This window comes from Thamnophis sirtalis, unplaced genomic scaffold (genome assembly GCF_051295495.1).
Source record: "Thamnophis sirtalis isolate CommonGarterSnake01/CBP01778 unplaced genomic scaffold, rThaSir2_p1.2 scaffold_10, whole genome shotgun sequence".
NCBI classification, from domain to species: domain Eukaryota; kingdom Metazoa; phylum Chordata; class Lepidosauria; order Squamata; family Natricidae; genus Thamnophis; species Thamnophis sirtalis.
Window position 1 is genome coordinate 9,871,985 of NW_028261390.1, and position 71,546 is coordinate 9,943,530.

The following is a 71,546-nucleotide window of genomic DNA, read 5'->3' on the forward strand; positions in this document are numbered from 1 at the left end:
GAGGGGTGTCAAACTCTCATCACGTGACGTATCAGGACTTTCCCGCTCTTCGCTAAACCGGGCGGGGCTAGGACCGGCATGTGACGCATCTGGCCCGCAGGCCGTGAGTTTGATACCCCTGACCTAGTTGGAGATGGTTTGCCCGGGAGAAAATCTATTTATGTGGCTGCTAAGGACTGACACTCCCTTAATGACACCTAATTAATCAATTTAACTTGTTCTGAATTTCTGATTCCATCACACGTTGATAGGAAGCGAGTGCAGAAAGTCTTTGCTCACAGCTGGATCAACATTCAAAGGAAGAACAAGGATAAAACTCCATCGCGTAAGAATTCACTCACAGATGTTGCAGTCATCGCCGCAGTCACAGAGTTCAGTCTGCCACTCAAAACTCCTTGTGGTACTGTGACATTGTGGTTGAGTGACAATAGGGGACAACTCCATTGCGCCGCTTGTGGCGAGGTGCTCCAATCTAGCGGGAAAAAGTAAACACCCATTAAAGATTTGCCAAAATGCCTCTTTCAACCCAGATTTTCTGAATAAACTTCATAGCTAGGATAGGGATGACCAACTTGATGTCCCAGGATTGAAAACTCGCCTCTGAGACCTTTATATGTGGTTAGTTTGATCTGGGGCTCTAAATGAGGTATGCTCCTTTTGAAAGAGTCAATATGCAATTTGGGAATTCTATTCTATTCTATTCTATTCTTTTCTCTTTCTTTTCTCTTCCCTCTCCTCTCTTCTCTTCTTTCCTCTCTTCTTCTCTCTTCTCTCTTCTCCTCTCCCCTTCCCTCCCCTCCCTTCTCTTCTCTTCCCTGTCCTCCCTTCTTTCCTCTCTTCTCTCATCTCTCCTCTTTCCCCTCTCTCCTCTCTCCTCTCCCCTTCCCTCCCTTCTCTTCCCTCTCCCCTCTTCTCTTCTTTCCTCTCTTCTTCTCTCTTCTCCTCTCTCCTCTCCTCTCCCCTTCCCTCCCCTCCCTTCTCTTCTCTTCCCTGTCCTCTCTTCTTTCCTCTCTTCTCTCTTCTCTTCTTTCCCCTTCCCTCCCTTCTCTTCCCTCTCCCCTCTTCTCTTCTTTCCTTCTCTCTCCTCCCTCTCCCCTCTTCTCTTTTTGCCTCTCTTCTTCTCTCTCCTCTCCTCTCTTCTCCTCTCTCCTCTCCTCTCCCCTTCCCTCCCCTCCCTTCTCTTCTCTTCCCTGTCCTCTCTTCTTTCCTCTCTTCTCTTTTCTCCTCTCTCCTCTCCCCTTCCCTCCCTTCTCTTCTCTTCCCTCTCCTCTCTTCTCTTCTTTCCTTCTCTCCCCTCTCCCCTCTTCTCTTCTTTCCTCTCTTCTTCTCTCTTCTCCTCTCTCCTCTCCCCTTCCCTCCCCTCCCCTCCCTTCTCTTCTCTTCCCTGTCCTCTCTTCTCTCTTCTCTTCTCTTTTCTCCTCTCTCCTTTCTCTTCTCCCCTTCCCACCCTTCTCTTCCCTCTCCTCTCTTCTCTTCTTTCCTCTCTTCTTCTCTCTTCTCTCCTCTCTTCTCTCCCCCTCTCTTTTCTTTTACCCTACCCTACCCAATTCATCACTCTTGCTGGATCAACAGATAGAAGTCCTGTCCAAGAGAACAATCTCTCTCTCTCTCTCTCTCAATCTTTCTCTCCCTCCCTTCAAGATTCCAAGCCATAAGCAACAATTACATGCCACACAAGTGTTCAAATAAACCGTTCCCCGCAGGAACTGGATCATCTACAGCCATAAAATTGTAAACACTGTAAAAGCAATCAAATTGGGCATTATTTCATTCTCCACACCCTCTCTGGAATCATTCAACCTTCCCCTGGGCCTTAAGTTTGACACTCCTGCACTAGATGATTTAATTACTTCTTTTTCCTTGCTCTTTGGGAAGGATGGGGCCTTCCTCAGATTGAGTTCTTGGCTAGCATGGCTAAAGAGAATTGCATCCCTAACCTATGTGGAGATTCACCACATTAATTCTTCCTATTGTGACTTTAGGAATTAGAAGAGCATTCCTCTTGGTGAAGGTGTTATCAATTAGCACTCAGGCTACGTTCTTCGTTATTGCTAAAAATTATTTGAACTGTATTGAACTCTATGACTTATAGAACTAATCTTCTTGTCGCAGCCTCTGCCTTCAATTTGGCTAAATAAGAAAGACCCAACTTCTTCATCCGAGTTCCTAATTTTCGTCCGAGTTTCTGCTTTTTTCAGAAATGCTTTCTGTTTTGTTGTTTATGTTGAGGAGCATAGGATCGCCTTGTGATTAACCCGTGGGTTTCGGGGAAATGTGAAAAGTGCTGAGCTTTACTGGAAATCTTATGAAGTAGGCTGACTCAGGGAACAAACCCAATGCTATCTTGGTCCTACAAGGGCTTCCAAAAGATTGAAACAGCAAATAACTACTCCAGATCCTTTAATGGAAGAATTCTTGATTTTCTCCATGGAATTCCAGCATTTTCCAGGATGCAGGATGAAAATTACTATGGGTATCTGGTTGCATGATCATTGCTGTTTAGTTGCCAAGTTGTGTCCTTGTGACCCAATGGATCACAGCACACCAATTCCGCCCCCCCCCATCCTCTACTTTCTCCCTGAGTTTGCCCAATGTTCACTACATCGATGACCCTTTCTAACCATTTCCTCTTTTCCTGTCCCCTTCTCCTTTTGCTTTCCATCTTTCCCAACACCAGAGTGTTTTCCAGCGAGTCCTCTCTTCTCATTTGGAAGCCAACACGTTTGTGCTTCTGCTTTCTGTTGCATATTAGATAGATATTAATCTCATGTAAGCCTTACAACATCTTCTGTGTTTTCAAAATACAGCAGCTTCGTCATTCTTACTTCGTGAATATTTGAAGCGTTGGTCGGAAAAGCCACTGAAAAGTTCCTCCAAAGCTGGCTCGGGGCCACATATCAGAGGTGGTATTCAGCAGGTTCTGACCAGTTCTGGAGAACTGGTAGCGGAAATTTTGAGTAGTTCGGAGAAGCGGTAAATACCACCTCTGGCTGGCCCCGCCCCCATCTATTCTCTGCCTCCTGAGTCCCAGCTGATCGGGAAGGAATGGGGATTTTGCAGTATCCTTTCTCTCGAGTGGGGAGGGAATGGAGATTTTGCAGAATCCTTCCCCTGGAGTAGGAGGGAATGGAGATTTTGCAGTATCCTTCCCCTGGAGTGGGGAGTGTTGAATACTAGCGCGGGAAAACTAGCGCGCGAACAAAGGGCTCCTTCCTGATTGGTTCCCGGGCGGAGCCGGTTCAATCCTCGCCCTGATTGGCCGAGCTACTCGACGCCCCATTGGCTCCTCGTTCAAACCCGGGGGTATAAATGTAGGGCGCGAAACACGCCACGTTGAATCGCAGTTTACTATGAGCTGAATAAAGTCACTTTCCTCTTAACTCTTGTCGCGTCCTTCCCTTCGCTCCAAGCTACAAAACTGGCGACGAAGGTGGGATTCCGATTCCCGCGACCACGGAGAAGAACAGCCAGCTGCCACCGCGTCTGAACCAGCTAGCACGCTATCCTCGGACCAAGAACGCCGGCAGCGAACGCGAAATTTTCTCCGTCATTCTCTCTCTCTCTCCGGCTCCACATCACGATGGCGTCATCGCTTCCTCCTTTCGCGCCATTCGGCGGAGCCACCGGAGAATCATGGGACGGGTTCATGGAGCGGTTCGAGTGCTACCTAATCGCCTCGAAAAACCAGGCTCAGACCGACGAGGAGAAGTGCAGTTTCTTCCTGTCCTGCTGTGAGCCGTCCATGTTCGCCTCTGCGAGAGCCCTGGCCGCCCCGAGGCCAGCCTACAAACTTGGGTGGGCCGAGCTGATGTCCAGGCTGAGGAACCACTACGCTCCCTCACCCTCTCTGTTTGCACGCCGTTTCGCTTTCCGCCGCCGAGTACAAAGGGCCAACGAGTCCATTAGCCATTTCCTGGAGGTTTTGCGCACCGTGGCCGCCCAGTGTGATTTCGCGGACCTGGAGGAGAATCTTGCGGAACAGTTTGTGTGCGGGGTCCGCGACGCACATTTACGCGGCCGATTACTCCGGAATCACAAGATTACCCTGATGCAAGCCGTGGAGATAGCGCGAGCAGCCGAACTCTCCGAACAATCCACGGCCGACATGGAACGCCTCCAGCTAAACCCCCCCGCACAGCCCGCCGCGGGGCCGTCCACCCAGACGAACCTCGTCGACGATCTCTCCCCTGCCGAAGACGAGGAGGAGGAGGAGGAAATCGTTGGCCAGATGAGGATGCAGCCGAAGCAGAGGCCACCCCAGCAACCGCCGGCGCCCGTTCAGCCAGCCTCAAACGCACCTTGCCGCGGATGTGGCGGCCGCCACAGCCGCGCAGCCTGCCCGTACCGCTCTGCCGTTTGCCGCCGCTGCCGAGGAGAAGGGCACCTCGCCAGAGTATGCCGGGCTCCCCTGCCAGCCCCGTCGTTCATGCAACCCAGCAACCAGCGCCCGGCGCCGCAACGCCGCCAGCAACCACGTCCCGCGAAGCGCACTGAGGACTGCTACTCAACCTACCAGCCCTCCAGCGCTGACTGCGTGGTCTACCAGGCATCCCACGTTCCTGCCGGCCACCGGAAAATAAGCACCGCCGTCCGGCTCGAAGGTCAGCTTTGCCAAATGGAGGTGGACTCTGGTTCATCCCGTTCTCTCCTATCTTGGGCTTTGTTCTCCCGCCTTTGCCCCGGGGTTCCCCAGAGAAAGCTGCGCCCCGCCCGGGTCTCCCTCCTAGACTACCAGGGAAATGGGATTCCCACAGCCGGGATATACCACATCCGGGTGGAATACGGGAATTTTAAAGGGAAACTCCCAGTTTTAGTCGTTAGAAACAACCTGCCCGCTCTCCTGGGGTTGGAATGGTTCTCCGCTTTGGGCCTCACCATAGAAGGGGTACACAGGGTAGTTCCCCTCGCCGTAGATAGCGTCCTAGACGAGTTCTCAGACGTATTTGATGGGAGATTGGGCTGTTATAAGGGCACCCCAATTTCCCTCTGCCTCGATCCCCAGGTCGCTCCCGTTAGACTAAAGGCACGCAGGGTTCCCTTCGCATTGCGAGCAAAAGTAGACGCAGAACTGGACAAACTTATTGAGCAAGGGGTACTCGAGCCCGTAGATCACGCCCGTTGGGAAACCCCCATAGTCCTCCCGGTCAAACCCGACGGATCGGTGAGAATATGTGCCGACTACAAGTCGACCATCAATTTGGCCCTGCAGGCAAACCCGTATCCGGTTCCCGTAGTGCAGCACCTACTCCACTCCTTAGGACAGGGCCGCATTTTCGCCAAGCTAGACATGGCACAGGCCTACCAGCAGCTTCCCGTAGACGACGATGCGGCTACAGCCCAGACCATCGTCACCCACCGCGGGGCCTTCCGTTGCCGCCGCCTACAATTCGGCGTCTCGGTTGCCCCTGGGATTTTCCAGAGCCTCATGGAGCGGTTGCTCCATGGGCTCCCAGGCGTCGTTCCCTACTTCGACGACGTCCTGGTCGCAGCCCCCAGCCACTCGGAACTCCTGAAAACACTGCGGGAGGTCCTCACACGTTTTAGGGAGGCAGGACTGAAATTAAAGCGCAGCAAATGCGAAATTGCCGTTCCCAAAGTTGAGTTCTTGGGGTTCCTCATTGATGCCCAAGGCATCCACCCCACTCCTTCCAAAGTTGCCGCCATCAAAAACGCACCCGCACCCACCTCTAGGGCGGAATTACAGGCGTTCCTGGGGCTTCTAAATTTCTACGCCCCTTTTATCCCCCACAAGGCGTCACTAGCTGAGCCGCTACACCGACTACTTGACCGGTCAGCGGCCTGGAAATGGGGTAGCCGTGAAGCGCACGCGTTCGCGGCTATAAAAGATATTTTAACTTCATCGGCAGTCCTAATCCAGTACAGCGATAGGATGCCTCTAATTCTGACTTGCGACGCCTCCCCCTATGGCGTTGGGGCGGTCCTGAGCCACGTCCTCCCGAACGGCTCAGAAGCCCCCATAGCTTTCTATTCCCGGACACTCTCCTCCACGGAGCGGAACTACAGCCAAATCGATAAAGAGGCCCTGGCTGCAGTCTCCGGCATTAAGCGGTTCCATGACTACCTCTACGGTAGGAATTTCACCCTGGTCACGGATCACAAGCCCCTCTTGGGGCTACTGGCGGGCGACAAGCCAACCCCCCCCATTTTGTCCCCCCGCATGACTAGATGGACGGAGTTTCTAACAGCGTATTCATATACGCTGTTATACCGTCCGGGCAAACAGCTAGGGCACGCAGACGCTCTAAGCCGTTGCCCTCTGCCAGAGACGGACACAGCCCACGTGCCCGCGCTCTCTGTTCTGTCCATCGCCGAATCCGACCTCCCTGTCTCGGCCGCGGACGTCGCAGCCTGCACAAAGGCTGACCCCGTCCTATCTCAGGTTGCTTCATGGGTTTTGAGGGGGTGGCCCACGGAAAAGGTAGCGGAAGAATTCCGTCCATTCAAAATGCGACAAGCCGAACTCGCCCTTCATGGGGGGTGTCTTGTCTGGGGGGATAGGGTAGTGATCCCCACAGCCCTGCGGGCACGAATCCTGCCTGCACTCCATAAAAACCACCCAGGCATAGCACGAATGAAAGCGTTAGCCCGTAGCTATGTGTGGTGGCCTTTGTTAGATTCCGAAATCGCAGATTATGTAGGCCGATGTAGAATATGCCAAAATTCCAGGCCGAATCCCCCCACAGCCGCCCCTCGCGAGTGGGAAATCCCTAGAGGCCCATGGTCCCGTTTACATATTGATTTCGCCGGTCCCTTCCACGGCCGAAACTTTATGATAGTGGTAGATGCTTACTCTAAGTGGGTGGAGCTGGTGATCATGACCTCCACCACAGCGGAGAGTACAGTGAGGGCCCTCCGTAAGATGTTCGCTACCCATGGGTTACCGGATGTGATAGTTTCCGATAATGGGCCCCAGTTTACCTCCACCACGTTCCAAGAATTCCTGGCCGAGCAAGGAATCAGACATGCGGCCACAGCCCCCTATCACCCAGCTAGCAATGGCCGGGCGGAGCGCGCAGTTCGCTCAGCGAAAGAAGCCTTGGGCCGCATGGGCCAGGGCGACTGGCAAGAAAGAGTGGCGGCTTACCTCTTGAGCCAGCACTCCATACCCTGCCCAACGACGAATAAAAGTCCCGCAGAGCTCTTGATGGGTAGGAGATTGCGAACCTCCCTAGACAGGCTCCATCCACTCTACGCAGGGGATCTGCCGAGCAACCTGGGGGCCCTCCCTTCCCACGCGTTTAAGTTAGGGGATCCGGTATGGGCCCGCTCCTTTTCCGGGGATCCACGGTGGGTTCCCGCAACCATCACAGCTCTGACCGGCCCCTGTTCCTTCAGGGTCGGCCTGGCCGACGGAGCACAATGGAGGCGCCACGTGGACCAATTAAGGCGTCGCCTTCCCGCGGAAACAGACGGCCCGAGCCCTGCGCACACCCGCTCACACCAGGAGCCAACATCGTTGATTTTTTCCCCATCGGACCGTTTCCACCCGGGGAACGAGAGGCAAGCCGATGCGAACTTTCCGGACAGGCACGCCTCAACCGGCTACTCTTTTCCTCGAAGCCCTTATCGAGACTCTGAACCTACACCCCAACCAGACTGCACGGGACCGCAACCGGACACTCCGGTTGCCACGGAAACGCCACCCCAGACAGTTGGACATTGGACAAGGGACCCGGGGCCAGCTCTCTCCCGCGGGCCCGAACCACAGGTTCACCGCCCTACCACGGACACACCTCCGCCAGCGGGTTCCCCCCCGTCAACGACCGCCGGGGAGCCACGAAGGTCAGGGCGAGAACGCCACCGCCCCGCCTACCTACAAGACTATGTTTGCCCTTCCCAAAAGAACTCTTTGACTGGGGGGGGAGGGGTGTTGAATACTAGCGCGGGAAAACTAGCGCGCGAACAAAGGGCTCCTTCCTGATTGGTTCCCGGGCGGAGCCGGTTCAATCCTCGCCCTGATTGGCCGAGCTACTCGACGCCCCATTGGCTCCTCGTTCAAACCCGGGGGTATAAATGTAGGGCGCGAAACACGCCACGTTGAATCGCAGTTTACTATGAGCTGAATAAAGTCACTTTCCTCTTAACTCTTGTCGCGTCCTTCCCTTCGCTCCAAGCTACAAAAGGGAGGGAATGGAGATTTTACAGTATCTTTCCCCTGGAGTGGGGAGGGAATGGAGATTCTACAGTATCTTTCCCCTGGAGTGGGAGAGAATGGAGATTCTACAGTATCCTTCCCCTGGAGTGGGAGGGAATGGAGATTTTACAGTATCTTTCCCCTGGAGTGGGAGGGAATGGAGATTTTACAGTATCTTTCCCCTGGAGTGGGAGGGAATGGAGATTTTACAGTATCCTTCCCCTGGAGTAGGAGGGAATGGATATTTTGCAGTATCCTTCCCCTGGAGTAGGAGGGAATGGAGATTTTGCAGTATCCTTTCTCTCGAGTGGGGAGGGAATGGAGATTTTACAGTATCCTTCCCCTGGAGTGGGAGGGAATGGAGATTTTACAGTATCTTTCCCCTGGAGTGGGAGGGAATGGAGATTTTGCAGTATCCTTCCCCTGGAGTGGGGAGAGAATGGATATTTTACAGTATCCTTCCCCTGCCATGCCCACCAAGCCACACCCACCAAGCCATGCCACACCCACCAAGCCATGCCACACCCACCAAGCCACACCACACCCACCAAGCCACGCCCACAGAACCAGCAGTAAAAAAACATTGAATCCCACCACTGCCACATATTCATCAGTCTATTGAATTGGACAACTTTGAGTGTTATAATCCAAACGATCAGGCAGTCGACAGATTAGGCAAAACTCTTGCCAGCAACTGTAGTTGTGTAGCTCCTGACTTGCTTCATTTCATTTATTTTGGCATTGGATTTCCACATGCAAAGTATTGAGTAAGTGTGACTATTACGGGATATTTGGTCTGTCTCCAGCTACTGTAGTGATCACACTGAGCTTCTGGGATGCTGTAGCACAGGGGTATCAAACTCCATTGTTTCTTGAGTGCTGACCACATAAAAATTTATTCTGAACTTTTGCTTTTCTGACAGCTGATTGACAGTTCTGGGCTCTGTGTGCCTGCTTTACATTTCTTCATTTTTATTTTCAGAATTTCGTTAAACTTTTGGAATAGTTTTGTTTGTTGCTCACCTTCGTGGTTTTTTTTCCCCTTCCCGAAACTTACAACTGTACTTATTACTCTTTATTTAGAAACTCCTGCTCATGCAGATGTCCCGTCCTGCTGGGAAGTTCTGCTTATCACTGCTTTGACCTCATTAAAATCGTCTTTAGGAACAGCGCCCTATCTTTAAAGAATGACGCAAGGAAAAATTACCCTCTTGATTGCCCTCTTACTCATAAGGCAAACAGAGTTAGGAATTGATCAAGGAGGATATTCGTAGTTCAGGGTTGAAATGAGGGCCCCTGATGCTTTCTGAGTTTGATTGTTCCCTTGCAGACATTTCATTGCCAAACTAGGTAACATCATCAGTGCTAATAAGGTATAGGGCAGTGGTGGGTTTTAAACATTTTTTGAACCTACTCTGTGGGTGTGGCCTCCTTTGTGGGAGTAGATTGCCGGCCATGTGTTCTCTCTCTCTCTCTCTCTCTCTCTCTCTCTTTCCTTCCTTTTGTCTCTCTGTCCCTTTTTCCTTTTTTTCTTTCATCTCTTTCTCACTTTTTCTTTCTTCCTTTCTTTTTTCTTTATTTCTTTCTTCCTTTCTTTCTCTTTCTCTCTCTCTGTGGGTGAGTGTGTGTGCGTGTGCGTGTGTGTGTGTGTCAGTGGTGGGTTTCAAAAAAATTTGGAACCTCTTCTGTAGGTGTGGCCTGCTTTCCGGGTCCACTGGTGGAACCTCTTCTAACCGGTTCGGTAGATTTGACGAACTGGTTCTACCGAACTGGTGCGAACTGGTAGGAACCCACCTCTGGTATAGGGCTACAGGTGGCATGCAGAGCCCTCTCTGCGGGCAGGCAAGCTGTTGCCCCAACTCAACTCCACCACGTTTTTCAGATCCCTGCTGCGGGGTGAGGTTACTTCTTAAAGAAAATAAGGCATCAATGTATTCCAATGTTTGGTGCCTCATAGCCCTTATAGGTGTGGTGTATTGAGTGCAATTCTTTTTAGCTAATATATTTTAGTAAGTACCGTATTTTTCAGAGTATAGTATAATTTGAAACGTAACATCACAAACAGTGTCTATCTTCTGTACTGTTTGCTGTTTGCTGCAAGGAGGCAAACTGCTGGGAGGCAGATTTTTTTTTCTCCTTGTTTTCCTCCCCAAAAGCTAGGTGTGTCTTATACTTCGGAGCGCCTTATACACCAAAAAATACAGTAATTAATATATGAAATGTTGCATGGAACTTTGGGAGAAGAAATGGTGGACTGAAAACAGCTCTGTAGAATGAAGAGGAGGTGAGAAGCTAATTCCATTCCAGGCAAGGAAGGGACTTGAAGTGCTCCAGACATTTGCTGCTCATGAAGAGTCTACAAGATAGTGATCTCCAGAATTTTTTTTAATGTTCTGGGAAAAGGGGGAATAGCCATTTTGCTCAAACCTTGGTTGATGCCTTTGAAAGGACATTGTTTGTATAGTTCTTAGCCATTTTCAGAAATTGCTTTTCAGTTGTTTTGGATCAACAAGTTTTACAACACGGAGTGAGTTTCTCTCCATCCTTAGCCAAAGAAATTTTAATTAGAAGTTTAAGAACTTTATTTATTAAACAGCAAACGGGTGATAAAAGTTTGTTTTGGGAAAGTTACCGATAAACTAAAGATCCAGATCAATTTGAAATAATATGCTGGGATTAATTGTAAAGAATTTTTCTCGTGGAAAAAATGCTTTTGGTTTTTAATTCTTTTAAATCAATGCTGAATGAATCTTTTGGATTAGCACTGACCATTGATGATGTTGCCTACACAAGTTGGCTAATTGAACATCTGTAAGCAAACAAGCAAGAGATCACCATGGACTCCCCAGTTGAACCCTGAGTTACAGATACTCCCTCCTATTTGTTCTTTCAGTTTGAAGGACTGTCCCACAAAATTAGCACCTGTAGAAGCTCCCTGGCAGTCTTTCATTTGATGATGGGATTCACATTACATTCGTATGAAAATTATCTTCTGTATTTCTAAACCCACACCCATGCATTTAAAATGGCTTATGCAGATTTAATGCCGGCCTTATTTTTGTTGATCCGGTTTCTTGCTAATGACTTTTCTTTTCAAGGGATGATGGTAAATGTTCACCATCCTCTGCTCTCATCAATTACACCACACAGAAATCGCAAACACAACAATGAACACATTGAATTCCCACTGATTTCAACAGAGGGCGAAGCAGACACTTTATAGCAGGGGTGTCAAACTCAAGGCCCATGGGCCGCATCCAGCCCGCAATGTGGTTGGATCCGGCCCACAGGGCCATCCTGGAAAATGTAAGGGGGGCGACACGCGTCTGACAAGTTCTATCCAGTGCAAAGAGGAAACATGCCAGGAGTTTGGCAAATGGTGTCAAGCTGGCCACGCCCACCTAATTGGCTACACCACTCAGTCAGCCACCCGGGAGGTGTGAGTTGCTACCGGCATTACTCGCTTCGCTCATGCACAAACCAAACATGCTCTCTGCGCATATGTGCATTTACACCTAAAAAGGTCTGCGCATGCGCAGAATGTTAGAAAAGGGAGGGATTATATTTCTGCAATGGAGACTGTTCTGTGCATGCGCAGAACCAAATTTGTAGATGGCACTGCCGACAATAGAACCGGTTTGGGTGCGTGGGTGGCCGAGTTACTACCTACTCGGCTGAACCAGTCCGAACCGGTAGGAACCTACCTATGTCCCCCAGCCCCCCAAGTTCAACCACAGCCTGATGTGGCCCTCAACGAAATTGAGTTTGACACCCCTGCTTTATAGCATCAGGGAATTAAAGCACTAATGTCGGTGCTTTTTCAAAAGGCAACTGGATTTTGTTCTTCCTTTAAGACATTTCATTTCTCATCCAAGAAGCAGATTTCAGTTCTGACTAAATAGTGGCGGATGGAAGGATTTATATTCCTTGCAATCATCTGGTCGTTAGTACTCTTTGGGAAAACCATGACCTGGATGACTGAGAATCTCCATCGACACTTATTGTCAGTCATTTGCAGTTATGAAATTATCTTTGTTTACAATTTCTGGAACTTGGTGTAGGATTTTGAGGTGGAAAACCTGACAAGTGTACTGTAAATCCTAAAATAAACTTAATACAACCGAAATGCACTCCCGCATGGATTCTCGCACATCTTACTTCTCACCCCAGAATAAAAATAGCACCTCTTCATCTACATCAGAGGTGTCAAACTCAATTTCACAACATCACGGTTGTGTTTGGCCTCGGGAGTAGGGGGGGCAGCATGGGCGTGGCCAGCTTGATGTCAGTCACATCGGGGGTAGCCTGTGGTGGTCTGAGCGCTCTGCCAGCAAAAATGGGCTCCCGAGCGCCGTTTTTGGCCACAACAGCCTCCTGCATCCCTCTGCCAGTGAAAATGGAGTCTGGGTGGGTGGTGGCTCCATTTTCTCTGGAAGAGGCACCGTGGGCAGGTTCTTCCTAAAATAAATCCTAAAATAAACTTAATTCAATCGAAATGCACTCCCGCATACATTCTTGCACATCTTACTTCTCACCCCAGAATAAAAATAGAAAAACCACACACCTCTTTACTTACATCAGAGGTGTCAAACTAGCATCAGGATTGTGTTTGACCTCAGGGGTGGGGTGAAGTGGACAGCATGGGCGTGGCCAGCTTGATGTCACTCGTGTCAGGGGGAGCCTGTGGTGGTCTGAGCGCTCTGCCAGCAAAAATGGGCTCCCGAGCTCCGTTTTTGGCCGCAACAACCTCCTGCAGCCCTCTGCCAGTGAAAACTGAGTCTGGGAAGGTGGTGAATGGATCCATTTTCGCTGGCAGAGGCACCGCGGGCAGGTTCTTTGCTGTTTCCAGGACAGTCCCAAGGACCAGGTCTAAGCACCTGTGGGCCGGATCCAGGGGCCCCAGTCCTTGGATTTGACACCTCTGACCTACATAATGCAGTCCTGTCTGTTTTGCATCATTGATCTAACTGCTGTGGTTGCTGCTAATGTACTGGGTGACACCCCCGGGGGCAAAAACCCATCCACCTCAAGACTAAACAATTTTGTGAAAGAAGCCTAAGAAAGCTAGCATACAAGGTTGCTCAACTTTTTAGGTGTCAGGAAGCTCAACACAATTCACAGGTAAAGCAATGCTGATATGTATTCTGTCCTCGTGGTAACCTCCAGAGCTAGTTATTATTAGAAGTTCAAACTCAAGTAGATAAGCTCCAATTTTGTTCCTACTCTCTGTTCTCACCAGCAAGATTAAAGGCTCAGCTTCGGATCATGAAGCAGAATTTGGAGGACAGATAGTCGGGGCATTGAAGCAAGCTTATCAGCTTTTAAACAAGTCCCTTTTAAATCTACGATATCTCATTTTCTAAGTGCACCAAAGATTTGAGTTCAGAGCCCTTAAATTATACATGTGATATCCCCCCATAAAATATCCTTTCTACAGGCTTCTACCACATTCCCCCCCCCAATCTATAAGAAAGTTCTTTTTAATATGACTGTATTGAAATATACAATCTTTCTTGTTTCCATAGCACAGAGTGCAAAAATTCAAAAAATTGGATATTTGCATCAGCTGAGTATATAGTCTCTACGATATCTTCATGTACATAGGCCATCATTCAAAATCACTAAGATAGAGTAATTTCATTCAATTCCTGTATTCCTATATTTCTGGTGCACCTTTGCAAACAGAAGATGAAAGATACAACTCAACAAAAAAAAATGTTTTTGCTAATGTTGAAGAATTAGCTGTCGTTCTTAGCCACTTCATTCATTTATGGAGCTCAAGACTGAAAACCCATAGGCACCCACCTGGAAACAGACCTCATGAAATATGGTTTACTTCTAATTAAACCTGAGATTATTGTAAAATATCTCAAAATAGTTTGATTCAGGATTGTCGGTTAATAATGATCAACAAACCAATTTAAAAAGTCTTGAAGCTTGTTGTCTAGAGCTAATTTTCACTGTTCTAAGTTAAAGATTACCTGGTTAGCATTTACCCAAATAAATTTAAACCTTTTGGAGTGATCAACTGGGGAAAAAAAACACCTTTACACATACCTTTCTGTTGTATTGTCGCTCAAGGAGAAGTTTCTTTCTCTAAAGACAAGCTAACCAATATGTCACCTGCACATGAAAAAGTTCACAGTCCTTTGATGTGATGCTAAATCATGAAGGGCTGCTTATATTTGGAGGAGATAATTAATGGTTGCTTTAATTGATCTTAACCTGATAATGCGCAAAAACAGTCATTAGTCCTGCATGTCAAAATAGTAAATTAGTTGTTGAGGTGACTCTCCCTTGCATAATGACAAAAATGGAATTGGGTTGGTGTCACACTCAGTATGCTTTTGCACGCCAGCAATAATGTGTTCCTATATTTAGAGAAGTTTATCCTGCAGTTTTGCTATTGGGGGCGGGGGGTGGGGGAGAATCTAACAAATTAGTTTAATCTGATAAATTAAACATTAAAATACATTGGTACGATTAATCTACCCTGTTCTCCTGAAAATAAGACCTCCCTGCATAATAAGCCCAATCGGGCTTTTGAATGCATGCGTTAAAATAAGCCCTCCCCCCAAAATAAGCCCTGCCCAAAAATATTTAAACGCATGCGCAGCGGGTCTACACCATTTCCTCTGGTTGCTTGCCACACAAACAACACAAGGTGAGGTGCCCCCGACACATGTGATGGTGAGCTGGCCACCCCCCCCCCAACATCAAACACAATGCTGATGTGGCCCTCAATGAAATCGAGTTTGACACCTCTGGTATAGGGTTTCCTGCCTAAGATCTCTTCCAACTCATTCTATTCTATTCTATTCTATTCTAAAGCTTTTTTAAAAATAAAAACCATAGTAAATAATATGATGGTTATATAATTGATATCATAATGGAAGATAGTATACTTTTCCATAGCAGTTGATATTATCGCATATATATTTACATGCACATGATTATAATGATTATGATGATGCTTATATTTTAAAACTTTGCACATATAGAAAACACTATGTTCAATTTAGAAATTATAATTGATACCCTGTTTCTCTGAAAATAAGACCTCCCCAGATAATAAGCCCAATTGGGCTTTTGAATGCATGCGCTAAAATAAGCCCTCCCCCCAAAATAAGCCCTCCCTGAAAAAATTGCAACACAGCAGCAACCTTGAGGTGACCACGCTCGGCGCCTCCTGAACCTCAAAAATAATAAGACGTCCTCGAAAATAAGGCCAAGCGCTTATTTCGGGGGTCAAAAGAAAATAAGACCCTGTCTTATTTTCGGGAAAACACGGTATCATAATGGAAGATAGTATACTTTTCAGTAGTGATTGATATTATATATGCTTATGATGTTTATATTTTAACACTTTGGACACCTAGAAAACACACCGTTCAATATAGAAATGGAATTTATGATATAAAACAATAAAAAATATTATTTTAAAAAAATGAAAACCAACTCAAAAAGCCACACTCTACAGAAAGGCATTTTGTTCTGGGTTGATACCACTCTGTCACGCTGTGATTATGGTTTTTTCTGTACAGAGGATATGACAAGAGGGCAGTTGTGAAAGGCAGGGAATTCACCATTAGTTTCATCCATTCAAAGATGGGCTTGGCAAATAATCCATTCAAAGATGGGCTTGGCAAATAATCCAGGTGAAACAAATACAGAAAGACAAAATGAGCAAACATTAAGTGTTTTGTACTCTCTGTGTCAGCTGATTCCAAGGTAGGGCATCATATTTATCAGAGGACATCATTCAAGCTCAACAAAGTGTGGGAAGTTAGCACCTACCCCTCCCTCTACTAGAGAGGAGGTGAAATATTTTGGGGAATGTTAAGGGGGCAGAGTATTATATTTCCCTGGATGAGAAAAGGAGAAACATGTTTTAAAGCAGGGGTCCCCAACCTTTCGAACCTCAGGGACCACTAAATTCATAGTTTTATATCCCGTGGATCATTAATATGAATTAGTGGCGGGGTGGGGTCCTTCAGGCACTTAGCTTGGCCACCTGTTAGCAGAGAGAAGCGCCTGGAGTCAAGCCTAGGTTTGCTGTCCATTGCAGCTAGGAATCTCAAATATGGCCAGGAATGAATGTTTGTCTTCTAGCCAGCCCGGACGCTAGATCTGCCCCCTGCAAATTCTGTCTTTTGAGGAGCCCGGCCAAAGTTTCACGCACTGCTCACTGAAGCACCTGGATTCCCAGGGAGGGAGGGAAGGGCTGCAGGCAACCAAGCTAAGTGCTTGAAGGACCCCATCCCATCAGCAAGCGGGAGCAATTACTTCAGCAGGCCATATCCAGCCCGAGGGCCGTAGTTTGAGGATCCCTGATTTAGTGCAATATAAAAAATGCAAAATGCAACGATCTTTCTGTGGACCACCAAACTTTTCTCATGTACCACCAGTTGGGGGCCACTGTTTAAAGACAAAGCAGCTCCCTGCAGCTTCCTGTCCTCCACCCCACCCCCTTTGTCAATGGGTCATTAAGGCCTGAGCCAGTCTACTCTACATAACAAAGATCTACCTACTTCAGACAGGAAGCAGGAATCCCAAAGCCCTTTCATTGCATCACCACCCAGCAAGGCTCAACCAAACTTGGACTCAAAAGACAGACCGACTACAAAGTTAGCTAAGACCCCTGCCCCCCGGGAGTCTGACTGCCAACGGGATATATTTCTTGAACAGGAACAGGAAACTCTAAGGTGGAGCCCAGCGAGGACATAAAACCCAGGAACTCTCATCATCTTTGCCCTTTTTGCTTCCAGATCTTCAAGGCATGTGACCCGCTTTTCTCCCAGGACCTCAAACCAATGGTGGGATTCAGCCGGTTCGCACCAATTCGGGAGAACCATTTGTTAACTTTCTGAGCAGTTTGGAGAACTGGCAGTTGGAAGAAATCTCCTTCCAACAGCCTTTGTTTCCCCCCCCCCCCACTTTACAGGAAGGCGTTCAGACAGAAAGCTTTAGGTTTCCATGATGGCTGCGGCTATCATTGATGTTCAGTGTGTAATCCCCCATTTCTAATCTAACGATTAATATTTAGGGCAGCTTTTTTGCAAGCAAAGAAGCTATTTGTATTTTTGTACAGGCAATCCTTGTTCATTTAGTGAGCATTCAAAGTTACAATGGCACTGAAAAAAGTGACATTATCGTTTTCCACACTTATGACCGTTGCAATAGCAATAGCAATAGCAGTAGACTTATATACCGCTTCATAGGGCTTTCAGCCCTCTCTAAGCGGTTTACAGAGAGTCAGCATATTGCCCCCAACAATCTGGGTCCTCATTTTACCCACCTCGGAAGGATGGAAGGCTGAGTCAACCCTGAGCCGGTGAGATTTGAACCGCTGAACTGCTGATCTAGCAGTAGCCTGCAGTGCTGCATTTAACCACTGCGCCACCTTGGCTCTTGCAGAATCCCCACGGTCATGAGAGGCCAGGCGAGGTGAAGCGCCCCTTGACGTGAATGGCATCAAGTTGGCCGCGCCCATCTGGTCACATGGCCATCCAGCCACGCCTACACAGCTGGTCATTAGAGCAGAGAACCAGTTGTTAAATTATTTGAATCCCACCACTGCCTCAAACTATGTGGTCCTGTCCACCATCAATAAACCTTCTTCCCAAGCAACTTCCATGAATCCAGTGTCTTCCCCCCCGCCCACCTTGAAACTGAACCCAGATGGACATTTCTTCCAACAAAAGAATTTGGGGAGAACCCTCAATGACATTAATACCACATAAATTACCTCAGCGTTACGCTTGAAAGCGTACCTGGCCTGCCACACCCTACGGAGATATTATTTTCAAGAATAATTGTGCAATTTACACTACTCTTGTTAGGCTGCATAGTTTTATGACTGGAGGGATAGGCAATTATACTGGGCTGGGGGAGCAAACTCAAAACAGCTTTTGCGAATGCAAACTCCCACAAACAAAACCTTTGGAGGACTGCTGTACTTTGCTGATTTTTTTGGCTATTGGAAGATTTGTATTTGTATTTATTAGTTTCTCAAACATGTACAAGATAGCAGGTATAAATATAAACATGGACATGACTAAAAGAAATGAATACAAATAAATGGGGACAGTAGGACAGGGACGGAAGGCACGCTGGTGCGCTTATGCACGCCCCCTTTACGGACCTCTTAGGAACGGGGTGAGGTCCAGACAGTAGACAATTTAAGGTTGAAGCTGTTTGAGGGTTTGAGGAGGTAACAACGGAGTCAGATAGTGCGTTCCAGGCGTTGACCACTTTGTTGCTGAAGTCGTATTTTCTGCAATCGCATTTGGAGCGGTTTACTTTGAGTTTGTATCTATTGTTTGCCTGTGTATTATTGAGGTTGAAGCTGAAGTAGTCTTTGACAGGTAGGACGTTGTAACAGACAATTGTGTGTACTGTGCTTAGATCATACCGCAGGTGGCGCAATTCCAGATTGTCCAAGGCCAAAATTTTGAGCCTAGTGGCATAGGGAATTCAACTGTGAGTAGAGGAGTGGAGGACTCTTCTCGTGAAATACCTCTGGACTCGCTCAATCGTACTAATGTCCGATATACAGTGTGGATTCCAGGCAGACGAGCTGTATTCGAGAATTGGTCTGGCAAAGGTTTTGTATGTCCTAGTTAGCAATACAATATTACTGGGGAAGAAGCTTCGCAAGAGGATTTGCCAGTCGTCCCTTGTCACTAAAGGTATAAAATATTAAGCCACTTGTTTAATGTTTATTTATTAATGTTTATTTATGTTTATTTATAACTGCCCAACTCACACATAGGTGACTCCTATGTGGGATTGCCTGAAATTAATTAATTCAATTGTATATTATTTAGGCATTATAGTAAATTTATATTCCTAATCATCTTGAGACACTAAATTAAGAATGTCTGAAGTACCTACAATGGTTTTACAAATGGCCTGGGTTAGAGGATCAAATCACAGAAAGTTTAAAAAAAACATAAATTAAAAAAAGCAGTTTTTATTTTTTTATTGTTTTATCATTTGATCCTCTCCTTAGAAGCTGAAGGCAACATGGAATTAGCTGCTCGCGGTTTTTAATTCTGAGCTTTTAATTTAAACCCTAAAGCAGGAGCAGGTAATTCAGAGTAATAGCATGGTTCATGATTGCCAGAGACTACCCTCACTATGATGATTAATTTTAATTTTTTGACTTTGGTCAGCTAGTAGTTCTGTGGCAGCCATGATCCAGTGGGCATTCCTAGCAATCTGTGATCCTAGCCAGCCTCAATACAGAAAAAAGAAGTGAAACTAACTTTAAAAAGTTAAAAAATACAACTTCAGCTTCTTCCACTTACCCACATGTCATATGATGCATGAAATTGATGCACTTTTTTTCCCCACTCTGAACATACAGCTTGAGGGCCTTCTAAAGCCAGCAATTTAAGAGATGATAAATTTGGAACATTCCCAGTTGTAATGTAGGGTTGTGAAAGGTGGACCATGAGGAAGGCTGAGCGCCAAAGAATGGAGGCCTTTGAACTCTGGTGCTGGAGAAGACTCCTGCGAGTCCCTTGGGCTGCAAGGCAATTAAACCAGTCAGTCCTAGAGGAGATCAACCCTGACTGCTCTTTAGAAAGCCGGATCCTGAAGATGAAACTCAAGTACTTTGGCCACCTAATGAGAAGGAAGGACTCCTTGGAGAAGAGCATCATGCTGGGAAAGACTGAGGGCAAAAGAAGAAGGGGAAGACAGAGAATGAGGTGGCTGGATGGAGTCACTGAAGCAGTCGGCGTGAGCTTCAATGGACTCCGAAGGATGGTGGAGGACAGGAAGGCCTGGAGGAACATTATCCATAGGGTCGCGATGGGTCAGACACAATTTTGCAGCTAACAACATATGTTTGGAACAATCTCTTCAACTTATGAGCTTTAGTCCTGCCTCCTGGTATGGTGAATCAATGCCAGGCCCAAGGGGATAAATTAGGAGTAAGATGATTTGGACATCCTACAACACCCTGCGCATGAGCACGCGACCCCCCCCCTGGCACCCCATTTTGGACCTAGTAGGCCTCCTTGGAGCAAAAATGGGCCGGGGGGGGGACACTGCACCTTCCTGCACTCCCTCCACGCCCAACCCCTTGCCTCCCACGCATGCGCACACATCTTCTGCATGCGCCCTGCCCCCGCACATGCACAGCAGATACCCAAAAATCAGCTGGCCGGTGGGAAGCATGCGCGCATGCGCAGTGGAGCTGAGCTGGGATGACGGCTCACGTGCCTGCAGAGATGACTGTGTGTGCTACCTGTGTGGCACGCACGTCATAGTTTGCCAACCTGTAAAGCTTTTGAAAAAATATTTGGATGAAACTAAAACTACTAAAACAAGCCCTTTTGCTCACACAGTAATTGTGCATATTCAGGCTGCTGGTGGTTGATAAATGAACATGAACTAACATTTCATAGATGTCCCTTCTATTCAATACATCCATTTTTAAATGTTTTATTTTCATTTTTTCATTTTCATTTCATACAGTCACATGTATACTGTGCATGATTGGGGCCATATAACATTGGGCAATAAACACAGCCATCCTTGTACTCCCCAAAATACAAAACCAATATACCACTTCAACCCTCCATACACCCTTTCTTTCTCCCCCCTCCAACTTTCCTTTCTCCCCTCCAACATTCCCCTCTCCTACTTCCCCTCCCCCTCTATCACTCCTTTCTCCCCCTCCCTTCCATCTCACCCTCCTTCCGATCCTCTCTCCCACCCTCTCTACCCCTCCCTCTTCTTTCCCTCTTCTCCTCCCTTCGGTGTATTTCTACTATCTATCGATATATTCAGCTTCTTATTTTTATACTAAAATTAAAAAAAAAAGCAACAGTATACAAGTACAATCATGTTACTTTAAAATCTGGCACATACTATATTTCCCCCCTCCCCCCTATGACCCCACCTCCCTTCCCCCCTCCCGACTTCCCAAAGCCCGTACACGGTATAGCTTTTTATCAAACACAGTCTAAGATGTATTAAAACCAAGAAAGTAAGGGAAAAAGAAAAAAAAATAAAGAAAAAAAAAGGGAAAAGAAAAAAGAAAGAGAAGAAAAAAAAGTCAGTAAAATCTCTGCATTGAATTCAGCTTCTTACCATTACACAAACTTTAAGCAGTTTACATTGTTCCTAATCTTAATTGTTTGATTACCTGCAGGATTTCCCCAGAAGTTATTTGTTGATTCAACTTTTGCCTGTACTCTTCTCTAGCTAGGGGCCTTATCTCTTTATCTAAGTATCTGTCTGTTTCTAAACCCTTAATTTTGTCCCCTTTGTGCCTCCTTCCTCTATAACACAATTTGGATACATTTCCAATTTTTCTTTTGGTATCCTCTTCCAACTCTTTTCGTTTTTGCCCTTGTTTATGTCTATATATATATATTTTGTATTCATCAGTACTCCTCTCATATATGCTTTACTTACATCTCCTATAAATTCCCTGAATATACCCTTATTCATATTCAGAACAAAGTATTCAGATAGCAATTTTTTACAATCATGAATATACTTTTCATATCAAAATAAACTCCCATTCGACCTCCAAGACTTTCTTGCCTGCACTACCCTTCCCAATTCCGTCCAGACTGGGTTATAATCCAAGAGAACCCTCGCCGCAATCTTTGTCTTCTTCACCCTAGAAGATAAATCATTAGTGATTTGTATAAAATTCAAAGTTGTCCATCAAGTCTTTTTCCCTTCTAGAATTAGTCTAATGCAATATATCTTCCAAAGGGATCTGCTTCAGTTCACTCAGCCTTAATGTCTTTTCTTAAGTATACAACTATACCATTTTTCTTTTGCGTAGCAGAGGTCACAAAATATTGACCAAGTTTGAGGTTGAACAGATATTTTGGATCACTTCTAATCTATTTGGTTTCAATATACTCCAGACTTTGCTTGATAAAGAACGATGCCGGGAATGGGACCTGGGAAGTCGGAAGGGGGTCAGGGAGGGAGGTTCAGGGGGTGGGTGGGGGGGAGGGTGGAAATATAGACTCAATTTTCAGAACAATGAATGCACTTGGATACTGTTGCTTTTTTTTCCTTTTTTTTCTTTTCTTCTTTTTTTTCCTTTTATTTTCCTTTTGTTTTAGTACAAAACAAATAGACCAATGAATACTAGAAATACACCGAAGCGAGGTGTAGAGGGAAAGAAGAGGGGGGAATTAAGAGGGAGTGAGAAGGGAATGTAAGGAGGGTGAGATGGTGGGAAGGGGAGAAAGGAATGGCTGAGGGGGAGGGGAAGTAGAAGAGGGGATTGTTGGAAGGGAGAAATGAAAGTTGGAGGGGTAGAAGGAAGGGTGTATGTAGGATAGAAGTGTTATGAGTTGTTTATTGCTTCTTTTTTTTTAACTGCACAGTATTTAAGTGATTGTATAAAGGAAAATGAAAATGTAATAAAAGAATCTTTGATATAAAAGATATTTTGGATCAGTTAATTTAATATGAATTTCTTGCAGACAAGTTATATCGTTCTTGAACTGTTTGAGATAGTAAAATATTTTCTTTCTCTTCTGTAAAGAGTTCAGACATAACTCCTTGATCAATGGCCGATGATTATTGAGGTTGTTGCAATCTGCCTTGTTTTCCCATTCGTCTGGTAGTCGTACAGCTAGGTCCTTGTTCTCTGGTCCCTTGCCCTTCCGGAAGGAGGAAATGGTGCTTTCTGTCTGGTAGTTGTGTGATTTGCTGTTTATCTTGTCCTTCTCGTAGTCTTTCTCCAGATCCAGATGATTCAGGGTGTCCCACCTTCAGGGTCTTGTGATAGAAATCTCGGGCTTCCCATACAGAGTTGAGACGATATTTTTGCTTATCAAGTGTAATTATAATACCAAATGGCACATCCCATCTATACTGTATCTGACGGTTTCTGAGTTCTTCCACTAGAAAAGCATAATCTCTCCTGGCTCTTAGCATTTGGGGTGGTATTTCTTTCAAGACAATCAAGTCCTGTCCGCCAATTTGTAGCCTGGTATTATAAGACTCTTGTAGTATCACGTTTCTAGACTCTCTTGTAGTAAAATATATAATTACATCTCGAGGAAGTTGTCTCTGTTTTGCCGCCCAAGAGTTAATGCGATAAATTTTTTCGATCTGGCAGTCAAAGTTGATCCCCGGTCTTCCCACCAGACGATTAAAGGCCTCTGAGAAAATCTGCTTCAAGTTCTCCTGTTCGTTTTCACGCAGCCCCCTAACTCTTAATGCAAGCTCCATCTGTTTGTAGTGTATCATAACAATTTGTTTTTCTGCGTTTTCAACTTTTTGTTGCATCACTTCAATTTTGGATGTCAAGTTAGTGTTGGCTTCATCAAGAACCTCTAGCTTATCTTCCATTCCAGCAACATATTCTGTCAATACAGTTACAAGTCCCACCATATCGTCCTTTGTTTTGGCAATCCTAGTATCAAGCTTATCACATAAGTCTGCATTAAGTTTCTTTATCTCTTCTCTAAATTCTCTAAGAGTCTCAAAAAAAAATTCTTTCGTTAGCAAATCTCCAGTAGGGGACGTAGAGGGTGAAAGCTGCAACTTTGTGCCAAGTGCGTGAGGTGTATTCCTAAAAGGACGTCTCCCCGACTTTGATTTTGATGCCATTATTTCTTTTCTTCAAACAATTATTCAACAATTATTCAAACTCTGCTGGCTCGTTGTGTAGCTTGCGAGAGAAGAAAGTATTAAGTCCCCCCTTTATTTGTTCTTAGAAGTTTTTCAAAAGGTTTCAGAAAAGAGCATTGTAACAAAGCAAGTTTCAAAAGATTAGCACAGTTCATATTCATCTCTCTTTAGAATGTCTCTATATTAACAAGGAGGCTTTTACAGCTTTTAAAAGTTGATAAGGAAAAACAAATCTTGGTAGGTCTTCAGAGAAACAAAACTAATTAGTCAGAGAATGCTATCTGGCTGTTCCTTTGATCTTTCTCTCTGTCGGCCAGTTAAGAATGTGGCATCCGCCATTTTAGGAGCTTATTTTTTTAGAAACCCGATGCACAAAGAAAGCTCTTTCTTTTTTTTAAAAAAAAGGGGGGGGGACAGATAAAGTTCTCGGGTACGGACTCTGCTTGTATTAATCTCAAATAGATATATCAAAAATTGTCCTAAGCGGGGGTTCCTTACTTTGCGCCGTAGTGGTTACGGCAGAAGTTCCTGGCTCGGAGGTGTGATTCAGCCTTCGGTAGGCCCCCCTTCCGTTTGTAGCAAAAAAAAAAAGCTGCAAACTTCAAAGAAAAGCTCTTGCCAGCTGGATCTCTCTCTCATCTTCTTTGCCTGAAGAATGAGTTTATCTACCAGGTATTTAGGCAGATAACGCAGCCAGGAACCCGGGGGCAGCTCGTTAAGCTACCGCCATCAGCAAGGTCCCGCCCCGGAAGCTCAATACATCCATTTTTAAAATGAGTGACGTCTGAATATAGAACTCCCAAAATGTCATAAGTGACAATACTATAAAACCAGTCATTTTATTGTTTACGCTTCTATAAACAGTTTCGACTACACAGTAGTACTATTTTAATGTTGGAAGGTAGATTTTTTTTACATAGTTTTACCTGTTTAATTCACTCACAATCTTATAAATATTGCAACGGAAAATTTCAGGTGTAGCTCTGCAGAATTAATCTCAACATTTTACTGGGAAATCTCAACTTATTCAGAATGGTTGCCAAGATAGGTTCAAACGCAAAAACAACCAAGTTTTCAGCGAATAACCACCATTCTAAAATTTTAATATAAAGCACCATATCTGTTAAATATAAAGGGGCAGATTTTTTTTAAAAAAATGACCCTTGTTCGTTTTTATTTGTAAAACAGCATTCTTTTCTTCTGTTCTAGCTGCTGCTTAAAGCATCCCTTTTTTCTTCCTTCTCTTTCCTTAAGTTTCCAAGTATAATTCCTGCGAGAAGCAAAATCCCTAGATTGCGGTTTGAAGAGAACTTGTCCCAGCAGTCTTTAGGGTTGTTAATGTCCAAACGGAATAGCTGGAAAAGAGACCAAAATGATTCATCAGTACTTGCAACCCCTACTCAAATTTTAGAATCTGTCAAGTCTTCTTCTAGTCCTCTTTCATCTCAGGCAACCATTAATAACACGAGCTTTATTTAGCCTGGCATGGTATAAGGCAGTGGTGAAATTCAATTTTTTTTACTACTGGTTCCATGGGGGTGGATTGGTGGGCATGGCAGAGGAAGGATACTGCAAAATCTCCATTCCCACCCCACTCCAGGGGAAGGATACTGCAAAATTTCCATTCCCACCCCACTCCAGAGGAAGGATACTGCAAAATTTCCATTCCCACCCCACTCCAGGGGAAGGATACTGCAAAATCTCCATTCTGGGGCCAGTCAGAGGTAGCATTTGCCGGTTCTCCAAATTACCCAAAATTTCTGCTACCAGTTCTCCAGAACCTGTCAGAACCTGCTGGATTTCCCCACTGGTATAAGACCATGATGGCAAATCTATAGTATGTGTGCCCAAAATGGCACACCAAATCATGTCGCCTGGCACACACGGCCTTGCCTGTTTGTCTTCTGGGTTTCTGGCGTGTGTGGGATCGCACTCCGGAAAAGTTGAATTTCCAGGCTCTGGCGCACATGCGCACCCGACAATCAGCTGTTCTTTACACGCGTGTCAATGCCAAAAACCGGTGTGCGCATGCACGCCAGCTGATTATTGGGTGCGCATGTGCACTAGAGCGTGGAAGTTCAGCTTTTCCAGTGCGTGGCCCCGATGGGCGAAAAGGTTCACCATCACTAGTATAAGGACTCCTGCCTTGAGGAGAGAGTTGGATTAGAAGACCTCCAAGGTCCCTTCTAGCCCTATGACTCTATGAATTTTTTCCCCTCTTCCTTCAACTATGCTCTTGTCCAATCTATCCCTCCATTTTATGTCTGAACCCTGCGTTGCAGCCCGGAAATGCAGCACAAGCTTCAACCAACATTAAACTTATCTTACCTGGTTTCCATAACAGACCGCCGCAGTGGCCAACGCCGCATAATAGGGGAAGGTTTGACCACAATTGATCCCTGCCAGCGTTAGTCCGCCAAGCATTGTGCAACCGAAGCCTGAGAGCCAGTATTTTGTCTTTTCCCCGAAGAGGAGCGCTGTAGATTTCACACCAATGGCAAGATCGTCTTTTTTATCCTAAAACAGAAAGTTGGAAAGTTGTTAATTAAAAAAAAAACCACTAACCACAGGCAGTTTCGTTTGAGGTGAGGAACAGTTTACAGTAGCCGAAAAAAGCCTTCCACTGTCTACTTGCAGCCATGAAGAACGTGGGAATAATAATTTAAAAAGGCAATATATTTTGAATTAGACAGTGGAATGGTTTGCAGAAGATTAATTGTGGATGTTTTAGATGTGGAAAATGTTTTGTTTCAAATGTTTGGGATGATACAGGCTATTTTCTGCATCTTAGAAGTACCCCAAAGAGGGCTTTGTTTCTAGTCTCACACCTGCTCTTATCAATAAGGTAAAGGTAAACCTCGCACATATGTGCTAGTCATTCCCGACTCTAGGGGGTGGTGCTCATCTCCATTTCAAAGCTAGCCAGTAAGGGTATGGCTAGCTGATGAGAGCTAAATAGCTTGAAATAGATCTATACTAGTCTTCCTTTATTTATTTATCAGCACAAATAAAAAAACACAAATATAACAAAGGCAACAGTAAAAATGTTGGGTTTCTGTCGTGATGGACTCTTGTGACGAGCCGAAGGACAGATGATGGAAGCAGTTAGCTTCCTCCCATGATTGGGGCTTACCAGGGGTTGTAAAAATCTAATAGATACCTTTCACCCTGGCTTCGCTGATAACGGATAAGAGCCTGTGGCCTAATGGCTAAGATCTCTGCCTAGTATGCCTAGTATGCAATATAGCCCAGGTTCAAATCCCAGTAAGGGTATGGCTAGCTGATGAGAGCTAAATAGCTTGAAATAGATCTATACTAGTCTCCCTTTATTTATTTATCAGCACAAATAAAAAAACACATATATACATACATACATACATACATACATACATACATACATACATAACCTTCCCGCCAAAGGCGGTCCCTATTTTTTTCTACTTGCATTTTTAATGTTCTCTCAAACTGCTAGGTTGGCAGAAGCTGGGACAAGTAACGGGAGCTCACTCCGTTACGCGGCGCTAGGGATTCGAACCGTCGAACTGCCGACCTTTCTGATCGACAAGCGTCTTAGCCACCGCGTCCCCGATGATGCCTCACCCCAAATCACCGAATAACTCGCCCAGCAGCTTCACGTACGTAGATGTTAAAACAGGACAGGAGAGAGAACTGTCTCCTGGGGTATCCCGTAAAGTAGAGGCCATACGTTAGATCTCTCCCCCACATCACCAGGGATCAACCCCAAAGCTCATCCAGCGTCCAGGTGGAGTCCTTGACCACCAACATAGTTCCTGGCATCCATGAGAACCGAAACAAATAAAAGCAGCTGCCAACAAGTGTTGTTGTTTGCCATTCAAATGCCGGTGTTTCCAGTTCAACGTGAACAAGATTTCCATAGCAACCTAATTCAACCACACTCTCGCATTTCAATATCTTTTATAATGAACAAATGGGAAAAGAGTCACCTGATGGGCATAAATAGTATCATAAATCAAAGTCCAACAGACGCTGGAGAAATACAGGGGCAAGCAAACAGACCAATTGCAAGAACCGTGGACCGCAGACCAGCCAAGTAAGGCTCCCCAATTGAAAACCAAACCTAAAGGAAAGAAGGAAGAGCAAGTCATATCAACGTTGGCTACACACACAAACACACACAAACACACACACACATGCAGAGAAGTAGCAATACTTCCGAGTATTATATTTTGAGCACGGGTCGTCCTCGACGAACGGACACAATTGGGCTCAAAATTTATGTTTGTTCAGTGAGACATTTGTTAAGTGAGTCTCCCCCCCCCCTCCGTTTTGACCTTTCTTGCCACGGTCGTTAGGTGAATCACTGCAGACGGTAAGTTAGTAGCACGCTTGTTAAAATGAAACTGGCTTCCCCATTGGCCTTGCTTGTCAGGAGGTTACAAAAGGCGGTCACACGACCTCAGGACAACTGTTATAAATATGAGTTCAGTGGCCAAGCGGCTGAATTTGGACCACATGACGGTGGGGAATGCTGCAACACTTCCAAGTTTGGAAAATGGCCAGGAGTCACTTTTTCAGTGCTGTTCTTAACTTTGAATAGTCACTAAATGAACTGTTGTAACTCGAGGACTACCTCTATACTGAGAGCCAGTTTTGTTCTGAGCTTGGCTTCCCTAGCAGCACGAAGCCAAGTCCTCGTCCCGATAAAGCCCCTTTATTTAATTTACAGTGAATTCCTCTCCGGCAAAGTCTTTCCTTTCCCACCGTCTTTCAAGATGGTTCACAATTAGCGACCTTGATCAGGCTTGGAGAGTGGCCAGGCCGATATCTTTCAGACGCCGCAATACTTGGCAAGAATGCAGGAATGAACTAATTGTCTCCTGCAAACTCCACTCCCCCGTCGCTCCTCTTTTATTTCCTCTGGGAGGGGTCATTCACTGTCCACCTGTGGCCTTATTCCCAAGTTGACCCTTATTCCTTAGCTGTTCCCTTCGTCTCGCAATTCTGCGCCTGCGCACACTGGGAACAGGCTCCAGCTGTTCATCTGCCTCACTGACATCTGACTCAGATGGCCGCTGATAACTGTCTAACGGCTCTGGCTCCATTTCTGCCTTCAACGCAGAGTCCTCATCCGAACCTTTCCCAGACTCCAGAACTGGCCCATGTTCCTCCCCAACCTCCTCACTGTCCAAATCTGATGCCAGTTTCGCTGGCCACTGGTGGGCCACAACAAGCTTGGCATAGTGCAGGGGTGTTAAACCCGCTCGCATTGCGGGCTGTATCGTGATGTATCGCAATGTTTTTTTTTTTGCTTTTGCAGAGCCAGAGTAGGTGTGGCCTGCACAGGCAGTATCTGGTCTGCAGGCCGCCGGTTTGACAGGTCTGGTCTAGTGATTAAAGCACCAAACTAGAAAGCCAGAAAACCATGAGTTCAAGTCCCGTCTTGGCCATGAAAGCCAGCTGGGCGACCTGGGTCAGTCACTCTCTCTCAGTCCAACCCACCTCACAAGGGTTGTTGTTGTTGTGGAGGAAACAGGAGGAAGGAAGTTGTACGTGTTCACTTAGTTATTTGTAAAAAATAATAAAGGCAAAATATAAATAATGATAAAAATAAATATTTCTCTACTCTTGCTGCATCCAGATTGAGCCAATGTTTTTTTTGGTGTGTGTGTGTGTGTGTCAGAAACCAATGTTGGCTTCCATTTCTGGAAAACAACGCTCATTAAGGACAATAGTTCCGCTTAATAACTATGGTGATTCACTTAATGAACACTGCCAAAAAGGTCACAAAATTGGGTCTGCTCACATGGTAGCCCATTTAATGACTGGCATGACTTATGACTGTAATTCCAGGCTCAATTACGGTGGTAAATTGAGGTCTATGTGCACATAAATAAAATTAGGCTATTGTTTATTCAATATTTTTAAGAGAGAGCCGAAAAGCAGTGTTTTCCATTTTTCAAGCCCTCCGAGGTGTATAAATGATTACTGAGGCATTATGAATATACATTAAGCTGCATATTTTTTATGGAAGGAAGGGTGCATTATTTTATTTCCTTGTATTTGAGGAAAATGAGTCAGCCTAACTTAATGAGGAAGTAATTTCCAATACACGAAGTGCTCAGCTTCCCATTGCTAAGGGTTGACTCAGGGCAGAAGGCAAATCGTTTTCATTCCACTTCTCTTGGTCAGTGACTTGATGAGAAGAAGTGAAGAAAGGTATCAAAGATTTATGGCCAAAACATGTCCATAAAGACTCATGAAGACAGGCAGCCAACGTCCGTTTCTAACATTATGTCTTTGGAAGTAACTGTGTGGTTCGTTTTTCCCGTACCATATAAATGCATGCCATCCCAATTGTAAGTCATGTGCTCCTATCGTCATTATCCTTTTATTCTTTAAATTTATCCCCTCTTTTAACCCTGTAAGCAATGAGGCCTGGTAGTATAACTCCCAGTCCGGTAGGTAGCCCGAATTCTCTCTTGCTTTTAGTATAACATTTTTAATTTGATTCTTGGTTTTTTGCCTTGCCAGGTAAATTTTGATATCAATCTATTTAAATCTTCAATAAAGTTTTCCCCTGATTTTATCGGCATTACTTGAAATAAGGATAGAATTTTCAGTAGGACATTCATTTTAGTTGTGGCTAGCTATTCTTCCAATCAACGACAGTTGTATGTTTCCCCATTCATCCAAGTCTGTCTTTATTTGCTGTATTTGGTATAATTGTTTTCTTTAATAGATATACATATATCTTGCTGTTGGCCAGATTCCCAAATGTTTAACTTTGTTAGTTATCTGCGTGGCCATATTTTCCGTCAATTCATTTTTCTTTTTATTGGTAAGGCTCTTTGTCAATATCTTAAGTCTTTTCCTTGTTTACTTTTAAGTCCTGCCACCGCACCAAACTCTTCTATTATTTTTTGTTTACTAATTTGGGTCCTGTTTCTAAGGGTTTCTCCAAAATAAATACTAAGTCACCTGCAAATGTTTGCACCATATTTTTCGGAGTATATGACGCACCATTTTCCCTCAGGAAAGATGCTGAAAATCTGGTTGTGTCTTATACACTGAATACAGCATTTTCTTTCCTCCCAAAACCCTGGCCCCTTCCCCAAAATGGCCGTGCATAGCCTGTAGGAGACTTTCAGAGTGCTCCTGGGAGCTGGGGAAGGCAGAAATGAGTGAAAAACGGGCCATTTTTTGCTCAATTTTGTCCCCCTCAGCCCCTAGGAGTACTCTATAAGCCTCCTAAAGGCTATGCATGCAATTTTTTTTTTACATAAAACGTTTTTTGCTCGTTTTTTGGGGGGGCACCCCCCAGGAGCACTCTGCAAGCCTCCTAAAGGCTATTCATGCCTTTTGGTGGGGGGAACGGGCCAGTTTTCGCGAAAAACAGGCTGTTTTGGGGAGGCTGGCAGAGTGCAAACACTTTTTTATTTTGCCTCTTCAAAACCTTGGTGCGTCTTATACTCCAGTGCGCCTTATACTCCAAAAATACGGTACTTTGTATTGTTCTTTTTTTTAAATCTTCAGCCTTTTTATTTCCTAATCTTGTCTGGTCTGTCTGAATAGGACTTCCAGGGTTAATATAAATAGTAGAGGGGATAGAGGACATCCTTGTCTTGCACCCTTGTTTATGTTAAATTTTTCTGTTGTTTCTCCGTTGTTTATCACATTCGCCGTTTGGCTGGAGTACACTGCTTGAATCATCTTGACAAAATTTTCTCCAAAGTTCATGTTTTTCAGTTGTAATATCATAAACTGCCAAGTCATGTTGTCAAAGGCATTTTGTGCATCCAAGAAGATCAAGGCTAGTTGTTTTTTGGGTACCAAACTTGATTTCATTGAGGGCCACATCAGGGTTGTGTTTAACCTTGGGGGCTGGGTGGGCGTGGCCTGTTCAATGTCACTTATGTTGGAGGCACCTGTGGCGGCCCGAGTGCTCTGCCAGTCAAAATGGAGCTCGGAAGGAAGTAGCCAAAAACTTGAGAATAAAACATTTTAACTCCCAGGGAGAGGGAGAAGAAGAATGACAAATTAGTTCTCATGTTAATTCAATTCAGTGTAAGTCGGTATAAGCTGCCCATTCGTGTAAAATGGAAGGTGCTGAACTTACCTAAATATAACTGTGGCCAGTAAGTTATTCTCTTCATTAGTGGGTAGGACACCACGAGAAATAAAGAAGAAGCACCTAAAATAATGCTGTGGAAAAAATGGGAAGCGTTAAATTACAAATCACTGTTTTCTTCAAGTAGCCTATAAAATGTAGGAGAAAAGGACATATTTTGCAATAAATATGGAAGCAGGGAACATATTAAGGACACCTTAAGGGCCCAAACATCTCTTTGGGCAGGACAACCAATGTGAAACCTCTGTTCATTCATACAGGAAGACCATGATATAGCTAGCCTTGGCTCGCCCTGGAATTCCTTAACTAACCAGTAAAACGGTAAATGAATTTTTGTGTATAGAACTCATGTTTTCAAACACGTTAAACTGGAACAACACATAATTAAGACGGCCCCTATTGTCACCAATGGCCGATGCCCATGATAGTGAAACTATGGCACGCGTGTCACAGGTGGCACGCAGAGACTTCTCTGCACGCAGAGACTTCTCTACGGGCACGCAAACTGTTGCTCCAGCTCAGCTCTACTGCATATGCCTCCTGATTTTCTGATCTCTGCCACGCATGCGCAAGGGGTGGGGCACATGCGGGAGATGCCTCCCCCACAGCCCTTTTTTGGTCCCAGGAGGCTGCAGGGAGGCCTACAAGGGCCAAAATGGGGCACGGGGGGGGGGGAGCACCCCCCCCCTCACAGCCTGCTTTTGGTCCCAGATGGCTATAGGGAGGCCTACTAGGCCCAAAATGGGGTGCAGCGCCCCACTCCATGGCTCGTTTTTGGTCCCAGGAGGCTGCAGGGAGGCCTACAAGGGCCAAAATGGGCACAGGGGGGAGAAGCACCCCCCCTCACAGCCTGTTTTTGGTCCCAGATGGCTGTAGGGAGGCCTACTAGGCCCAAAATGGGGTGCAGCGCCCCACTCCATGGCTCGTTTTTGGTCCCAGGAGGCTGCAGAGAGGTCTACAAGGCCCAAAATGGGGCATGGGGGGGAGCAGCACCCCCTTCACAGCCTGTTTTTGGTCCCAGGAGGCTGCAGGGAGGCCTACTAGGCCAAAAATGGGGCACGGAGGGGGTCATACCCACAATGTGGGGAGTGGGGGAGTGCGGGAACCCGCATGCGTATGCACATGTTGTATAGGGGTTGTCACATATGCATTGCAGTATGGGTGTAGGGGGCGTGAGCACGCAAAAAGGTTAGCCATCACTGGCCAATGCAATCAATTCTTTACAATGAACTTACCTGTAATAATTTAAACACAGCAAGACTCCCAAAGCCAAGCTAAGCTGTGTACCGAGACAAACAAGGGCTTGGAAATGCGTGAGCTCTCCAGCTGCCAGTGGCCGAGTTGCAGTTCTCACCACCTAAAATACAAACAATTATTTCTGCGGCTACATTCCATCACTGACAACGCATAGACACCACTTACAGGATCTATTCATTCTGTAGCCCATGCATATAAGCCCATCCACAGTTAAGTCGGCCTTCAAATGATTAAAATACTGTGAAAAGGGCGCCACCTGCAGTTAAGCTGACTCTGTTGTTGGCTGCCAGCGGCCTGCGGAGCTGGCAGCAGATTCGGACAGTGAGGAGGTTGGGGAGGAACCTGGGCCAGTCCTGGAGGCTGGGGAAGGCTCTGATGAGGGCTTTGTGTCGGAGGCAGAGAGGGGGCCAGAGCCGTCTGACAGTTATCAGCTTCCTTCAGAGTCAGACATCAGTGAGGCAGACAAAGAGCTGGAGCCTGTTCCCAGTGTGCGCATGCGCAGAGTGGCCAGACGAAGGGACCAGCTAAAGAACAGGGGTCGACTTGGGAGTAAGGCCACAGGTGGACGATGAATGGTTTTGCAGAGATCGGCCTGTCAGCTCTCCAAGCCTGTAAATCCTCCCTTGAAAGACTTTGCTGGATGTGAATGAGCAGAATTCACAGTAAATTAATAAAAGAGTTTTTTGTCGGGACCAGGAGTTTGCTTCATGCTCTTGGGAAGGCACAGTTAGAACACTGATCTTAACCTAACCCTTAACCTAACCCTAAACCTAACCCTTAACCTAACCCTAAACCTAATCCTAACCCTTAACCTAACCCTAAACCTAACCCTAACCCTTAACCTAACCCTAAACCTAACCCTAAACCTAACCCTAAACCTAACCCTTACCTTAAGTTGAATCGTCTTGCTTTCAAAACGCTATTTAAAGCGCCAGCATTAAATATTATATGGAACAAGCTTCTGTTTTCATGTTCACCTTTTTCACTCTATGCAGCTTTTGGGACTAACTCAAATATATTTTGTTGTTTCAGAAAAGTTGCAACTTGCGTGACACCCAAACCCAGAGAGAACTATAAATCATGGTTTCTGAACCTGGCTTGTGTTCATCAGTCAGAGTTAAGATGTGCCAATATGATAGGAAGAATGCCTGTGTTTTAAATATGATTGTATATGATTATAATAATTTGATTTTCTAACATCATTTCAGCTTCAAATACACTTTCAGATATCTTCAGGAGAAACTATATAAGGTTTATTTAACTAGGGTTTACTGAATAAACCACAGCAAACCACAGTTAAATAAGCTTGCATAGTTTCTCCGGAAGACAATAACTACCAGAAGTGAAATAAACAAATTATCTATTGAGTCAGGTGATTATAGGTGCCCAGAAATACACAGTCAACATGCATTCATACTAATTGCTTGGAAACGCAGAGTGCATGAACACTTATGACTGTTTGTGAATTTCCACCCAGGACTATTATCTTTTCCAAGAATAGGATGCTGGAAATTTGATCTGGCATGGGCATTTTAGAACAGACCTGTTACATCACTCTAAAATATTTAAAGGTTGGGAGAAAGTGGTAGAATAAGAGCTAGCATTTCGAAAGATTTTTTGAGCTATATCAGATTTCATCATTCAAATTGAACCTTTGACCTGGGTACTTGAGAGACCGCCTGCTGCCGATCACCTCCAATAGACCGATTAGATCCCACAGATTAGGCCTCCTCCGTACTCGATCCGCTGGCCAATGCCGTTTGGCAACCACCCGGAGGAGGGCCTTCTCTGTGGCTGCTCCAGCCCTTTGGAACGAGCTCCCCGTGGAGATTCGAACCCTCACCACCCTCCAGGCCTTCCGCAAAGCCCTTAAAACCTGGCTATTCCGACAGGCCTGGGGCTAAAGAGTCTTGTCCCCCCCCCCCCCCCCTCGAATGGTATGGTTGTTGTGTGCTTTTAAACTATGGTATTGTTTTGTCTGTCTTTTTATTTCTTATTTGTACCCTTCCCCCTTGACTTGCGTTGTGAGCCGCCCTGAGTCCCCTTCGGGGAAAAGGGTGGCATATAAATTTAATAAATCTAATCTAATCTTTAAGGACAAGGATCTAGGGCTGAAAAAAATCAATATAATGTTGGAGAGAAATTACATTCTGGGCATTTCCTGTTTAGTAAGTTTAAAGATACTGTATCAGTGGTGCCTTTCCATTTTTTTTTAACTACCGGTTCGCTCATGCACAACGCTTCTGCGCAGAAGCGTCCGGGTGGGTGGGTGGAGCTTCCTGCCGCCGCCACTACTGGTTCGCCCTATTGGGACCGAACCGGGAGCAACCCACCTCTGCACCATATGGACACTTAAAAAAATAGAGTTATAGCTGGATCTAGGGATGTGATGGCTCAGTGGCTAAGACGCTGAGCTGGTCAATCAGAAAGGTCGGCAGTTTGAATCCCTAGCACTGTGTAATGGAGTGAGCTCCCGTTACTTGTCCCAGCTTCTGCCAACCTAGCAGTTCGAAAGCATGTACAAAATGCAGGTATAAAAATAGGGACCCCCTTTGGTGGGAAGATAACAACATTCTGTGCACCTTTGGCGTTTAGTCATGCCAGCCACATGACCACGGAGACGTCTTTGGACAGCGCTGGCTCTTTGGAAGTGAGTGGCCCAAAGCCATTCAGTTGGTTTTCATGATTAAGGCGGGGCTAGAACTCACAGCCTCCTGGTGATTGGGCCAAATCATCCAGCCAGCTTTCATACTTAAGGCAGGACTAGAACTCAATAGTCTCCTCGTGATTGGCTCAAAGTCACCGAGCAGGCTTTCACGCCTAAGGCGGGACTTGAACCCAGAGTCTCCCACTTTGTAACCTGATGCCTTAGTAACTAGACTTTTACCTCTTTGAGAATTTCTAGAGAGGGAAAGCGGGAGAGAGAAAGGACAGCAACTTACATTCCTTATAACGACCATTTATTTAATTAGCAAATAGGATGAACTCTGAATCTTTCCTACCTTTTTGTCATAGTCCACGTCCCACATGTCATTGATAATGCAGCCAGCTCCACGCATCAGAACTGAGCCAGCACCAAAAAGTAACAGGAGATCCCAGGATGGCCAACAACCTGAGTCAGCTGCCAAGGATATACTCCAGGTACAAGGAAGATACACCAGCCAAGTCCCTAAAAATAAAGAAGTCGGACAAGGAACGGAAAAAGAGAGATGTAGAATTTATACCGATGCATGCAAAAATAATCAGCTTCTTAGTTTAAGTCTTAAGCTAGTTCAGGGGTCAGCAACCCGCGGCTACGGAGCTGCATGTGGCTCTTTCATCCCTCCACTGAGATTACCTGTCGCCAGTCGGCACCACAATTTTGAGAGGAGCTTCCGGTTTGGTGGCAGGAGGAAGCAGGCCATACCAGAAGGAGACTCTATAGCAAGGGGCGGGTTTCCTGATCAGCTCCCAATTGGTAGGGCTTCTGGTTAGGACAGGGAGAGGAAAAAGGATGCCGCGCTAGGAGAAGACTCTATGGTGGGGGAACCGGACTGCCAGTCGGTTCCAGAATTGAATGGGGGGCTTCCAGTTAGGACCTTTGTGGCTCTTTGAGTATTTAAGGTTGCCGACCCCTGAGCTAGTTTGATTCTTCAATATTCTTTTCTCACTTAAAATGAAGGATTAGGATAATAATGAATCTATGTACATTTGATAGAGGATTGGTGATATAATGTATAACCCTTAGTGTATATTATAAAGATATCCTGTTGTTGATAAATAATTTTAATAAGGCAGTAATCAAAAATTGGTATACATATGAAGTGAGTATTTAGAATACCTTGTTGAAAAATGAAGGAATAACATTTTTGTTTGAATGTATGATGTACAAGGACAATAATGAACATAAGCATACTCGATAGATGATTGGTGGGATTATACATAATTGAAAATAGTGATATATAAATATAAACAGTTGGTAAATTCTTTTATACTGTAAAAATATTCAAAAAGTGATTATATAAAGGTATATTGTTATTAAACAGACAATCAAGAATGGAAAGGGAATTACGTTTATTGAAAAGAAAGAAATATTAATCGTAAGTGAATATATGTTGTACAATGAAAGTGAGGTATCTAGTTATATTAGATGGAAAATCTGTGATTGTATATGTAATTGAGAATATGGATGCAAAAACACTTGTAACCAAATGACATGCTGTATGTAATGGATGAGAATGTTTTTTATGTTTAAAAATAAAAAAAATGCAAAAAAATATTCTTTTCTCACTTTTTTTTTTTTTTAAAAAATGTGTTTTTCCTATGGAGAAAAATGTTATACCAATCTCATCGTCAGGCACAATACAGTAGATTCATTTCATTTGGGAAAATTAACCTATGGGCAAGAGAAAAATGCCAGCAGGTCCTGAAAAATTGTTTAGGATTTATCAGCCTTTAGGGTTGTTTTTTTTGAAAATTACAGTATTTATGAAAGCATTTTACTCCCTCTGGAGGCCAAATTAAGTCATACAATTTCAATAAGAGGCCTGCAATAACTATAATCCCCAAATACGAAAACAAAACACTGGGAAAGAGATATTTTCAATCTCAAAAGCTTCATCTATCCAGTTGCAAGTGATTAATGCTTCCCTACTTGATTCCAAGCCAAGAAATTAAAAGACGCTTCCTCCTGGGGAGGAAAGCGATGGCAAATCTAGACAGCATACTAAAAAGCAGAAACATCACCCTGCCAACAAAAGTGTGCATAGTCAAGGCTATGGTTTTCCCAGTTGCAATGGATGGCTGTGAAAGTTGGACCATAAGAAAGGCTGAGCGCCAAAGAATGGAGGCCTTTGATCTATGGTGTTGGAGAAGACTCCTGCGAGTCCCTTGGACTGCAAGGCCATCCAACCAGTCAGTCCTAGAGGAGATCAACCCTGACTGCTCTTTAGAAAGCCAGATCCTGAAGATGAAACTCCAATACTTTGGCCACCTAATGAGAAGGAAGGACTCCCTGGAGAAGAGCCTGATGCTGGGAAAGACTGAGGGCAAAAGAAGAAGGGGACGACAGAGAAGGAGGTGGCTGGATGGAGTCCCCGAAGCAGTCGGCGTGAGCTTAAATGGACTCCAGGGGATGGCGGAGGACAGGAAGGTCTGGAGGAACATTGTCCATGGGATCGCGATGGGTCAGACATGACTTTGCAACTAACAACAACAACTTGATTCCGTTACATTTTCAGAGATATTTCATAATTATGAATTAGAGACATACCACAAGCATTACAAAAGGAAATGAAATCATCACGGAAAGCAATTTTCTATGGTTTTCAGGCCTTCTCAGACTACACTTCTGGAATTTTAGAGTCTCTGAAAGTTTAAGAACAAACCTGCATTTATCTTGGTTTAACTATTTTAAACTGAGGATAAAGTGCCCTAAATGGGTTTTTCACGGTGAGATTCAGCCATTTGCTGTTAATACTGAGGGATTATGGAATTACACATAGCCCCTCCATTTATGGCTGGTTGCTTAGCAACTGTTCAACGTCATGATGCCCCCCCCAAAAAAATTACTTATGACTTGGACTTGCAATTCTGATAGCCCCTCAATCACATAATTATAGTTTGACAGCAAACAGCCAGCATTTACAACCATGAGAGGGATACAAAAGAAGGGATTGTTATGACAAACCAGTTTATTAGCAAGAGTGGTGTGTGTGGCTTTTCTTCCCCTTCTTTTTTCTACTCTTTAAAAAAAAACTTTGATTTTTAATTTAATTTTTTATACTTTTACTGCCTTGAAAAATTCCAACTAAAAACATTTTAAAAAAATAAATAAACCATGCGATATACGGGCAGTCCTCAACCACAATTGAGCCGCAAGTTTCTGTTGCTAAGCAAGGCAGTGGACCAGTGGGTTTTGCCTCGTTTTTACGACCTTCTTTGCCACCGTTGTGAATTTTAATCGCTGCGGTTGTTAAGTGCATCGTGCAGTCATTAAGCAAATCGGGCTTCCTCCATTGACTTTGCTTGTTGGAAGATGGCTGGGAAGGTTACAAATGGTGAGCATGTCCCAGGGACAGTGCAACCGTCATAAGTTGCCAAGTGCCCGACTTTGATTACCTGACCATTGGAGATGCTGCAGCAATGGTCGTTAAGTGTGAAAAGCGATCATGTCATTTTTGTTCAGCGTCACTCTAACTCTGAAGGGTCCCTAAACGAATCATTGCGAATCGAGGACTACCCGTGTGCCCTACTAAGCCCTCAAATAAATGGTACATCATTTGGGCTTTACAGGGGATAGGAAATCATTGGTGATGATGGTAGAGCCGAGGTGGTGCAGTGGTTAGGGTGCAGTACTGCAGGCCACTTCAGCTGACTGTTATCTGCAGTTCAGCGGTTCTAATCTCACCGGCTCAAGGTTGACTCAGCCTTCCATCCTTCCAAGATGGGTGAAATGAGGACCCAGACTGTGGGGGCGATATGCTGGCTCTGTAAACCGCTTAGAGAGGGCTGAAAGCCCTATGAAGCGGTATATAAGTCTAACTGCTATTGCTATTGCTACCTGCTCCACGCACAGAAATCCGCTCCATTAAACCTCAATCAGGGTGGATAAAAATCAAGTTTTTAAAATAAAATTTAAAAAATCATATTTGTTTCATTTGAATCGATTTTTTTTAATTAAATTTAAAAAATTTAAAATGCTTTTGGGCTTCCTTTCCTCCCGTTTTGCAAAGCCAAAAACGAAGAGGAGAGAGATGGGGAGCTGCAGCCTGCAAGACCCCGCCCCAATGCAACTCACCGATGGGCTTATCCAGCCGCATGAGACGGAGGTAAGGCTGGAGCCAGAGCGGCGCCGTTTGCACCAAAGCCGCCGAGGAAAGTGTCCCGGCTAGGCTGGTCCTTGACCCCGGGGGACGCGGCGGCTCCCAGCTCGAAGTGGGGCCCGAGAGGGTCCGGAGAGCGGCCGAGGGGCAAAACACCCCCGCCCTTCCCGGGCCGGGAAAAGGGGCTTGCAAGCAGCATAGCGGCCGGGTCGCCCGGCGGATCAGACGCGCGAGACCCATTCCGGGGCCCGGATTCTCCCCCGTGACGTCACCGGGAGGGGGCGTTTCCTCCCCCAAGAGCCAATCGGAAGAGTGACCTAAGAGAGACGGGGGGGGAAAAGGTTCTACCTAGCGTTCCGGTTCTGCGTCGCCTTTGAGTTCTGCTGCGTGGCGGGGATATGGAGTAAAGAAGCGTTATCCGGAGGGCGCTTCCAGGCTTGCTCCCACCCGGGATAAGAAGCGAGGTGGAGGGAATGCGCCCAAAGGAGAGATTGGGAGAGTGGGCCGGTTTAAGTCTTTCTTCTGCAAAACGGGGGGAATTGAACCATTAATCAGTGGAATGGCTTGCCTTCAGAAGTTGTGAATGCTCCAACACTGGAAGTTTTTAAGAAGCTGTTGGACAACCGTTTGTCTGAAATGGAATGGGGTTTCCTGCATAAGCAGGGGGTTGGACTAGAAGACCTCTAAAGGTCCATTTATTTATTTATTTATTTACTTACTTACTTACTTACTTACTTACTTAACTTACTTAACTTACTTACTTAACTTACTTAATTACTTACTTAATTTTGTCAAGCATGAATTGGATAACAGATATAAATATAGACATGATTATGAATACATGAAATGGATGCATATAAAAGGGAATATTAGGACAGGGACGGTAGGCACGTGGGTACGCTTATGCACAGCCCCTTAAAGATCTCTTAGGAATGGGGTGAGGCTGACAGTAGGCAGTCTAAGGTTAAAGTTCTGGGGGTTTGGGGAAGAAACCACAAGTGTTTTTCAGGAGACAGGATTCCATTCCCCAGAGCTGAAGAAGCTTCTTGGATGAGAAGTGAAACGTCTTCAAAAGAAAAGAAAAAAACCCAAGAAAGTCCAATTGCCACCAGAAAAAGCACCTTTGGGACAACCATGACCCTGGTGACTGAGAATCCCTACAGACTTGGCCTATTTAATCAATCAGAATAGGACTGGAAGGGGACCCTGGAGGTCTTCTAGTCCAGCCCCCTGCTCAAACAGGAGATTCTATACCATTTCAGACAGGTGGCTGTCCAGTCTCTTCTTAAAAACCTCCAGTGATGAAGCACTCACAACTTCGGAAGGCAACCTCTGTCCCAATGGTTAATTGTCCTCACTGTTAGGAAATTTCTCCTTAATTCCAGGTTGCTTCCCTCCTTGATTAGTTTCCATCCATTGTTTCTTGTCCTGTCCTCTGACGCTTTGGAAAATAAATTGATGTCCGCTTCTTTGTGGTAGCCTCTCAAATACTGGAAGGCTGCTATCATGTCACCCCTATTCTCTAGCCATACCAAGTTCCTGCAACTGTTCATGTTTTTGTCTCCAAGCACTTAATCATCGTAGTTGCTCTTCTTTGCACTTTTCCAAAGTCTCAACATCTTTTTTGTAATGTGATCAAAATTGGATGCTGTATTTCAGATGCGGTCTTACGAAGGATTTATAAAATGGTACTAGCAATAGCAGTTAGCAGTTAGACTTATATACCGCTTCATAGGGCTTTCAGCCCTCTCTAAACGGTTTACAGAGTCAGCACATCGCCCCCACAATCTGGGTCCTCATTTTACCCACCTTGGAAGGATGGAAGGCTGAGTCAACCCTGAGCCAGTGAGATTTGAACCACTGAACTGCAGAGAACAGTCAACTGAAGTGGCCTGCAGTACTGCACACTACCCACTGCGCCACCTCGGCTACTAATACGTCATGTGATTTTGATTCTATGCCTCTGTTTATACAACCAAGCATTTAAGATGGGTGGATTGCTGGGGGATTTGGGGAGTTGAAGTATATTCATCTTAAAAATGCCAGAATTGAGAAAAGTTGCACTAAGCTTCTGCGAAATCCCTGTGCTTTAGGACGCTGGGCAAATTATGTATTTATTTTGGTTTCTGATTGGAATGATATTGTTGATTGAGTTGCCAACAGCAATAATAAAGCAAAATATAAAAAGCTATGACAATATCGTTATTGTGGTTATATTTATTTATGAATTAGTTGTGAAACCAATGATGAAGTGTTAAATGTTTAAACATATTGGCAAATGCTTAAACTATTTATTAATCTTTATAGTGAATTAGTGCCAAGAAAATTGTTCTTAATTGTTCTCACTATAGACTGTTCAGATTCCTAGCATTGGGTGACATAGGTCTTGCTCTATAAATGATGTGGTATGGTTTAGCCATGAATGACAATGAGCAAACAGATGAAGTTGGGTAGTATCAAAATTGAATACATGATTTTATATATTTAACTTTGTGGGGAGAGGAAAGCTGCATCCTGACGATATGTTCTTCCGGAATAATTAAAGAGATATCTTTGGGCCAATGTTCAAAGGATGTTAAATATTCTTGGAATATAGAATAGAAATAGAATAAGAGTTGGAAAGGACCTTGGAGGTCTTCTAGTCCAACCCCCTGCTTAGGCAGGAAACCCTATACCATTACACACAAATGGTTATCCAATCTCTTCTTTAAAGTTTCCAGTGTTTGGAGCATTCAAAACTTCTGGAGGCAAATTGTTCCACTGATTAATTGTTCTCACTGTCTGGAAATTTCTCCTTAGTTCCAAGTTGCTTCTCTCCCTGATTAGTTTCCACCCATTGCTTCTTCTGCCTTCGGGTGCTTTGGAGAATAGCTTGACTCCCTCTTCTTAGTGGCAACCCCTGAGATATTGGAAGACTGCTATCATGTCTCCCCTAGTCCTTCTTTTTATTAAACTAGACATACCCAGTTCCTGCAACCGTTCCTCATGTTTTAGCCTCCAGTCCCCTAATTCTCTTTGTTGCTCTTCTCTGCACTTTTTAGAGTCTCCACATCTTTGGTCAACATATGGTCTAGATAATGCTTATTATGAAAGAGCAAAATTTCAGTGGCAACACGTGGAAATCAGTGTTATTTCCCAATTAAAAATAAAGAGTATTTTATATTTGTACCAGAGGTTGTTGACTAAGGAACTTAGAAGGGGTTTTTTTTTGTTCCTTCTGTAGTCTCGTCTTCCCTCTTCTATCTTTAAGCTTTGTTACAGCAGAGTAAATAACTAAGAAACCCACATGTATGGTATCAATGTAAAAACTTTTATTTCAAAATGTACAAATAATCCAAAACAATAGAGGCACACGCCAAATGAAAATATATACACACACCAACGTCTAGAAACGCTCGAGAGGGCCAGATGGGCCCTTTAGTCTAGTCCATCTTGCTCAGCACTGCTTGCCTCAATTAGCAGCCAGAACGTGTCCAGAGTTGCAAAAAGAAACATTTTTCTCAGCACTACCCAGAGGCCAGAGACGGAATCCAGAACCGTTGGGAGTGCAAGACCCCATATTCCGATCCACAAAGGCAACGTCTGGCTTGCACAGTTAGCATGGGGACAAGGGAAATGTGCCATACTGGAAGGCTTTTGTGTTTCCATCAACGAAAAGCACCCGTGGCTGAAAGAATCCACCCTGAGAAAATTTAACTTTTCTTGGCTTCCGTGCCTTTAAATCCGAGGACCTGAGATTAGAACCTGATTGCCAACCAATTCAAAAACAAGAGCTTGATCGATCACAGATCTATATTGTATATAATATAGTAATTGACTTTGATCAGGGGCAAGATTGAAAAAATTTAGCAACCGGTTCTCTGCCTGGTTGCTGGGGGGCGTGGCCATGGGGGCGTGGCCTAGCCAGCTTCCTGCACCACGGCAGATTTTCCTTGAGCTCTGGGAGGGTCAAAGCAGCATCTCCTGGCCTCCGGAGGCTGGAAACGGCTGTTTCCAGACTTCCAGCCCGTTTTTCGCCCTCCCAGAGCCTCCCTGCATTTACCTGGCATCCAAAACTGGCCGCGTGGAGACTCCTGGGAGGGGTGAGGAGGGACAGAAGGGGCCAGCTAGTCCTTGTAACAACCGGTTTGGCAAACCAGATTAAAATTAACATCCGATTCGCCCAAAACTGATCCGAACCGGCTGAATCCTGCCCCTGACTTTGATTCTGTCTGGAACACGGTGGCTCATGCTTTCTGATAATCTTCAGTTGACTTTCCTAAACATTGAGTGGCCTGTTCTATTATTCATTCCCAGCAGTTCTATAATCTACACCTTTGCCATCCATTTCCTTGTTTCCTTGTTTGATACCAGAGTCTTTGTTCCCCAGAAAGCATCCGAGGAAATAAAGTGCTTTCTACCCTCGCTTAGAATTCAAAGATAAGCGTGAATGGCAGTCAGAGCATGAAGTAAATGATTTGTATTTTATTTCCTCTTGCATTCCGCCACTAAAATATTTTGGGGGGAGAGTCTGTGACACGTTTTATTTTACCTGGAATAAAGATGAGGACAAATCCAAACCAACCTAATTTATAATTTGCAAATTGGAAGACTTGCAGGAGTTTCCCAAATGTTGTCGTGCAGTTTCTCGACTTTAAAAAAGGAGAAATGAGGCGAAATTGCCCATAAGAAAATATAGACTTTTCGTTTTTACAAAATGTTTTATGATTATTATTATTTTTTTGGTATGGATTTTTCTTAAATGAAAAAGCTTTACTAACTTGTAAAAAGGGAACAACGGAGCATGTGCTTGGAGCAAAAATATAAATGTTATTTAAAGGTTTTCTCTTCCTCTTGAGCTGAAGTAGTCAATCTCAATAAAATCTTTTTGTCTTCTGGGTTTGGAAAATGCGTATGAACTTATTAAATGCAAGCCAACACTTTGGCATTTCTTATTACATAAAACCCGTATGAGAAACCTGGGAGATCAAGGCTGTGCCCAGGAATAAGAGGATTTTCCTGTAAAACTGGTAGCGTCTCATCATTGGGCATTTTTAGGAGGCCACCATTCAGCTGCACAGATCTGCAAAGAGGAAAGAGTCATATTATAAATTCACATTTAAACACTGGAAAAAAACCTATAAGCCGTGGAAACAATTTTGGTTGACGTCCGTACAACTGTAAGATGTATGGACTTCCAACTCCCAGAATTCCCAAGCCAGCATGGGAATTCTGGGAGTTGAAGTCCACACATCTTAAAATTGTCAACTTCGAGTAAATGGCTATGCTTTTTCTCCTCAAAACCACATGGTGCAATGCATCCCTCCCCCTGCGTATGGCCCCCATAGTTCCCCTCACACATGTGCACGACTCCCACCACGCATGTGCCTGGCCTCCCCGAAGCCTCCTGGGACCAGAAATGAGCCACGGAGGGGGGGAGGGCGCTGCACCCCCCACGCCCACCGTGCACGTGTGTTCGTCTCCTGCATGCACAGCAGAGATCCGAAAATCAGCTGGCTAGCGGAGGCGTGCGTGCATGTGCGGTGGAGCTGAGTTGCGCGATGGCTCGTGTGCCCGCAGAGTGGGCACCTGTGGCACAAATGCCACAGGTTCACCATCACAGATCTGGACTTTTACTCAGAAAATCTACAACTCCACTGTGTTTGCTACAAAAGAGATCTGTAGGGCTGGGAAGGAAGTAGAAGCATGTCCAAATTTTATTAACTACCCACTAACAAGGAGATATTTCAATATCTTGTTTGAAAAAAGGACGTCTCGCCCTTCGGTTTCTCATTGTGAGAAAAACGAGATCCATATTGCTCACAGACATCATTTCTTAATAATAAGTGTTCATGTTTGGGTTTATTCAGTGTCCAATCTTCTAATCTTCTAGACAGTGGGATTCTAATTAATAAGATTGTTGTGAATCCTTCTTTCTGAATTATTTTCTGCCAGTAGGGGCTTGTCTTTAACATAAAAAGAAAAAAAAAACCTAAAATTTAAGATGAACAATGCCAAAAAAAAGGGGGGGGGGGGACTACTGATTGCTTAATGAAACAAAGTTGGCAATCTGTTGTGGCCCAGCAGGAGCCGTTGGAGCTGCCACCAGACTTCGACAGCAAGGGGCCCTATGAGTCGGCTCTGGAAGATGTGGAGGACCCTGGACAGGGTTCCGACTCCGAGCAGGCGCAAAGAGGCTGTTTGGCCACCAGGAGGCGCTTGAGGCCTGGAGCAGCGGTGAGAGCCAAAGGGAGTGTAGTCCCGAAGTCAAGCCTTGGAGCAGTGGGGAGAGACAAGGGAGTGTGATCCTGACGTCATGCATTGGAGAAGTGGGGAGGAGACAAGGGAGTTGGTCCTGGATGCCCGGGAACGGAGGGCTAATAGGCGTAAAGAACAGTTACGCTGTTACAGGAGATAATTGAACTCAGCTGGTGGTAATTAGGCTCCTCTCAAGACTATAAAAGGAATGGCTTTCCACAAGCTCGTCACAGGAATCAACGTATTTACTAGAGCTGGAGAAGCTTTCGTGGCTATCTTGGCAGTCTGGATTGCTGCCAAGGTTAGTCTGTGCTGGATTGCTGCCAAGGTCTAGTCTGTGCTGGATTGCTGCCAAGGTCTAGTCTGTGTGTTAATAAATCCTTGAAGTATCTTTGTCTCGGCGTGCTTTGGTGTATGAAGAGGAGGGTCAGAACACAATCACATTTTAAATTGTTTGGGGAATAAACTAATCTCTCTTTCAGAAAAATACTGTACTGGTAGTCCTCGACCTACGACCACAATTAAGCCCAAAATGTTCAGTAGGTTTTGCCTCATTTTACAACTTGATAAGCAGTTCACTGCAGCTGTTAAGTGAACCGTGGTTGTTAAGCAAATCTGACTTCTCTCATTGACTTTGCTCCTTGGATGTTAGCTGTGAAGGTTACAAATGGGGGTCACGTGACCCCAGAACAGTACAACTGTCACAAGTACATGCCAGTTGCCAAGCATCTGAATTTTAATCACATGACCATAGGGAAGCTGAAATAGTTGTAAGTGTGAAAAACAGTCATAAGTTGCTTTTTCCAATGTCATCGTAACTTTAAACACTTGCTAAATTAATGGTCATACATTGAGGACTACCTGTAGATACAACTTGCTAGGAATGAATCCCTTTGAATTTTTTAGAATTATCTGCAGAATTGCAGAGTTACTTATTTTCAAGCCTTGATAAGCATAGACTTCATGGAGGATTTATTTATTTTTATTTTTTTGAATTTATTTATTTTTTATTTTCAAAACAAACACAACACATAAAATCTTCTTTCTTTACATACTGTAGAAAGTGTATCAGTTGGTTACAAAAGGTTTTCGTGAATCTCTTCCATAGTCTTCAAGCATAATTCATATTAACTCAAGTATTTTAACTCAAATATTTATACATGTTACCCTTATACCTCCATTTATGTTTGACTATAATTATTTAAACGCCCTTCATCATAAAATATACAGAAATTTAATACATAACCACATACTGGCATTTCATTTAATATTTCTAAAATCCTCCAATAACACTGAATCCTTATGTCCTGTTCCAACTAAACATCCATAATATTTAATAACAAAGTTTTCTAATCCTTTCCAAATCAGTTTAAGATTTACATCCAGTTTCCTTATATTAGACCCATATCTCTCTATATACGTTGTTATACCTATCCCTCCTTTATTTGGCTATATCCCGTATCATAACATTTCCCCCCTAATAATCAGGAGGATTTTTTTAGATACACTTTGTTCATTTTTTTAAACCCAATGAATTCTCCACTATTTAGAACGAGATGGTAAGATGTGCTACTCACCGGGAAAGTAAATTATCTTCTCCGTAAGGTAGTAAAAGATACTCATCTATTTGCTTCTTGGAAAAGTAAGTTGGTATGTAGAGGCGCTTGGTGCTGTTGTAGAGATTTAAGGCAAATAAAGTGATGTCACCTTCTCTGTACTTTGGGCTGGAATGACAAAGCCAACAGGTTAATAGGAGTCACATTGTGCAAGCATGTTACAATACAGCTGTGCTTCTCAACCTCAGACATTTTAAAGATGTTTGGACCACAATTCCCAACATTCCCCGGACCAAGATGCACTCTGCAGAATTCCCAGTGGTGTTCTGGGAATTGAAGTCGACATGTCCTTAACTTTGCACAGATGGGCGGAGTGGATTATGTGCCACTAGGAAGCAACAAGGTTGGTGTTGCGGCCTCCAGCAGTCAAGTCAGAGAAGGAGGAGGAGGGGTGGGAGAAAGGGTAGCATCGAGGCAACCTGAGAGCTCTGAGGGAGAAGTGAGTATGGCAGAGAGTGAGAGAGATAGAGGCCTGGGCTGTCCGTCAACCCTCAGATGGAGAATGGACAACCCCCAGGTCTGGAGGTGGCTGATGAGGAAGAGGAGCAACAGCTGGGCCCAGTGCCTGATACGTGGATCCATAGAAGGCAGAGGAGAGGAGAACAGTGGAAATCTATGGGCTGATCCTTGGGAAGGAAGAGCCACCGCTGCTAGCGAAGCTCTGCGGATAAAAGGCAGGGGGCTGAGATGAATAGGTGTGGCAGACGACGATTCATCTTCCTGCCGGTCGGACTTGTTAGCCTGAGAGAGAAACCTTTTGCCGGGGCTGCCGGCATTCCTAATAAAGGAATCTTTTGAGTTCATGTCACAGGGGTTGTTGTGTTTTGGGAACTGGGTCAGAACAGTTGGGATCTAGCCAATCTCTGACCACTGAGCAGAGTTGCTCAGCTTTCATTCGCGGGAACTCGGGAGGAAAACAATGTGAAACGTGCTTTATGCACCCACACAAAGCAATTGGCGTTTCATCACTGACCATTTCTTTGTGCAGAACGAACAAAATGGTTCGGGCCTCTGACCAGCAATGTTAGGAATATAATCTAATGGTTGGGTTGGCAATATATAAATCATGTAACAATGCTGTACCTGTTTCTTTAAAGCATACTGTAAAATGTGATTGGTTGCTGTTTTCCTCAATCGGCCATAAGAGGGAGCCAGAACGACTGTTAGCTATTCGTTAGATGCTGATCTGATCTGAGTGCCGTGAGCTATTGTAAGTTTTGCAACTGTTAGCAAACTTTGAGTGCCGAACTGATTGTATGATTATGGACGATGTTACTTGGATTATCCCTTAACTGAAAGACGTTGATGACTGACTGTCTTATCCGTGTATGACTTGGACTGTTTGATGGACTCTGATGCCTCTATTTCCACGAAAGTAAAAGCCTATTTAAACTGCAGTGTCTCTGTATGCTGGTTTGTGTGTTCTCCAACACAACTCTCACAACGCTTCTCTGAATGTACTCGCTCTCCCAACGGGGAGCTTACCTAACAATCTGCACAGTCAGAAGTTTTCCTCCTCGTTCTTCAGTGGGGCACTTTCATTTGGGATCCCTCTTTACCCTCATCTCATTCAAACATATCCTAGGGTGTCGTGGGGTTGATACCCTCAGTGGGGACTGCAAGCTAGGGCCCAGACTGTAGTAACTAAACCTGGACATTTCCTACCTTGAGTAAAACCGCAGTGTGGGACAGTTGTGACTTTAGAGGCCTTCAAAGCAGACTAACTGTGGCACTGAATACTTACTGGTGTGTATTTGTACAGTGAAGGTACACGCGGAGCTTCTTTGGATCTAAGCCAGTTATGGCGACGCGCAGGACTCTGGAACCAACCAATTTCTTGTACAACAGGGACAGCCAATAGTCCTACAAGGTGTTTTTTTTAAAAAAAAGACAGCATTGATATAAGACCGATGAGCATTGATGGCAAACCTATGGCACGCATGCCACAGGTGGCACCCAGAGCCCTCTCTGTGCGCATGCAAGGCATCGCCCCAGCTTAACACTATTGCACATGAGTGCACACCTCCTGCTGGCCAGCTGATTTTCTGGTCTCTGCTGCGCATGCTCAAGAGGTGAGGCGCATATAGGAGATGCAATCCCACCACCACCACAGCCCGTTTTTGGTCTCAGGAGGCTGCAGGGAGGTCTACTAGGCAAAAAAATGGGACACGGGGGAGGGAGGTCACACACACATGTGCGGGGAAGTGCAGGGGGGCCACACGCCATGGTGCACGGAGGGTGTCACATGCGCATTGCAGTATGGGTGCGGGGGGGCGCACATGCTTTCGGCACGCGATGACACAAAGGTTAGCCCTCACTGATACAGGACCTCTGATAAAATAACAAGTTAAAGAAAGATGAGGCATTATCCAAGGAACCATTGTCTTAAAAGACTAACTTGAGCGCTACGGAAGTTACAAAGGAATAAAAGAGGATAGTTTAGAGCCCAGATTTATTCTCTCACGTCCAACATAAAGAGGTTCATCACCATGCAAACGAGAGCTCTGGCTGTTCACAGCAGCTCTGCAGAAGGTTTACACCACATGGCACATTGTCCCTGCTTCTAGCTGACCAGACAAGAAAAGTTTGGCAAGGAAAAAGTCCTTTAACCCTGGAAAAATCACACCAACCCAGTCAATGCCCAACCACTGAAAAGGAAAACGTGATTCCAGTTTTCTACAAGTTGGAGGAAATGCCATAAATACCTAGTGGCTAGTGCCTGCCACACCATAAATTCATTCTTTCCCCCAGTCCTGTGTTTCCATACAATCATATGAGATTTAGTAGGAAACTGTTGTAAATATTCAGGACTGTCTATGCAGATGTCCCTCAACTTCAGACTCTCTAGATATGTGTTCTAGGATCAGGGGTCCCCAACCTTGGCAATGCCCACTCAGTCACAGGATCCCACCACCAAGTCCACAGAACCAGTAGTAAAAAAAAAAATATTGAATTTCACCACTGAGTTGTATACATACTGGCAAAGGTTCAAAATTGGCATCCACCAGTTGGTAGTTTCCTGCTCCATACAAGACCTGCCTCATGACTAAATCAATGCCCAGCTGGGCTGACAGTCCGAGCTTGTCCAGCCACCTGCCAAGATAATAATAATAATAACAATAACAATAATAATAATATGATGGATTATTTGGAAACAAACAACATCTTGCCAGTAGAGCAAAAAGGCAACAAAAGAAGGAGCAGGGGCACAAAAGATCAGCTCCTAATTGATAAAATGATATTAGAAAATTGTAAGAACAGAAAAATGAACTTGAATATGGTCTGGATTGATTACAAAAAGGCATTTGACTCACTGCCACATAGTTGGATCATAAAATGCTTAGAAACAACTGGCATTAGCAAAAATATTACATCCTTTACTGAAAAGGCAGTGAAACAATGGAGAACTGAGTTGGCAATAGGGAATGAGATCTACGGAATGGTTAATATCAAGCGAGGAATTTTCTAGGGTGATTCACTTTCACCTCTTCTCTTCATCATCGCAATGATCCCATTATCAGTAATCTTTAAAAAAATGAAATTAGTCTACCAAACAGCCAAAGAAGCTGAAAAAATTTCGCATTTACTATATATGGATGATTTGAAACTCTATGGAAAATCAGAAATAGAAATCCAATCATTGACAAACACAGTCAAAATACTGGCGCATAATACACCAGACATCACACTGATTGAGAAAAATAAGGTCACAATCATAGACATCGCAATACCAGGTGATAGCAGGGTCGCCGAGAAGGAACATGAAAAAATCGCAAAATACCAGGACTTAAAAATCGAAATTCAACAACTATGGCACAAACCAGCAGTGATAATTCCAGTGGTAATTGGCACACTGGGTGCTATTCCAAAAGCACTGGAATTACATTTGAAACAGTTAAAAATTGACAAAATCACCATCAGTCAAATGCAAAAAGCCGCACTGCTTGGATCTGCACGCATATTACGAAAATACATTACGACGTCCTAGGCCCCTGGGTGGGGCCCGACTAGTAACCAATGCCAAATCCGGCGAAACAACTGGCCACTGTGATACAATTGTATAATAATAATAATCACGAATCCAAGGTAGTGCCAATTGGTGCCTTACATGCAATCCCAAAACAACTAAAGCACCACTTGAGTACCATTGGCATTGACAAACCCACCTTCATTCAAAAGCAAAAGGCATCTGGCACGCACGCTGGTCGCAAACTGGTAGTAAATCCAGCAGCAACCCACCCCTGCTACATACTATATTTTTTGAAGTATAAGACGCACTGGAGTATAAGACGCAGCAAGGTTTTGAAGAGGCAAATTTTTTAAAAAAGTTTTTGCACTCTGCAAGCCTCCCAAAAACGGACCATTTTTCGCGAAAATGCACAGAACAATTTACAGTGAACTATGCACAGGCAGTCAATAAAAACCAAAATGGTGGCAGCCCAGCGGCGGCCAGGGAACTGGTTGAAGGGCGTGGCCTGTCTGGGTCGCTGCCGGTTCTGCAACCCAGGCCTGAATTCCACTACTAGTTCGACCAAACTAGGCCAAACTGGGAGCAACCCACTTCTGGCAGGGAGACATTTTAGAGAAATAGTTTCCATAAAACTAGAACAAGATAGTTAAACTGATATTCTTGAATCATTTACCAGAATAAAGAGTTTGTTCTGGATATTGTTTAATCATAACTGACCATATTGTAATAGTATCTGAGAGATGTTAGTAATAATGTTTGGGCTTGCAAAACTCTGGACAATCAAATGAAAGGCAGCAAACAGAGACAGAAAATTATACTCCCTGCCCTTCCGTGGTTATGCTTTTTTTTCCCCAGCCTAGATCTGGCAGCTATTGAGAGAAGCAGAACAACATTACAACGTTCTTCAAGAATTTGATTTCCAGTTTAAGGGTTTGACCTTTGTGGAGTGATCAGCAACCCCCTTCTTCCTAACTGTACAGAGTTTCCCAGAACTACCCAGAGTTTTCCTATCCTCCGCGAGCTGCGCTGGCTACCTGTCGATCTCCGGATACGCTTCAAGGTGCTACTTGCCACCTATAAAGCCCTTCATGGTAGTGGATCTGGGTACTTGAGAGACCGCCTACTGCCGATCACCTCCACACGACCCATTAGATCTCATCGTTTAGGCCTCCTCCGAGTCCCATCTGCTGGTCAATGTCGACTGGCAACTACGCGGAGGAGAGCCTTCTTGGTGGTAGCCCCGACCCAATGGAACGATCTCCCCGTGGAGCTTCGTACCCTCACCACCCTCCAGACCTTCCGCACAGCCCTTAGAATCTGGCTATCCCGTCAGGCCTGGGGCTAAAGATTGTAACCCGCCCGAATGGTATGAATGTTGCGTTTTAATCATGTACTGTCTTATATGTAAAAGTCTGTTTCCCCCCCCCCCTTCCTTTGGATTGTGAGCCGCCCTGAGTCCCCCCCAGGGAAAAGGGCGGCATACAAATAAACAATACAACTCTTTAAATATATGGCAATCAGAAGCAATGTCCTGTGTAACTTGAAAGGCTGTATAACTGTACACCAACACACCAAGACTTCAGATTAATAGGTAAAGGTAAAGATTCCCCTCACACATATGTGCTAGTCATTCCCGACTCTAAGGGGTGGTGCTCATCTCCGTTACAAAGCCGAAGAGCCAGCGCTGTCTGAAGAAGTCTTTGTGGTCAAGTGGCCAGCATGACTCAATGCCGAAGGTGTACGGAACGCTGTTACCTTCCCACCAAAGGTGGCTCCTGTTTTTCTACTTACATTTTTACCTGCTTTCAAACTGCTTAGGTTGGCAGAAGCTGGGACAAGTAACAGAGGCTCATTCCGTTATGCAGTGCAAAGGATTCGAACCGTCAAACTGCCGCCCTTTCTGATCGACAAGCTCAGCGTCTTAGCCACTGAGCCACGGTGTCTCATAATATGTATAGATGCCCTCTATATTTATAAAAAACTATCAGATGATTAGATGTTGATGCTCCTCAGAGTCCATAAAAATATTTTTCTGTCTGGTCAATGAAAACTTGCTGCTACCATATATTGGCTAACATAATTTTTCTAGGTGAGATCCTGCTATGCCACAAGAGACGGTTCTTTTAAGCCAGTAATATAATACTTACATAAAACCAGCAATGTACGCATTAGACAAATTAGGAGTTCCGCCTCCAAAAGCTGAACTTGTTTCTCCTAGCCACACTCTCTTCTCGGGTACTGTGCTGTTCACAATCTAAAGGATATTTTGGGGAAAAAAAGAAGTACAGATGTAGAAAGGAATGCGTGAACCAGTGGTGAGATTCAAATAATTTAACAACCAGTTCTCTGCTCTAATGACCAGCTGCGTGGGTGGGGCTTGGTAGTCATGTGACTCAGTGGGTGTGGCCAACTCAATGTCACTCATATGATGGACGCTTCGCCTTAGCTGTTACAAATTAACAAGGATTAACCGGAGAGGCAGTTTCTATAAGCAGGGCAATAAATATTAGGCTAGAAACAACACCAGAATGTTTCCTTCCTGCCTTCTTTACAGGATTAGCCCTGTAAAGTGGGAAAAAACAAAAGATTTCTTCCAACAACCGGTTTTCTGAACTGCTTAGAAAGTTAACAACCAGTTCTCCCAAATAGGTGCAAACTGGCTGAATCCCACCACTTGCGTGAACTAAGTTTCAGGGGTTTTGTTAGACAAAGCAGGCGGGATACACAAAAATTGTTGATACTTCCACAACCATTTCATATAAAGGTAGTCGACTTATGACAATTGAGCCCCAAATGTCCATTGTTAAGCAAGAGTTTTGCCCCATTTTGCAACTTTTAAGTGAGTTTTGCCCCATTTTGCAACTTTTCTTGCCATGGTTGTTAAGTGAATCACTGCAGTTAAGTGAATCTGGCTCCCCCAACTGATTTTGCTCGTTAGAAGGTGTCCCAAAACGGGATCATAGGATCCCAGGATACAGCAACAGTCTTAAGTATGAGCCAGTTCCCAAAAAACCTGAATTTTGATCACATGATCAGGGAGATGCCGTAAAGGTGGTAACTATGAAAAATCGTCATGTCACATTTTTCAGTGCTGTTGTAACTTTGAATGGTCACTGAACAAACTGCCGTAAGTTGAGGACTACCTGTATTGTGAGCTGGTGGCATGCCGGTATCGTGTTTGTCTGGTGCAATTCTCTTAAGATATTACAGTGAAGTCTCCCTCAACCTTTGTAATTTTCAGAACTACAAGAGCTACAGCTTCAAGAATTTTTATTCAGTTGTGCTCTTGGAAGTTGTAAGCCATAGGCAGTCCCCGACTTATGACCAGAATTGAGCCCAAAATTTCCATTGCTTAAGCAAGATATTAGTTAAGTAAATTTCCCCCCATTTTATGGTCTTGCCACATTTGTTAAGTGAATCACTGCAGTTGTTAAGCTGGTAATATGGTTGTTACGTGGCTTCCCCATTGACTGTGTTTATCAGAAGGACACAAATGTGGATCACGTGACCCCAGGATACTGCAAATGTCATGAGTCAGGTGTCTGAATTTTGGTCACAACATCATGAGAATGCTGTAGTAATAGCAATTGCACTTAGAACTATATACAGTGCTTCACAGTGCTTTACAGCTCTCTCTAGAGTCTAAGCGGTTTACAGAGTCAGCCTATTGCCCCCCAACAATCTGGGTCCTCATTTTACCCACCTCGGAAGGAAGGAAGGCTGAGTCAACCTTGAGCCTGGTGGGATTTGAACTGCCAAATTGCAGGCAGCTGGCAGTCAGCAGAAGCAGCCTGCAGTACTGCACTCTCACCACTGCGCCACCCTGGTTCATATAATGGTTGTAAGTGTGAAAAATGGCCGTGAGTCACTTTTTTTCAGTGCCATAATAACTTGGGAATAGTCACTAAATAAATAGTTTTAAGTCAAGGGCTGCCTATATATCCAGAGGGCATCAGGATAATTTATTATTTATAGATAATTAATTTATCCATTTCCCCCCCTAAAATGCTTCTCTGATTGGGATATATTCTTACACACCACCTTGCAATTTGTTTGCCAAACTGCTTACCTGAAGCACTTCCTCTGCGTTGGTCTTGAAGCTATCCAGTATATCTGGATTCAGGAAATCCTCCCTTGTAGCAATTCGTCCATTAATATAGTAACTGCAACAAATCAAGACTGCTGAGCACTTATGTCCAAGGTCTGCATTTACACTCAAGTGTACTATCTCCAGGAGACATAGAAATACGTCTAAGTGTAGGCTACCATTTTTTAATTTTTTTTAATTTTTAAACATAAAAGACAACATAAAAAATTCTCATCCATTACATACACAGCATGTCGTTTGTGCATCCATATTTTCAATTCCGTATACAATCACAAAATTTCCGTCTAATATAACTAAGTACCTCACTTTCATTGTACATCATATATTCAATTACGGTTAATATTTCTTTCTTTTCGGAGAACCTAATTCCCTTGCATCCTTGTCTATTTAATAACAATATACCTTTACGTAATCACTTATCTCATTCTGATTATTTTTACAGTGCAAAAGAATTTACCAACTGTTTATGTTTATACATCACTACTTTCAATTATGCATAATCCCGCCAATCATCCATCAAGTATGCTTATGTTCATTGTCCTTGTACATCATACATTCAAGCAAAAATGTTATTCCTTCATTTTTAAACGAAGTATTCTAAATACTCACTTCATACATATACCAATCTTTCATTACTTCCTTATTAAACTATTTATCAACAACAAGATATCTTCATAATATACATCACTGCTTAGAGTTATGCATAACATCACCAATCATCTATCAAATGTACATAGATTCATTATTATCCTTATCCTTCATTTTAAAACAAAATATTCTAAATTATTCAATTCATATATATGTCAGTCTTTCATTGTATTGTTATTAATCTATTTAACAACATGATTGCATTATCATTTATCTCCTTCAATTAAAACATAAATAAAGTGAATTTATTTAAATAAAGTGTAGGCTACCATTTTGAGAAAAGCGACAAAATGCAACAATCCCAAAGTAGATTTCCCAAATCTTCCATTCTTCTAGATCAGTGTTGGTGAACCTTTTCGGCCGAAACGGAAGCAATGTGCACATGCGCTGTCCACCTAGTCTTCTGGCGTGCATGTGCGCACAAAAACCAGTTGGCTGGTGCACATGCGCGTGCTGGAAACCAGAAGATTATCTTCCAGCCGCACACATGTGCACTGGGCGGCTGCTCTTCTGATTTCTTGCACACACAAACACACGCATACACATGTACTCCCATTTTGGCACTTGGTGCGCATGCGTGCCAGGAAGATGATATTCCGGTTTCTGGCGCACGCATGCACACCAGCCACCTGGTCTTCCAGTTTCGGTGCCTATGTCAGAGTGGGCATGGCCAGAAGTGGGTGTGGCCAGTTCGACATCACTTATGTCTGGGGGTAACTTTGAGGGCCTGGGCAGGGCTGGGGGAATCCTTCTACAGCCCCTTTGACAGCAAAAATGGAGCTCAGGAGGGTTGCATGGCCCTCCTGAGCCCCATTGTCACTGGCAGAGACACCGCGGCCACGCCTTTCCTATTTCCAGGGCGGCCCCATGGGCCAGATCTAAGCACTCCGTGGGCCGGATCTGGCCCACGGGCCTTGAGTTATACACCCCTGTTGTAAACCTTCCAGAGAGTGCTGTAAAGTGCTACGGGGTGGTATATAAGTCTAAATGCTATTGCTAAATGCTAAATCCAATCTGTCTCCTCAAGGCCATTTCCCTTCAAAAATAAAAATAAAAAAAATACCAGCCCTAACAGTGTCATCCTCCACCCACCCCCCTTCATCCAATTGGTCATCATGCTTGAATTGCTAGTTTTAAACTTACTTACTGATGCCACGTGACAGAATCAAGCACTTTGCCTCCTGATTTCAGAAAACTGCAAAACAAGAGCAATTTATTGCAACAGTCATTTCCTTTTGCAATATCTAATCCTTGAAGAGCTGTTCCCAGGCTTGGAACCCCCAGCCAGCCCGCCTGACCCACCCACTGCCAAATCCAGGTATTAATCATAGGCAGCCCTGCCTTAGTTGGAGACATCAAGAATGCCAGGAAAAAAGAAACTCAATGGCAATACCCTGGCCAAAAAAGCAGCAAAGATACGGCCACCAAGTCGACGCCTGAAACAATAGTAAAAAATGCTTAACAAGGTTAAAAAAAAGTTCTGACGATCAGCTGTGCTGCGCAATGGTAGGAACTTTTTTAAAGTTTTTAAGCTGGCAGAACTTTTTTTAGCATTTGGGGTCCAGTTTTGCCCACAGGAGGCTTCCATGAGGCCTGCTAGGCCAAAAATGGGGGGTGGGGTGCTGTGAAAGAAAAAGAAAGAAAGAAAGAAGGAAGGAAGGAAGGAAGGAAGGAAGGAAGGAAGGAAGGAAGGAAGGAAGGAAGGAAGGAAGGAAGGAAGGAAGGGAAAGAAAGAGGGAGGGAGGGAAAAAGGAGAGGGAGGAAGGACCACAAACCTGGCACTAGAAGTAGTTTGAAAGAGCACAGCAATCCAGGGCTGGAAGGGACCTGGAGGTCATCTAGTCCCACCCCCTGCTCCAGCAGGACATTGTTAATGTTTCTGTATTTTGACACCTCCCAGTCACATGATTACATAGCTACGCCCACCCAGTCACGTGACTCCCACCAAGCCACGCCCACGGAACTTGGTAAGATTTTTTTTTTTAGATTTCACCATTGTGCTTAATTTTTTTTTCAATGCTTGTGAGTTTTATTTATGATCCATATATTCTTTTAGTCCCATGTGTCCTAAATTTTAAGCACTAACTATAGTACGATCTCAATATCTCTTGCCACATTTGGTTTACTTTGATTACCATTAAATATCACATCAAAATAACAATAATGAGTGGTTGTTAACTAAGATGTAAAAATAAGCAATTACTCCATTCCAGCTAAGCGGTTCTCATTTTTTCATTATTCCCTTCCCAGAAAAAAAAAAGGTTTAGTTTGAAACTAAATCCCAATGAAAGCAGCAAATAATAGCTTAAGCAAACCATGATTACATTTTTGCATCTGGTTCGGCTATTTAGCACATCCACAGTACCAAATATTTTCATTTTTTTACCTTTTAAGCAAAATTTTGCTGTGCTTCCGATTTGACCTCCCTAAGTCGGGGCCGTAGATTCTGGCGTTTTTGTAGTGGATGTAATTGTTCAGAAGCTGCCGCAGTTGTATGAAATCTTTACCGAGTTGGTGGCCATTGATTTCTATTCCAGACTTGTGCAAAAAGCTGTTAGGCTCTGCAGAAAATATAAATAAAGGCATTTGCCCACTGTTAATACCGTATTTTTCGGACGATAAGACGCACCAAGATTTTGAAGAGGTAAATATATATAAAAAAAGTGTTTGCACTCCACAGGCCTCCCAAACCCTCTGCAAGCCTTGTTTTTGCCTCGGGGCTGGGGGGGGGCAAAAAACAGCCTGTTTTTCACAAAAACAGGCTATTTTTTGCAAAAAAAAACCCCGCACATAGACCTTTGGGAGGCTCTTAAGAGTGCTCCAAGGGGGGGGGGGCAAAACCGAGCAAAAAACACCGTTTTTTGCAAAAAAAGGGCATGCAGAGCTTTGGGAAGCTCTTAGGGTGCTCCTGCCCCCCCCCCCAAAATGATCAAAAATGGCCCTCCCCAGCCCTTAGAAGGACTTTGCAAGCCTCCCAAACCCTCTGCGTCCATTTTTTGCAAAGGGGGCAGGGTTTCGGGAGGCCAAAAATGCTGTATTCAGTGTATAAGATTTTCACCCTCTTTTTTGAGGGAAAAAAGTGTGTCTTATACGCCAAAAAATACAGTATGTCTATCCCAGTGGTGTCAAACTCACAGGCCGGCGGTCAGATCCGGCCCACGGGGTACTTAGATCTGGGCTGCTTTTCTTTTTCTTTTTTCTTTTTTTTAAATATATTTTATTCATTTTCACATTCCATTTTACAATCACTTATATACAGGGTATTTGCTATAAGAAAAAAATAAATAAATAAATAAAACAAAATAAAAAAGAAAACACAACTCATCATTTTATCAGATTAAACAACACTTGAATAAAGGCATACACCAAGGAGGGAGGTAGAGGGAAAGAAGAGGGAGGAGTAAGGAAGGAGTAAGGGGAATGTAAGGAGGGCGTGTTGGGAGTAAGGGGAGAAGGAAGGTTTGAGGGGAAAGGGAAGTAGGAGGGGAGTGTTAGAGGGAGGAAAGGAAAGTTGGAGGGGGTAGATGGGGTGTATGGAGGATGGAAGTGTCAGGTGGGGCTGCTTTTCTTGAAAACAGCGAAGGACTGGCCCGTAATGCCTCTGCCAGCAAAAATGGAGCTTGGGAGGGGCACATCCTCCGTTTTCGCTGGCAGAGGTTTGCAGGGGGCCATCCTAGCCAAAAACAGAGCTCGTGTGGACCACACATGCCCCCCCCCAAGCTCCATTTTTGCTGGCAGAGGGTTGCAAGACGCTGTCCCAGCTGAAAACAGAGCTTGGGAGCCCGTTTTCATTGGCGAACACTCGGGCCACCACAGGCGCCCTGGACACGAGTGATGTCAAGCCGGCCACGCCCACCCCCGAGGTCAAACAGAACCCTGATGCAGCCCTCAGTGAAATCGAGTTTGACACCCCTGGTTTATCCTAACTCCAGCACACATACAGTAATTCTCTAAATGTTTACACAATGGTAATATAATCAACCCCAAATATGGAACCTTAAAGGCCAAGGCCAATTAATAGATAAGCTTGAAAACCATAAAGAACGTTTAGAATGAAAAATATACAAGGTTTTTTTTTCCATCTCCAGAACATTACAGCTAAAGCTTGCGATGAAAAGCACAAGTTCTAGCTTTGTTTAAGTGTGGCTTTAAAAAAATATGAATATTAGGTGATCCTATTCGTGTTTTGGTCCTTCATAATGTCAGTTTTGATTGAAGCTGATCCAAATATGCATATTTAACTCTTTTGACTGGATAAGTAGCAATTTCCCACTACAACTGTAATGTTCCACTGCCAGATTATTTTTTTTAAAAAAAGGATGCACAAATATTGTTGAGTTAAAAATGTTGATGTGCAACACAGTTTTATAGCTTGTCAGTATTGAATTTAACATAAAGATGTTCAATGCCCTTCCCCAAAACCAAGTACAGTAGTCCCTCAACTTACGACCGGAACGGAACCCAAACTTTCCATGGCTAAGCAAGGCATTCCATGGTTAAATGAATTGCATCCCATTTCCCTTTTTTTTTGCCACAGCTGTTAAGCGAACCACTGTTGTTATGTGAAACACTGGCTCCCCCCTCCCACTGACTTTCCTTGTTGGAAGCCAGATGGGAAGATTACAAATGGTGATCGCATGACCCCGGGAACAGTGCAACTGTCGTAAATACATGCCAGTTGTCAACCTTCCTAATTTTGATCGCGTGACTGGGATTGTTGCAATGGTCGTAAGAATGAAAACTGGTCATGAGTCACATTTTTCAGTGCCATTGTAACTTCAAATGGTCACTAAACAAATGATTGTAGGTAGGGGTGGGCTGCTGCGGGTTTGCACGGGTTCGGGCGATCCTCTAGCTAAGGATCTTCCCAGTTCGGTGAACCTGCAAATCTCACCCCTGGCTGGCCCCGCCCACCCTGTGCCAGCCACCCCACCCAGTCGCTCTCAGGAATCTCCACGCGGCCTGTTTGGGATGCCAGGTAAGTACAAGGCCTGCGGAGAGGCTGCGAGAGGGCAAAAAATGGGCCTCCTGGAAGTTTTGAAGGGCCGGAAATGGGTCCGGAGTCTGAGGGAAGCCATTATCGCCCTCCCAGAGGCTCAAGGAAAGCCTCCGGAGCCCAGGGAGGGCGAAAAGGCCCCCCTGCCATAGTGCAGGTGGCCGGCTAGGCCACGCCCAACATGGCCATACCCACCCAGCAACTGGGCAGAGTACCCGTTGCTTAAATTTTTGAAGCCCAGCCCCGATTGTAAGTCGAGGGCTACCTAAATACGTTTCCTCATGAAATCCTTAAACCTACGCACGTACCATTTCCGAGTTCCCAAGACAAGATGTAATTCTGGGAATTAGTGTAATTCATAATCTGCTGAGCATTTGAACTGTCCCACTGGGAACTGTCTTTCCGTAATAAAGCATTGAGGCCAAAGATCAGGTGCAAATTACTGCAATTTGCAAAGTTGTATAAAATATCCAGTGTACTTCCTGTTGAGAGAGTGAAAACGAAGCTGCATGATATGCACAGAAGGTCTAAATCAATTCAATGAAAATCCACGTGATAATCATTTTTATTCCCCTCCCCGTTTCATTTCTACAGAACTTTTGAAAGTAGCGCTGTATTTTTCCTGCATGGTGAACTATCAATTACTCTTCTTTAACAAGGATTCCACCACAACAATGATGGCCTTATTATTATTATGTCTCTATGAAGCATTGTGTGATTTTAAAAAAATCCACATGCTGATTGGTCTTTTTAATTCTGAAATATTTCCAAATACCATTTATGTGAAAGAACATTTTATTGCAAAATAGTTGATAACCCAGGGTAGATGGACTAGATGGCACACAATATCCCTTCCAATCTGTTATATTTGGGGCTCTGTACGATCTCTAGTATGGTCTTTGGCACCTTCCGTTTGCCAAATCAGAGTAACGGAATAATAGAATTGGAGGTCTTCTAGTCCAGTGTTTTTCAACCTTTTTTGTGCAAAGGCACACTTTTTTCATGAAAAAAATCACGAGGCACACCACCATTAGAAAATGTTTAAAAAAATTAACTCTGTGCCTATATTGACTATATATAAAGTAATTCTCTTGAATAGGAATCAAATAAACAAAAAGAAATTATTTTATAATTGTTCATATTTCTGTTTACTTACTCAGTTTTTAAAGTAAACGCGGGGCCGCAGGGACTTAATAGAGGCATCCCTGTGTCCCGAAAGCAACTTTCGGGACACAGAGATGTCCCACGGCACACCTTACACTATGTCACGGCACACTAGTGTGCCGCGGCACAGTGGTTGAAAAACACTGTTCTAGTCCAACCCCCTGTTTAGGTAGGAGACCCTACACCATTTCAGTCAAATGGTTATCCAATCTCTTCTTAAAGCTCTCCAGAGATGGAGCACCCACAACTTCTGGAGGCAAGCCGTTCCACCGATTAACTGTTCTAGCTGTCAGGAAATTCCTCCTTAGTTCGAGGTTGCTTCTCTCCTTGATAGGTTTCCATCCATTGCTTCTTGTTCTACATTCAGGTGCTTTAGAGCAGTGGTCTCCAACCTTGGCAACTTTAAGACTTGTGGACTTCAACTCCCAGAGTTCCTCAGCCAGCTTTGCTGGCTGAGGAACTCTGGGAGTTGAAGTCCACAGGTCTTAAAGTTGCCAAGGTTGGAGACCACTGCTTTAGAGAATAGGTTGACGCCCTCTTCTTTGTGGCAGCCCAATATCTAGAAACCAGCAGATGTCTTAAATCTCCATGAATAGCTTTTTCTCAACAGTATTCATGATCACACGGGCCTTACCTGTAAATGTGATGTTTTTATACCTGTTCTTCACTTGTTCCCGGAAGATGAGTTTCTGCTCGAAAAGCCATTGAGATTGCAGTTGCTCTATGAAATCCAAAGGGGCAGTTCTGAATGCACAGATGTCCATCGTTGCTAGAGCATGAGACAAGAGAAACAGGAAGATTTCATCACTGAGTGTTGAATTGGAGATGATGAAAAGTTTAAGGGACATGGAGAGAACTTCAATAGTTGGGCAAGTGACTTTTCTCGTTTAAGGAGAATGGAGACCTGTAGTTTCCCAGAAATAGTGAGCTACATTTCCCAGAATTCCTCGATGTTAGGTCTCTGAGGATGATAAGGGTAGTGTTGTGGCCCTCCAGTGGCGCTAACAGCAGAGTCAGACAGTGAGGAGGTTGGGGAGGAACATGGGCCAGTCCTGGAGGCTGGGGAAGGCTTGGACGAGGGCTCTGCGTCGAAGGCAGAGAGGGGGCCAAGGCCATCTGGCAGTTCTCAGCTGCCTTCAGAGCTAAACAGCAGTGAGGCAGAGGAACAGCTGGAGCCTGTTCCCAGTGTGCGCATGCGCAGAGTTGCCAGAAGAAAAGAACAGCTCAGAAATCAGGATCAATTAGGGAGTAAAGCCACGGGTGGACAATGAATGGCCCGTCCCATAGGAAATAAAAGAGGAGCCAAAGAGGAGTGGGCTTTTGCAGGAAACAATTCATTCGTTCGTTCGTTCATTTCAGGAGTGTGGAGATCTGTCCCTGAATCTCAGGGACTCTGTGCCAAGTCTTTCCTTGCACTGCACTTCATTTGGACAATATTTACACGGCAGCTTTCCAAGCTAGATAAGGTCTGTGGTCATAAATTCACCTTTGAAAGACTGTTTACCAGGCCTTTGCTGAAGGTGAATGAGAGGAATTTACATTTGTTTAATAAAAGGGGTTTTGTCGGGACCAGGAATCTGTTTTGTGCTTTTTGGGGAAGCCTAGGTCAGAACAGGTATGAGTTTCATCATACTTGGAAAGCCATAGCTTCCTTCTTCAAGTAATAGTGGATTGTGAAGAAGAAAGTGGTAAAGATTTAAGATAGGGCCAATGGAAATCGGAAATAAACACTGGTTTCTAGCCCAAAACAGAAAAAAAAATTAAAACAAGAATAGATACTATACTGTAGGTAAAGTTTTATTATAAGTTTCTATAATTATATATGTATCTTCTATACCTTTCAAAATCTCCTGAACCTTGAAATTTATTTCACCTTTATAAAGAATAGCTATTCTCCCCTGATTTAGTAGATCCTGGTGGAATAAAATTGTTTATCACACCTATCCTTCAATCTCTGTGTTGTGTATGTTTCTTGCAAGCTATCAGAGGACAACAGAGTTTTTGCTAATTCTCTATTGCCATTCAGATTTTTGCAAGTCAGATCTGGCAGCCTGATTTTATGTATGTATGTATGTATGTATGTATGTATGTATGTATGTATGTATGTATGTATGTATGTATTATTTATTTATTTATTTATTTATTTATTTATTTATTTATTTATTTATTTATTTATTATTTTTATTTATTTGTCAAGCATGTATAAGATAACAGATATAAGTGTAAACATGATTATGAATACATGAAATGGATGCAAATAAATGGGGACATTAGAAAGAATGGGATCGGAACAGAATAAAAGGAGGGGAGGGGAGGAGAGGAGAGAACAGAACAGAACAGAATAGATTTCTTTATTGGCCAAGTATTATTAGACACACAAGAAATTTGTCTCCGGTGCATAAGTTTGTATGTATGTTATCATTTGTGTCTGTACCCTTGTGCCCCTCAATAAATACTTTTCCCTTTGCCTGAACTACTTAGTGGTTTGTACGGTGGGTGTGTGCAAAAAAAGGCACTCTGCAAAAGTTCAATGTTTTCTCTCCCAATTCAGGCACTAGGTTCCTCCTATTCTTCTAGCAACGCAAACACAATTATTTTTAAACGAACAAACTGCAAAAACTGCTGAGCAGGCTCTACCCTATGGTTACAGCTCACAACAGAGGACCAAAAACAATGGTTAACCCACAGCATCCGGGGCATACACATTCAAAAGAGAAAGATCCTGAGAGAAAGCTAATTACCGGTAGCTATCAACTAAGGAGCTCTATTGCCCTATCTTGAAGAGCAAGGGAGGCCACAGGGACAGGGATACGTGAGAGTTTGTCCCCTGTTGTTGTGTTATCCTTAGAGACACTTTTAATAAGGAGCTTCCTTCCTCCCCAGTAAACCTAATCAGAACTGAACAAATTCTGAATAAGAATAATAATAGAAAACAGACATTTTTCAAGACCACAGGCTGAATCCAAAGATGCTTTTCCAAAGGACTTTATTGGGTTTTTTCTTTCTTTTTCTTGAAGACATTTCACTTCTCATCCAAGAAGCTTCTTCAGTTCAGACTGAATGGTGGAGAATGGAAGGATTTATATTCTTTGCAGTCATCTGCTCTGCAGAACCCTGCAAGGTTGTTGGTTGTTAGCTCTCTTTAAGAGTCCTTGAGGCCACTTGGGGGTTTTTCACTACTGTCTGGGTCAGTTGAATTCCCCACCGTTCAGTCAGAACTGAAGCAGCTTTTTTTTCTTTTTTTTTGTAAATGTGTTTTTATTTTTCCATTTCATTTTCATACAGTCACATATATACTGTGCATAACCGGGGCCATATAACATTAAACAATAAACACAGCCATTCCTCTTGTCGACAATACCCCCCAAAATAGAAACCCAATGTACCTCTTCGACCCTCCATACACCCTTTCTTTCGCCCCCCTCCAACTTTCCATCTTCCCTCCATCATTCCCCTCTGCCCTACTTCCCCTCCCCCTCTACCACTCCTCTCTCCCGGTACACTCCCTCCCTTCCTTCTCACCCTCCCTCCAGTCCTCTCTCCCACCCTCTCTACCCCTCTTTCTTCTATCCCTCTACTCCTCCCTTCGGTGTATTTCTACAATCTATTAATATATTCAGCTCGTCCTATTTTTACAGTGGAATTAAAGAGCAACAGTATACAAGTGCCGTCGCGTCACTTTAAAATCTAGCACATACTATATATCCCCCTCCCCCCAACACCCCACCTCCCTTGCCCCCCCCCCAACTTCCCAGAGCCCTTTCTTGGAGCACAAGTGAAACATCTTCAAGGATAAAAAATCAAGAAAGTCCAATTTCCTTTTGAAAAAGCACCTTTGGGACAACCATGACTTGGGTGGCTGAGAGTCTCCCGAGGCTAAAGTTTCATACGACTCATGATACTGGGTTGTCAGTATGTGATTTAAAAGATAAAGCTTCCACTCTAGTCGTTCCTGACTCTAGGGGACTCTAACAGTGCTCATCTCAGTTTCAAAGCCGAAGAGCCAGCGCTGTCCGAAGATGTCTCCGTGGTCATGTGGCCAGCATGACTAAACACCGAGGGCGCACGGAACGCTGTTTCCTTCCCACCAAAGGTGGTTCCTATTTTTCTAATTCCGTTTTTATGTGCTTACGAACTGCTCGGTTGGCAGAAGCTGGGACAAGTAATGGGAGCTCACTCCGATATGCGGCGCTAGGGATTCGAACTGCCGAACTGCTGACCTTTCTGATCAACAAGCTCAGCGTCTTAGTCTCTGAGCCACCACAGCCCTTTTTAATTATATACTAATGCTTAAAAACTAATAGAAGGAGCAGAAATCAATATGGATGTTTACATGATTACAAGAAAAGTTGCCACTCTGAGGCTGCATGTAGAGAATGAGCCACACAACTCAACCCTCTTGTGATCTTTGGAAAACTATTTCATTATATTGTCAAGTTTTATCCATTTTGCTACTTTGAAACTTTAACATTATTCAACTTGCCAATCAACTGGAGGGAGAGAAGGGTGAAATAGATATAACTGCTGACCTTTCTGATCGACAAACTCAGTGTCTTAGCCAGTGGTGAAATTCAAATTTTTTACTACCGGTTATGTGGGCGTGGCTTGGTGGGTGTGGCACAGCTTGGTGGGCATGGCAGGGGAAGGTTACTGCAAAATCGCCATTCCCTCCCAATCAGCTGGGACTCGGAAGGCAGAGAATAGATGGGGGCGGGGCCAGCCAGAGTTGGTATTTGCCGGTTCTCCAAACTACTCAAAATTTCCACTACCGGTTCTCCAGAACCTGCTGGATTTCACCCCTGGTCTTAGCCATTGAGCCACCAAGTCCTATGTACGTGATTTAACCGCCCATTATTAAAATTGTTTTGGGTCTTCAGGATTGGTGTAGGTTTCGAGAACACGAAGCCGTACTTAAGGAATATGTTGCCATTAGTAAGCCGAATAGCATCCTACCTTGTTTTCTAAGGAAATCCTGGAAAATCTTCTCCTCAGGGGTTGGCTCCTGTTGAGGATCGAAAATCAGGAAGTCTCCTTTGGTCCCACCAAACCTCAAGAAGGCAGGAGACAAACCTCTGGCTAATGTGCGGAGTTTTGTAGAGCTGGGGAAACAAATGCCAAAGATGTAAGGCCATGTTTTCCCACCCAAACATCACATCTTGCGCACCCTTTGATAGATTCTGACTTAGCACGTTATGCAAAAACCACTGTTTTGACTTACAAACTACGATTTATGCATTGATATATTGGTTGACCCATTGTCAGGTATGATCTATTCCCCTGATGGCGAATTTATGGCACGCGTCCCACAGGTGGCGCATGCGAGCCATAGCCCCAGCTCAGTTCCATGGCGCATGCTCCCGCGCCTCCCACTGGCCAACTGATTGTCAGGTCTCTACCGCACATGTGCAGGGGACGTGGCTCATTCAGGAGACATGCGGGCATGTGGGGGGTTGGGTGGAGTCATGCGGGGGGGCAGGGAGGGAGTCTGGGGGCAGTAACCTCCCCCCATCACCCGCAGCCCATTTTTGTTCCCAGGAGGCTGCAGGAAGGCCTACCAGGCCCAAAATGGGGTGGTGTGTGTGTGTGTGTGTGTGTCAGTGGTGGGATTCAGCCAGTCCGCACCACTTCGGGAGAACCGGTTGTTAACTTTCTGAGCAGTTTGGTGAACTGGTTGTTGGAAGAAATTATTAGGGCAGAGAACCAGATATTAAATTATTTGAATCCCATCACTGGTGTGTGTGTGTGTCACACATGCATGTGCATGGGGACGGGGAGTGTGGGAGGGGCACATGCACAGGGGGAAGGGCATTGTGGGTGTGTTGCACACATATTGCATTATGGGTGCGCATATGTGTGCTGTCAGCAGACAACTATAAAAAGGTTAGCCATCACTGATATATTCAATAAACAATAAGCAATTCACAGTTTATCATACCATGCAAACCCAAACAGTGGCTTTAATTCATTGTCATTAATTTAGTTCAGGGGTAGGCAATACATGTACAGGCCCCACCAAGGAACTGGAAAGTGGAAAAATCACACTCCTAAACTGTATCTGCAAACTATTTAATACGACAATGCCTGTGAATTTTCTTCAGCAATGAACAAATTTAATAAGTCTAACTGGCCTAAGTAAGTCTAAAACTTTAATATCTTTGTTTATCCAAAAATAAGAAATGGGATTTAAAAAAACAACCTCCATCAGAGTTTCTTCTAAAAACCTCAGTGTTATTTTCAGAATTTTTTATTGGCCAAGTGCGATTGGACACTTGGAATTCGTCTCCGGTTCATAAGCTCTCAGTGTACATGTAAGCAATAAGTGATAAATTTAGGACAAATCATAAGATACAACACTTAGTGATAGTCATAGGATACTAAATAAGCAATCAACATGAATCATACGAGGATACTAAGTAAACAATATAAATTGTAAGATACAAGCAGCAAAGATATAGTCAAAAGAGGATAAGGAGCTACGAAAGAGGAGAATAAGAATACAAGGCAGCTTTACTAGATAGTTTGACGGTGTTGTGGGAATTAGTTGTTTAGCAGAGTTGTGGCATGGGGGAAAACCGTCCTTGTGTCTAGTTGTTCTGGTGTGCAATGCTTTTGATATAGTTCCAGGCATCCTGAGAGCTAAAAAAAATTTTTAAACTCTTACCTCTCTCCCAGAAGTAATTGAATTCATTGCAAATTCAACATATCCCAAACTTTATTTTAATCCCCAATTTGCAAAAAGCTGGACTAACTAATGCAATGGCCAGCTACTTGTGTAAATGTTCAGGCATGCAACACTACAAACTCTTGAATCAAGATTATTTAAAAAAAAAAAAAAAAACCTCAGGGACGCCAGCAATTTGCAAATCACATGATCACAACGGATTTACCTGCCAAGTCAAGGAAGCAGACCAGATTCTTAAGTGCTGACAGGGTACAGTCATTCTGAAGCAGCAAAGCATATACTGTACACTTAAGAAGGAGGTCAGGTCACCCTAATGATAGAGTGCCAGGAAAAGCTTGCCTTTAATTGAAGGATAGCTAGAGTAGAGATTTCCTGTACTTACTGGTCCTTCTGAATGAGGATTTTTGAGCCTGCTCTGTAATACAGGTAGCACTCGACTTATCACCAAAACAATCCAAAATGTCTGTTGCTAAACAACAGCAGTTGAGTTTTGTTCCATTTTACGACTAAGCAGAGCCACCGTTTGCGAAGACACAATTTCTCTCTTGAAGCTGAGAAGCATTACATTTCTATTTAAATCACTGAATTGCATAGGCCTGTGCAGACGTTTCTGAAGCTAAGCCCATGCAAATTCTATGCACATCTTTGGTTTTGAAGCTGTCTGTTTTAAACGATGCGCTTCCTTTCTCTTCCCTGGGAAGTGCCGCCCTGCAGCTATGAACCAAGGCCAAAGAATGCCATTGAGCTTGTGCAGAGTGTTAGCCTTCCCTTGACAGGATACGACTGGAGGTCGATGAAAGTAGGTTGCAGATCTTTGATAGTTTTCATGTAAGAAAAAAGGAAGGAGGCTATTATGAAAGAATGCCAGTGACTTCTAACTAGCAGATACAAATTCTATTTACATTGAAATCAGGGATCACATTTTGGGGCCTTTCGTCTCCCACTTTAGGGGTCTTTTGGGAAGGAAACCTGTCTTTTTGACAGGATTGTTAGTTTCACTTGTGGCCCGCCAGTGGCCAGCAGAGCTGGTGGTGGACTGAGTCAATGAGGAGGTTGGGGAGGAACATGGGCCAGTCCTGGAGTCTCGGGAAGGCTCTGATAAGGGCTCTACGTCAGAGGCAGAGATGGGGCCAGAGACATCTGACAGTTATCAGCTGCCTTCAGAGTCAGATATCAGTGGGGCAGATGAACAGCTGGAGTCTGTTCCAGAGGTGGTATTCAGCAGGTTCTGACTAGTTCTGGAGAACCGGTAGCGGAAATTTTGAATAGTTCAAACAACCGGTAAATACCGCCTCTGACTGGCCCCACCCCCATCTATTCTCTGCCTCCCAAGTCCCAGCTGATTGGGAAGAAATGGGGATTTTGCAGTGTCCTTCCCCTGCCACGCCCACCAAGCCATGCCCACTAAGCCATGCCACACCCACAGAATCGGTAGTAAACAACTTTGAATCCCACCACTGGCCTGTTCCCAGTGTGCGCATGCGCAGAGCTGACGGGCGAAGGGAACAGCTAAGGAACAAGGGCCGACTCGGGAGTAAAGTCACAGGTGGATGGTGAAGGGCCCCTCCCATAGGGAATAAAGAGGAGCGAAAGGAGAGGGGAGTTTGCAGGAGACAAATAGTTCAATTCTTGCCAAATATTGTCTGCTACAGCATGGCGTTTGGAAGATATCAGCCTGGCAGCTCTCTCGAAGCCTGATAAAGGTCTGTAGTTATGAAATCTCTTGAAAGACTGTTGGCTGGGAATTTGCTGGAGAGGAATTCACTTTAAACTAAATAAAAGGGATTTTAACAGGACAAGGAGTCTGCTTCGTGCTTTTGGGAAGCCTAGGTCAGAACACCACTTTCCTGCTTACACTACAGCAGGGGTATCCAAACTTGGGAACTTTAAGACTTGTGGACTTCAACTCCCAGAATTCCTCAATGAGGCTGGCATTAATTTAGTGATGGTTCAAAGTTACAATAGCACTGAAGATCCAGGAAACTACAGACCTATCAGCCTGACCTCAATATCAGGAAAGATTCTGGAAAAGATAATCAAGCAATGAATTAGCGAACACCTAGAAGCAAACAAAGTAATAGCCAAAAAGCCAACATGAGTTTGTCAAAAACAGATCGTGCCAGACTAATCTTATTGCATTCTTTGACAAAGTGACAAAATTAGTGGACCAGAG

The 71,546-nt window shown here is 44.3% G+C and overlaps 3 protein-coding genes across 3 annotated transcripts in view; all 3 read right to left on the bottom strand.

The window, feature by feature from the left end:
• LOC148043776 (placenta-specific gene 8 protein-like) overlaps positions 1-444 on the bottom strand; it is a 7,044-nt gene extending 6,600 nt beyond the window's left edge. The window contains exon 1 of the mRNA XM_087723766.1: positions 342-444. Coding sequence (XP_087579892.1) covers positions 342-444 — 103 coding nt within the window. The remainder of the gene's footprint in view (positions 1-341) is intronic.
• A 24,153-nt stretch (positions 445-24,597) lies between these two features.
• COQ2 (coenzyme Q2, polyprenyltransferase) lies at positions 24,598-40,204 on the bottom strand. The gene is made up of 7 exons (XM_087724043.1): positions 39,928-40,204; positions 36,152-36,318; positions 33,128-33,249; positions 31,881-31,966; positions 27,748-27,881; positions 26,111-26,299; positions 24,598-25,137 (listed from the first exon to the last, which is right to left on the bottom strand). The coding sequence occupies exons 1-7, from the start codon at positions 40,190-40,192 to the stop codon at positions 24,988-24,990; spliced, it is 1,113 nt and encodes a 370-aa protein (XP_087580169.1). The 5' UTR covers positions 40,193-40,204; the 3' UTR covers positions 24,598-24,987.
• A 3,037-nt stretch (positions 40,205-43,241) lies between these two features.
• The window catches only part of HPSE (heparanase), a 39,383-nt gene continuing 11,078 nt past the window's right edge, over positions 43,242-71,546 (bottom strand). Inside the window, exons 2-12 of the mRNA XM_087724044.1 lie at positions 67,645-67,790; positions 63,326-63,460; positions 61,836-62,009; positions 58,918-59,092; positions 57,679-57,726; positions 55,845-55,938; positions 53,923-54,029; positions 50,784-50,898; positions 49,550-49,668; positions 47,767-47,913; positions 43,242-45,014 (exon numbers count right to left, since the gene is read on the bottom strand). Of these exons, the coding sequence (XP_087580170.1) occupies positions 44,855-45,014; positions 47,767-47,913; positions 49,550-49,668; positions 50,784-50,898; positions 53,923-54,029; positions 55,845-55,938; positions 57,679-57,726; positions 58,918-59,092; positions 61,836-62,009; positions 63,326-63,460; positions 67,645-67,790 (1,420 nt within the window). The 3' untranslated portion in view covers positions 43,242-44,854. The remainder of the gene's footprint in view (positions 45,015-47,766; positions 47,914-49,549; positions 49,669-50,783; positions 50,899-53,922; positions 54,030-55,844; positions 55,939-57,678; positions 57,727-58,917; positions 59,093-61,835; positions 62,010-63,325; positions 63,461-67,644; positions 67,791-71,546) is intronic.

Coding starts and splice junctions, on each gene's coding strand:
- COQ2 (XM_087724043.1), bottom strand. CDS start 40,192: ATGGGTCTCGCGCGTCTGATCCGCCGGGCGACCCGGCCGCTATGCTGC. Junction 36,319..39,927: donor GCGGCTGGATAAGCCCATCG/GTGAGTTGCATT, acceptor CTTTATTTTTAG/GGACTTGGCTGGTGTATCTT. Junction 33,250..36,151: donor ACGTGGACTATGACAAAAAG/GTAGGAAAGATT, acceptor TTTGTATTTTAG/GTGGTGAGAACTGCAACTCG.